Genomic DNA, 72,089 nt, shown 5'->3' on the forward strand with positions numbered 1-72,089 from the left:
GTCAGTAGCAGATGACGTTCCTTCACACATTTGTCACAACCAATTGAATTATGTTAGCCAAACATTTAATTGTACAATTATTAGCTCTTCCATTAAGGTGATTGTTAAACTGACCATCTTACACCAGGAAATCAAATGAGAAGACAGCAATAAAAATATCCCAGCCAATTCATGTTTTATTTATCCCATCCTGTTCATTAATTGTTTCTCATAACAGTGGCCACAGTTGATCACAGTATATGCGGCAGTAGACACAGTCCTTGCTCAGACTTTGAGTAAGTTGCTTGGGCATTTTCTGTTAAAAAGATTTGCTGGTTTCAATACTCAGCTTCTGACTATTGTTTAAAAAAGCACCATACTGTGCCATTTGATTCTCATTTAGATGCAGAATAAAACTTTGCTTTGTCTCATTTGAATGTAATGAGTCTTTCCAGATCTGCATGTCAAATAGACTGGTACTGCTACTTAGTATGTAACTCATAAAGCATATAAGTTGTTTAATATGTGTTAAAACTTCAATTTTAACAAATATTGAATACCTATAAAATATGCCAAGTGTTATACTAGGCACTTTTACATGTTTTCTCATGGGTTGCCATAAAGGTTAAAGAGCTTGCCCATGATCATCTGGCTGTTTAGTGAAAGAGCCAAAGAACAGAACCTAGAAACTATGACATGTATTTAAGTGCCACTTGCACTATACCAGGATTCAAACCATTAAGAGTGGGATGAGGTTTTCATAATTAATAGTTGCAATTTGTAATAGTACTAATGTTTTATTATGTTCATATTTAAACTAGACAGTATTCAACATCTAGTAAGTTCTTTTTAAATGAAGCTTAATACCAGTGAACTGAAAACACTACCGTTGTTTAAAACTCTAATCTAGTTAGCGATTGGAATAAATTATCTCTGTTAATACCACATTGCCTAACAGGCTGGCAGTTTCATCAAAACAACAAATATCTCATACATTTAAAAACTGAAAAGATGGGACCGGCCTGGTGGCGCAGCGGTTAAGTGCGCACGTTCCGCCTTGGCAGCCTGTGGTTGGCTGGTCCAGATCCCGGGTGCGGACGTGGCACCGCTCATCACGCCATGGTGCGGCAGGCATCCCGCATATAAAAAAGTAGAGAAAGATGGGCACAGATGTTAGCTCAGGGCTAGTCTTCCTCAGCAAAAAGAGGAGGATTGGCAGATGTTAGCTCAGGGCTGATCTTCCTGAAAAAATAAAAAATAAAAAAACAAAAACTGAAAAGTCAAATCAGCCCAAGAGATTTGCATTATATGAATACAATAACTAAATGGTCTGTTTTTAAAAAGAGTGTGGCAATAGGGACTTGAGGCAATTCTGTCTTCAACTGGTCACAAGGAAAGTGAATCAACTTCCTCTTGCTTCAGCCCAAGGGTGTGGCATGTGGTCTTGAACAGTTCACTTGTGACCCAGATTCCTTTGGAGGGCTCCTTTGGAGAACATAGGTGCAGGTATACTGTAGTCATCAGAGTCCTAGCAACAGCTAAATCCTTCTCAGCTGAGAGCCCATGGTTTTGGTTTTGGTTTTTGGGTTTGGTTTGGTTTTGTTTTCCTTAAATGTCAGGATTTCTGTGTAGTTTTGGACTGAGGGCCGGGTAGTTTCATCCTAAGTTTGTGTTACTTTCCTCAGATAAACTTTAGCTCTGCTCAAGTGGCATAGGATTTTATTTTTTGTTACATGTTAAAAACATTGATTGAGGCTCTAGTATGCACAAAGCTCCACGCTAGGCATAGAGTTGGTGAGGGGCGTGAGACAAGTTGGGAGGGGTGAGACGTACAGCTTGGAGTGTATAGCTTGAGCATTCCCTGTGAGTACTCTGGGATTCAGATAATTTTGCATACGTCTGGCATACTGGTAGGCTGGCTCTATAAAAGTTTTACAAAATTTGCGGAGGTAACTTATGCAAGGCAGATCATCCTAAGGGAAAAAGAAGTGAGTTGGACCAATACTAAAACCATTGTTGGAGTGAAGGAGGGATTCTGAATATGACAGTATGGCTGTACTCAAATTTGCCCTGTCTCAGACCCCTGATAGCATATATGATGCCCGGGAGCCAGAGGGCTCTAAATGAGTACAATTGAAAGCTACTTCACTAAACACAGGAGGCTGAAGCAACTGTCCTGTGGGACCTCTTTAACAGTATGTCACAAAGAAGAAAGCCATTCTTTGCTGCCTTGGCACCCAAGCTCATGATGACTACTTGAGAATTCAAGGCCCAGAGGAAGAATGGAAGAGACACAGTGGCTCACTTGTTCTCTGGGGTAGCAGCATAGCTATAATGGGAGTGAATTTGTTCCTGAGCATGTGAGAAACATCCCTGGGGATTCAGAATTGCTTTGTAGTAATAGTGGGGAAGGTTTTTGTTTTAAATGATGTAACATTGATTTAGAACATATAAATTTCAGGTGTCCCTCATTATATTTCGACTTCTGTATAGACTGTATCAATTTCACCACAAAAGACTAATTACCATCTGTCACCATACACTTGTGCTCCCTTACCCCTTTCACACACATCCCACCCCTCCCCCTCCACCTCTGGTAACCACCAATCTGTTCTTTGTATTTATGTGTTTGTTTGTTAGTTTATCTTCCACATATGGATGAGATCATACCATATTTGTCTTTCGCTTAGCATAATATCCTCAAAGTCCATCCATGTTGTTGCGAATGGCAAAATTTCATCTTTTTTTATGGGGGAGTAGTATTCCACTGTGAATATATACCACATCTTCTTTATCCATTCATCTGTTGATGGGCACTTGGGTTGCTTTCAAGTCTTAGTTATTGTGAATAGTGGAGTGGAGGGGAAGTTTTGGTGAAACTACAGGTTCTGTACTTGCTGGTGGGTCAATGAATCGTTAAGATGCACATAGTTATGATATTGTGACTTCATTTGTACCTGTGAGCTGTTGTGGCCTGGGGATATAAGGCTATATAAAGATGAACAAAACAGTGTCCCTACTTTCAAAAAGGGCGCGCTTTAGTGGGGAAAAAACATATTCCTATTAATGAAAATAAAATGCAGTTCATTCAATATTGTAAGTAAGGTACTGCACTAGGTGCCTCATTGAATGATACATAGGGGTATTTGGGTCCTATTCTGTAGAAATTGGGACACCATTAAATGTTTTTAACTAAGGAAGAGTCATTTATCAGATCTATGTTCTAGAAACATTTCCGAATAGTTGTTGGCAGAAAGATTGAATGAAAAGCAGCTAAAATCATGGAGACCAGTAGTTGAAGCAGAAGAAAAGTAGGGCCTAGACGAGATCCATATCAGTGTGAGTGGAGAAGAGGGGCTAGATGAGAGATGTTTAAGAGGATGATGTGTCTTATTAGATATGGAAGTGATTCAGATTGAAAGCTTTTAAAATAACTCCAAAATCTCCAGAGGCACTATCCTGTACATTAAAAGATACAGGTTCTGGGGCTAAACTGCCCAAATTTGAATGTTGGCTCTGCTATTAACAGGATACCCGTGGGCAAATTACGTGTCCTCTCCATCTCAGTTTTTTCATCTGTAAAGTAGGAATTATAATGGTACCTACACTTCATATAGTCATTCTGCGAAAAACATCCTTAGAATAGTGCCTTGTGCTCAAGTTTGTTTGCTATCATTATTCTAGGTAGAGTAACTAGATGAACAGCAATAAAAGTCAGTGAGATTAGAATACAGAAGGCTTGGCAAACTCAGAGAACAGATAAAATGGTGAGTTCACTTTTGGACATACTGAATCTGGCACATGGTAGTCACACAGTAAGTGTTTGTTGAATAATGATAGAAATGAGCAGGTTTTTCTTTTTTAAATCACTTTGATCATGTGCCAGACACTGTCATAAACTCTTCACCTGTGTAATCTCATTTAATCCTCACACAATCCTGTCAGATAGGTAGTCTTATTTCTATTTCACAGTTTATTTACCGGAATCGTGAGCAGAATTGTGACTTAATATTAACAAAAGCCTCCTTCCCAGAAAGCAAAAGAAGTTCTGCTTTACTCTGCTGGTGGTGAGTGAGAAAGTAGACCAGCTGGGATTTCAACCCAGACAATCTGATTCCAAAGCTGGAACGGTGAACCACTATAATGGCTCGAATCATTTGAAACCTGTGGCCCCTAATGTCTCTTAGTACTAGAGTTTATTAAGATATAGTTTCCTATTTCATGCAGTGTTAGAGGCTTAATAATAAAAATACCTATCATTTATGGCTACCATGTGCCAGGCATTATACATATATTATCTTCAATCTTCACAACAAGCCATCAGGTTGTTATGGTTATAATACCATCAGGGTATTATAATCAATATTTTTCAGCAGTGGAAACTAAGGCTCAAAGATGTTTAGGAACTTGCCCACAGTTGCATAATTACTAAGCAGCAGAGGAGAGATTTGAGCTCAGGTCTGTTTATTTCCAAAGCCTATGCTACTTGTATAGTAACCTGTCTTTCAAATTTAGCTACTACGTTTAGCATATCGTGTCATTGTGTTTTGCAAATGATACCATGAGTTCCATGAATTCTATAATCACTTTATCAAGTTTGAAAAACAATTTTAATTATGGAAGCATAGTTGGTAACTGGAATAGTATTTCTCAAACTTTAGTCTCATAAGAATCATATATAGAGTCTGAGACTTTGCCCCAAATGTACTGAGTCAAATTTCCAACGTTGAGTCTCAAAAATCAGTCTTTAAAAGGACCTGTTGTGATTCCAGTCAGTTTCCCCCAGGACCATATTTTGAGGAATACCAAGGGATGGGGCTAGTTCAGATAGCCTTGGCATCTGACCTCTCTGGTTGAAGTCTTATTGCACTTGCATTGGCAGTACTATGCAGTGTATTACCTCTTAATTATTATTTCAGATTTTCTATCATTTAGCTGAGACCAAGCACTTAGCTAAGAACCTTGAAGCAGTGTGTACCCTGCCTCCTGTTCTGCTGTACGTTACTTCCCACTCTGCACCCCTTTCCACTGATGAAGCTCCCAGCAAGGCTACATGGTAAGACTTGTGTTGAACAGAAAGTAAAGTGTGATAGCTGTAGTAGAAGGAAAAAGCATTGCAGTGCAGTGAAAACTAGAGACGTGGCTTCAGATCCAACTTGTGCTCTCTGAGCTTTGGTTCCCTCACCTGTAAAATTGGGTTGACAGGATCTACTTGACAATGTTGTGAGGTAATGTAGTGCGTGGTATTTAGTCTTTCATAGCTGATGGCTATCATCAGTGCTTAATTCACCCTTACATTTGGAGAGGAAGATCACAGAAGTCTTATGCTGTATGTAAAAGGAGTGATATCATTTCTCAGGAATGTTCAGTTAGAGACTGAAAGATTAAACACATGTAAATCTGTAATTCTTCATGAATAACAGCATTCCTTTTATTTCACCCACCATAAAGCTGACTCAGATTGGACATTTACGTTTGGTAAATATTTCACAACCATCTCTAATTTATTCATTTTTTTACCCTGCAGACTAGGTTAATATGACTTACTGTTTTATTTTATGAGGCTAGACTGCCAGCTTGACTGCAACCTCATCAAAGAACTTGAGGGCCAGCCCGGTGGTGCAGCAGTTAAGTTCGTGAGCTCTGCTTTGCTCGTTCAGATCCTGGGTGTGGACATGGCACCACTTGGCAAGTCATGCAGTGGTGGGCATCCCACATATAAAGTACAGGAAGATGGGCACAGATGTTAGCTCAGGGCCAGTCTTCCTCAGCAAAAAGAGGAGGATTGGCAACAGATGTTAGCTCAGGGCTAATCTTCCTTAAAAAAAAAAAAAAATAGAACCTGAGCTATAATGACTCAGCTAAGCCACTCTGGAATTCTTTTTTTTCTCATTGAAGTATAGTTGATATACAATATTATATTAGTTTCAGGTGTACAACATAGTGATTCAACACTTATTTACGTTACAAAATGATCATCCTGATAAGACTAGTTACTACCTGTCATACAAAGTTTTTACAATATTGTTGACTATATTCTCTATGCTGTACATTACATCCCCATGACTAATTTATGACTGCAAGTTCGTACCTCTTATCCCTGTCACCTATTTTGCCCTTCTTGCCATGCCCCTCCCCTGTGGCAACCACCAATTTTTCCCCTGTATCAATGAGTCTGTTTCTGTTTTGTTTTGTTCATTTTTTTTTTTTAAGATTCTACTTATAAGTGAAATCATATGATATTCTTGTTTCTCTGGCTTATTTCACTTAGCATAATACCCTCTAGATCCATCCATGTTGTTGCAAATGGGAGGATTTAAATTTTTTAATGGCTTTTTAATGTATATACACCACATCTTCTTTAGCCTTTCATCTCCCTATGGACACTTAGGTTGCTTCCATATCTTGGCTATTGCAAATAATGCTGCAGTGAACATAGGGGTGCATATATTCTTTCAAATTAGTGGTTTTTTTCTTCGGATAAATACCCAGAAGCGGTGTTGCTGGATTGTATGGTAGTTTTATTTTTAAGTTTTTGAGAAACCTCTATACTGTTTTCCATAGTGGTTGCACTAATTTTCCACCAACAGTGCACAGGATTTCCTTTTCTCCACATTCTCCCCAACACTTACTTGTTTTCTTTTGGATAATAGCCATTCTGACAGGTGTGAGGTAATATCTCATTGCGGTTTTGTTTTACACTTCCCTGATGGTTAGTGATGTTGAGCACCTTTTCATACACTTGTTGGCCATCTGTATGTCTTCTTTGGAAAAATGTCTATTCTGGTCCTCTGCCCATTTTTTAATTGGATTATTTATTTTTTTGGTATTGAGTTGTATGAGTTCTTTATATATTTTGGATATTAACTCCTTACTGGATATATAATTTGCAAATATATTCTTCCATTCAGTATGTTGCCTTTTTGTTTTGTTGATGATTTCTTTCACTGTGCAAAAGGTTTTTAGTTTGATGCAGTCCCATTTATTTATTTTTGCTTTTTTGCCTTTGCCTGAGGCAACCAGTCCAAAAAAATATTCTAAAAGCGATGTCAAAGAGTTTACTGCCTTTGTTTTTTTCTAGAAGTTTTATGGTTTCAGGTCTTGCATTTAAGTCTTTTATGCATTTTGAGTTTATTTTTGTATATGGTGTAAGAAAGTGGTTCAATTTCATTCTTTTGCATGTGACTGTCCAGTTTGCCCAACACCATTTATTGAAAAGACTGTCTTTTCCCCATTGTATATTCTTGCCTCCTTTGTGGTAGATTAATTAACCATATAGGCATGGATTTATTTCTGGGCTCTATTCTGTTCCATTGATCTATGTGTCTGTTTTTGTGCCAGTGTCATATACTGTTTTGATTACTATAGCTTTGCAGCATAGCTTGAAATCAGGACGCATGATACCTCCAGCTTTGTTCTTCTTTCTTTTGCCAGAATTCTTGATCCTCAGAAACTATGAAACATTAAACGTTGTTTTAAGCCACTAAGTTTTGGGGTAATTTGTTATGCAGCAATAGATAACTAGTACCACGAGAAAAAGAAAAAACCTTCTATCTTATTTCAGCCACTGTTATTTTGTGTTTTCTGTCACTTAGCCAAATCTAACTCTGAGTCCCTCCCTTCTCCAGTTAAATTAATTTGTAGAATTAACCTAAAGAAACAGCTTTCAAAGTGTTCTTTCTAGGGTCCCAGAAACTGAGAACTTGAGGAGACCAAAAGACCATCTTGTCCAATTTCCTCATTTTCCAGGTAAATGTAATAGCTAATATTTAGTGCTCCTTATTCCAGGCTTTCTACTAACTTCCATACAACATGTAATTCTCAGGACATCCTGTAAAGTAGAGACTCACTATCCCATTTTACTGATGAGGATGGTCCATACTTCTACCCACTTTGCTTTGCTGTCTCTCTACTGTTAAAAATACTTTTCAAACAGTTCAGTTACAAGCATATGTCAATGTTTTATTACAATCCTGCACATAAGGCAAAAGATCTGTAGTAGTCCAAATAATCACTTTGGTAGAGACATTTTAGGAAAGGTGAATGGAATGAATCACGGTTAAATTAGTTACATAAAGAAAATAATGATTGGTTAAAGGTCAAGTAACTCTTAGACTTATCTGAGTTGGTTGGTGACTGATTTCCCATAATAGGTAAGCACTTGCCTGGGAGAGTCCTTTTTACATATGTTGTAGATTAATTAATATGTATTAATTATTTATCACCCCTTACCAGTCTCAAAAGCATCCCAGACTTCATCTTCACAGGTCTGCACAGATGAGGAAACTGAAGTCCCAGAATGCACAAGTGATTTTTACAAGGTCCTGTGGGTAGGTAGGTAGTGGCAGAGGTGGGATTAAAACTCAGGTCTCTGTTTTATGTATTAGCTAGATTGTTCCAAAAAACTCAGCTATTAGTTAATGGGAAATAGAGGTATATATGACATTCCTTTTTCTTTCTGCCTGCATAGCTCTCGGCATTTTAAAATTTTCTGGGAGTTGCCTTATGTAATGCCTTATGTTGCCTTATGGGTGTTTTGGGTTTATGAGTTTTTGAAAAAAATGTCAGGGGTAGGGAGGAAGGAAACAGAACTGATACTTCCCTAAATACTCTTTTTTCCCCCTCTCTGTAGGCAGTGATTAAGCAATCGCCTGCCAGATTTCATCATTACAGTGAATGTAAACCCGACAATTTACAGGAAGCTTATGGTTCCTTTCCATTCCAGAAACTTGTGGTACTTTCCCTTTCTACATGTTTCAAACAGTAGAGTCAAGTTGTCCATGAGACTAACCGCCTTCCCTCAGTCTATACACACTGTACCATCCTGTTCCTTGCAAGTCAGCCTATAATAGAGCCTTGGATGGGAAGTCAAGGAGTTGGTGTTGACTTGGCCATATTTATTAAGAACAAGGTAAGTGATACACATGTATGTTTAGGAAATGGGAGGCTCTTATCTGTCTGGAATTTTTGCAAAGAAACAGTATCGACTACTATACACATTAGATCTCCATATTTGTAATGAAGCAAACTATGACCTTAGCATTATCTAAACTACTTGTCTTCGAAAGGTAATCTAAGGAATTGGATTACTCTATATTTGGAAACTTATGTAGTTTGTGGTGTAGTCCACATTCTTCTTAGTCACCTTTGTCTTCAGTTCAGAGGTTAATAGCACATATTAGGCATTTAGCTGGTTGACATAAACTAATGACAGAGAATTGTTTTTCAGTGTAAGGTTAAGTACACATTCTAGGATGAGAAAGACATAGATTTATATCCCTGATTTTCCACTAACTAGCTGTATGACCTTGGACAAGTCAATACTCTAAACATTGTTTTTTTTCTGTCAAGTGTGAAGAATAGTAGAACCTTCCACATATGGTAGTTGTGAAGATTACACATGATGATTCATGTAAAGCATTTACAGTGGCTGGTACACAGTCAGACCTCAATACATTTTAATTACTGTTTTCTTCTCTCCACTTCCAAATATGTCTTTTTTCCTTTCCTTTACTCCTTCCCCTACTCTTCTTTTCCTCCTCTTCTTATTTCTGTCCCATCTGTCCCTTTTTCTCTTACACTTCTTCCTCTTCTCAGCTCTTCTGTATTGGGTGGGTTTTTTTATTTGGAGGAAGATTAGCCCTGAGCTAACTACTGCCAATCCTCCTCTTTTTGCTGAGGAAGAGTGGCCCTGAGCTAACATCCATGCTCTACTTTATATGTGGGACGCCTACCACAGCATGACTTTTGCCAAGCGGTGCTATGTCCCCAGCTGGAATCCCAACTGGCAAACCCTGGGCCGCCGAGAAGCGGAATGTTCGAACTTAGCCGCTGCGCCACCGGGCCGGCCCTCAGCTCTTCTGTTATCCTATGCCTTTGTATATGTCCAAGCATTTCTTTTTGATGAGTATTGATGAGCTGCTTCTAGGGGAGAGAGCTCCACACCTTGAAAAAAGGCATAGTAAGTAGCACCTGTATTCCAATCATGCCCTATTCTTTTTGTCAAGAATGGGAAGCATGTGTTCTGGGAATGGATACTAAGACTCATTGTAAGCACAAAGGGCCACTGAACAGGGAAATGCCCAATGTGACAGATAGCCCCCAACTTTTTAGCAACTATGCGGACTCTTAAAAGAGCTGGCAGCAACCTTGGCTGGCTAGGGAGGGCTAGCCAAGGTGAAGAGGGCCCTGTGTGTGTGTCAAGCAGGAAGTGTCACAGGGGCTTGGTGGTCTAAGGAGTAGAACCCAGCTAGAACTCACTGGAATGGCTTCCTAGTGACAAATTGGGAAAGTCCCATGTCAGAAGGATGGGACCATTTGGCGGGAGATGACGGCATAGGTGTGCAGAAACAGGTAGAGGAAGCATCCTAGGACTCTCTCTATATTCTCTCAGGTAGGGTGGGCCTCCAAGAGCCTGGATGTAGCTCCGACACTATGGATCTAATGGTGGTTGCTGTTAATTAAACTGAAATCTTAAAAAGAAAAATTTTTGTTTTTCAACTACAAAATTTTGGGAAAATTTTTGTTAAAATTTTGGGAAAACAGTAGCTTCTTCCCTCCCCCAAATTAGCCACAATCCCACCACCAAAAGCCATTGTCAACATTTTGATATATGTCCTTTTAACCCCTTTTAAATGTATCTGTAAAATATAGTTTTCATTAGATTGTAACATATTCATTTCTGCATTTCTGATATTAAAAGTAAAATATGCTCATTTAAAACATTGGAAAGAATAGAAAAATACGACAGAGGGAAGGAATCACCTGTAATTCTTATCACTCAGAGATGTTAAGATTTTGCATCATTCATTTCCAATTCTTTTACACATTTTTGTAAACTTGGGATGGATTATACTGTATATACAATTTTGATTCTGCTTTTTTCAATTAATATTCTACCATACTCATTTCCCCAATGTCATTAAAGACACTGTCTCTACCCTCAAAGATGCTTCCATTCCATTAGTTGTTGCCAATTTTTTTAGTCATGGTGTGAAAAGCTTTATTGTATCTTCACTATTTAAATTTAAAAAAAGAAAGTAAGGGTTTGGGGCAAACTGCAGTCCATTTGCATATAAAGTATCCTAAAGGAAAATGAAACAAAAGCAAAAACCTGTAGCATCTGGCATTGCATTTCAACTCAGTTTCCATCTTTTCTTTTAATAATGCCATCATCCCTCCTAAGAGCTATGCTCCTAAATCAACCTACCCTGGTGCCGCAGTTGTTGATTAGCTATTTTGACTAACAATGAGGTTCAACTCTGGTACTGAGTTAGGCCTGGGATTCCAACTGGTTTGCAATAGCAACATTCTTTCATTGCTTGTTTTCACAACTAACCCCCTAATGGGGAAGTGCTGTGTCACATACTCAAATAAACAGAATTGAATGCCTTAGAATTTACTTTCCCTGACCAGTAACCCTTTCTGTGGCCTGCAAAACTAGGGTTGGAAAATACCTAGTTTTGAAGAGAAGAGGCCTAGAGTCATCATATTTTTAGGTCACCAGGGAAATGGTTTGGCATCTTTTGTTTCTCCCTATAGCATGCAGTTTTTCAGAGAGAATGAGAGCACAGAAGAAGGAACCACCAATCCACAAGCCACCATACAACATGGATTTTCACTTCTCTGCTCATATGCCTGTATCCAGTCTTCTTGTGGTGGCCAATAGCTAGATGTTCTGTTAGAATTGCTTTGCTGTCATACACCAGAAGAAATCATAGAGAGGTGATTAAACCAACAACCTTGGCCTTACTGACAGTTCCTGATCTGCTGTAGTTGCAAAAACCTACAATAATGATACCACATTGATCAGTGTCTTCTTTCTGGGGTTAAAGTTTAATGTAAATCAATCATTTATCTGGATAGATCAGGTGATTAATTGCTATATTACTCAGCATATAGAGCTAATGTCAACAGCTTCTTTCAAAGGGAAGAATGACCCACAGGACTTATTTTTTATTACTTTATTTCTTTCATTTTGTCATCTTAAACGCATCCCCTGAAATGGTCGGAGTCCAAAGTAGCTGTTATTACTGTTAAGCTGACTACACAGCTTCAAATTCTGGGATACACTGAAACTCTGTGTGTGGATGGACTTTTTTGTTGTTAAACACCTATTTAATGTGTCTGGTTCTAGGGTTACACTAGTGAACAACACAGACACAAACAGGTATTGGGAAATAAAACATGGTGCATTAAAAGTTAGTTAAAATGGGGAAATTTTACAGAATGCCACGCACTTCCCTCATTCCTTTCTTTATTCAACAAATATTGAGTACTAATTGTATGACAAGCATTGTTCTAAGACTGAGAATAAAACAAAATGCATGTTCTTATGGAGCTCATCTCTTTCTACATAACTGGTTCAGGCGAGGTCTGATTCTACATTCCAGGACACTTAGAGTGAAAGACTAGAATGAAGTAAAGAAACAGAAGGGAAATAAGGAAATGTCTTCTGGGGGATATTAAAAAATATAGAGGCAAAGCCCTAGCAAAAGAGCAGAGTATAAAAAGAGAGGAGAAAGGAGGAGAGGATGAGAGAGAGGGAGAGCTTAAGGATCTTAACTATATTCAATTTCTTAAGTGTTATTCCTGTTTCTTTAGGGCAGACTGTGTACAAACCATCATCTCTTATATCCTACACAACTAACACAGTGCCTGGGAGGGTATCGTGGGACCTAGACTCATACAGCCAGATTACTCACTTACTAACTTGTGGGACCCTAGGCAATTACCAGAATGTTTCCAAGACTTAGTTTCCCACAGCACTATCTCACAGAGTTGTTTTATTTAATAATAATAGCTTACAGACAGTACTTACTATGTGCCAGGTACTATTATAAGCAGTTCAAATATATGAACTTTCTTAATCCTCATAACAAACCTATGAGGTAGGTATTTGTCTTAGTCAGCTCAGACTGCTATAATAATATATCACAGACTGGGTGGCTTATAAACAACTGAAATTTATTTCTCACAATCCCGGACGCTGGAAGTCCCAGATCAGGGCACCAGCATGGTGAGGGCCCTCTTCAGGGTTGCGGAACGCAGATTTCTTCTTACAGCCTCACATGGCAGAACAGAGAAGGTAAGCAAGCTCTCTAGTGACTCTCATAAGGGCACTAATTCATCATGAGGGCATTACCTTCATGACCTCATCTAATCCTAGTTACCTCCCAAAGGCCCACCTCCTAATAACATCACATGGGGGGAGGTAGGGCTTCAACATATAAATTTGAGGGGAACCCAAGCATTTGGTCCATAGAAGCATTACATCTTTTTACATTTTACATACGAGGAAACAGGCACAGAGAAGTCAAGCATCTTGCTCAAGGTAGAACAAGTATATCTGGCAAAACCAGGAATCTAACTTCATCCCCAGAGTCTGTGCTTTTAACCACTGGTCATGGGGCTTGTCAATAAATGGCACATAGTAAGATTAGAAATAAACTCTACTGCAAGGTTCTTTTTCACTTCCTTCTACTCTATCATTTACTGAATATTTATCAAACCCCTATGTTGTCATGGAACTGTTAAAGAGTAACAGGGATATAGGGCGTAACGGAACATATCTGGTTCTTGCCCTCCTGGAGTTTATCGTCATTAAGCAAATAACATAACCCTTCCCGGGGTTATTTCTCTCCGTGTCCATTAGTCCTCTAGCCAATCAGCGGAGGTTTGTTCAGGGTGAGCAGAGTCCATAAGAGGGTCTCCCTAGGTCTCCTGGACAAGCCAGGGCAGGGACCAGGTGATCTGTGGGGCAGAGACAGGCTGACTTTTCTCTGGGCATTGACCTTGTTAGTTTCCTTCTTTCTCTTTGAGCCTCGGCTTAAAATGGAGGGATGTGTACCAAAGTTCTTTCCGGCACTAACCTTCTGTGCTTATTCACGCCCCGCCCCCCCCAACACCGCTCTTCAGACATCCCTGACGTGGCATCCCCGTGCTTGAGGTGCATGCCCACCTCCTTGATACCCAGGGACTTCTTCCCTCCTTGGAGTCTCCAGAATTCCTCCTACCCGCCCGGGAGATGCGTGATCTCCGCCCTGCCCCTGAACGGCCGGCCGAGGCCGCCCGTGTCCTGCCCTGTCACGCGTCACCGATTTCCCTGTGGGTCGCAAGATCTTGGAGCCACCAGTCATGGTTCATTCAGTCCTTGGGGCCTTTGCCCAGCGGGCGTGGAGGTCGAATGCAGTAGGCGCGAGGAGCTCCGGAGGGCCCGGGCCACGGCCATTGTGCTGGTCTGTCACGGCCTCAAGGCCTGGTGGGCGTAGCGGCAACCGAAGAAGCGCTGAGAGCGCCCCTAAAACGACACCCCTCCCCTCAGACAGTGTGTTTTACGTTGGGGAACAGTGAAAAGACTTGGCTTCTTTTTGCGGCAGGCGAAAAGGTCAAGGAATGAAGAGCGAAGGCGGGAGGTGGAAGCGCGAGCCTCCGCCGCGCGCCCAGTCACGTGGGCCACGGGGACCGCATGGCGGCGGCCCGCGCGCCCCCGCCTCCCGGCCGGTAGGGCAGCCCGGGCGCGCGCGCCGACGGGGCGGGCGCATGCGCAGGGGGGCGCGCCGCCTCTGCCCCGCGGCGAGGGTGTCTATGGAGAGGCGGCGGCCGCGGCTGCTGAGGCGGAGGCTGAGGCAGCGGCGATGGCGCCCTTCCCTGAAGAAGTGGACGTCTTCACCGCCCCACACTGGCGGATGAAGCAGCTGGTGGGGCTCTACTGCGACAAGGTAACGGCGTGCGGGGCCTCTTGCTCTGGGCAGCGCAGGCGGAGAGGAGAGCGGGCCGGGTCCCTGGCGGCCTGGCCTGCGCCGCGCCCGCAGCCCCCGGGGCCGCGCCGCGCGAATTGCCGCCTGCGCAGCTGTCAGCGCGGCGCTCGCTGCCCCGCGTCTTCCCGGGGAGCCCGGTCCCCGCCCGGCTGGCGCCTCAGATGTGCCCTCGGGGCTCGCGGCGCGGCCCTTGCCCGGCTGCGTCCTCCTGGCCGAGGGCCTGGCCGCCCCCCGCCCTCGGGGCCGGCTCCCCGCGGCCGCGCCGGGCCTCCCGCCCCTGCCTCCTTCGGGAGAGGCCCCCCTCCGCTCCCCACCGACCTCGGGGACCCCGGGTCTGCCACCTGCGGGGGTTTCCCTTCCGCCTGGGGCAGGCCGTTTCTGCGGTTGTCCCCCGCCTCCCATCACCACCGCCCCCGGCCTGTTTGGGGGCTCCCCGAGTCTCTGCAGACCCCTTCCATCCTTCTGAACCTCTGGCTCGCTGCCTGGCCCATCGGGCCGCTGCTGCCAACTACCCCCGGCTCGTTTCGTGCCCCAGCTTTTCACTGCTTCGATTTGGAAGAAAACCCAGGTTACTCGGCTTGGGAACTGGAGAACTCTCACTCTTCATTTGTGGTTCTCTCTTTCTTCTCAACTTTGATTGTCCCGAGCATTTACTCGATGTAGATTTTGTTATAAGACAGCTATTCTCTGTTGGAATTCTTTACGTGGCCTCGAATAAGAGGGGCCTCGGAAAAAGTTAAACAGTGAGAACCTTTTCGGACTCTGAATTGGTGCAGCCTAAGCTGAAAAAGCACTTTTGTGGAAATAGTTGAGGGCCTTTTGCTAATGATTTTAAAGTAATATTAAGATTCCAAATTTTTGTCGATATATTATGTTGGGAAAAGTCCACATGTGGATATCCTGGAAGCTTCAGGCAACTGTGTTTTGTGTAGAAATAAACCAAATAAAAGACCTTTAAACAACTATTGTTTAAGCATAGAAATCAACTTTTATGAATTTTCAGAATTGACATAGCATTAAGCAGAACCACTGTTGAGAGAAAAAGTTCTCGTAGCCCAGTGAGGTGGTCGGAGGATGCTCAGTGTGTTCACTGCTAGGCCACGCTCAAAACCAACGATTTAAAACGCACCCACAGTCATCCTTTCTCTCCTTCCATTTTGAAAATTTAAAAGTGCCTGATTCAGATGTAGGTTTAAAGACCAGGACAGTCTAGGACAGTGGTTCCCAACCTTTGCTCTCTAGAATCATCCTGAGAGCTGTTAGAATCCTGATGTTTAAATCACTCAAATCCGGATCTCTGATGGTGGGACCCAGGCATCAAGTATAATTTAATTTAAAGCTCCCGGGGTGAGTCCAGTGTGCAGCCAAGGGTGAGAACCACTTACCCAGGAGAAGCATAACGAATGTTAGTTAAGCTGTTTAACCCGGAATTTTTGAGTTAGCTTATTGTAGTGTTTTGACCTCCTCTGGCTTTCCAACTGTTATTCTGACAGTATCCTTTAATTGCATGAAAGAAAAAAATGAAGAGGTTTTTTCCTTTCTCCAAATCGAAAAGGGAAAGTTAGTGAGGACTAATGGAGTCTGACGTCTTCCCTGCAGTGTAGACCGGGGAACGGTAGTCTCTGGGTTACCTGAAATTGTTATGGAAATTTTTGTGCAGGTGTACGTTTTCCTAGGGGGTTTGTGGCTTTCATCAGATTTCTGAATAATGTGTGACTCTCCCCAATAGGTAAGAATCACAACTTTAGTTATGTACTGGACTAACCAGCCTTATTTTAAAGTTTTGAAGAAGTCAGTCACTAATTTTATGTCTTTACCTGGTGATTGAGAACATTAGAACAGATTTTGGAAATACATTGCTGTTTTTAAAAACAATACCTGAGTTAATAAGATTCTTTTCAGTAGTTAAATGTTCCCTCTTGCAAGAACTAAGAAAACATTTTCTATTTGACATAGCTTAAGTCAAAATGATCACTAATTCTGATTTAATTAGATGTAGTTAATGAGATTGTTGTTTATGTTCATCAAGAAGAAGATTAAAAGTCCAATTTTCTGAACTGTGAATCAGAGACCAAGGTGATTTAGGGGAAAAAAACCTGCATAGAAGTTCTACATCCAGATTTCTTCTTGATGCTAATAGCTAATGGAAATCTCTCATAGGACGTCCTTTGGGAGCTAGAGTGGAAAAATAAGTATTTTATGATGAATGAGTAGTTTTAAAGGACTATTTATTTTTATTTATTTGTTATCTCAAGCTTTGCCTTCACCATCTTTTGATTGTATAGACCAGGGTATCCAACCCAAACAGCGTACAGTAAAACTTTACAGAATGAAGACTAGTTTTTATACTCAAACTAAAAAGATACAGAGCCGGTTAGTTCACTGTATTCTAAATGTTGACTCTGAATGCCCAGTAATTATGAAGAAGTCAGTTTTATTTCCAATATCAAACTTTTCAAGTACACCATATTTTAGAAGCATCCATTTATTTACTAGCATTAGCTCAGTCATTTATATTCTTAGACTAGTTTACTTAGAATAATTTATTCTGAAGTTGTGTGCCATTTTATTTATTTATTTATTTATTTATTTATTTATTTTTTTGAGGAAGATTAGCCCTGAGCTAACATCTGCTGCCAATCCTCCTCTTTTTGCTGGGGAAGACTTGCCCTGAGCTCACATCCGTGCCCATCTTCCTCTTGAAGTTGTGTGCTGTATAATACCTAGTTAATACTTTGTTCATGAATTTCCTCTTACATTTATAAAAGGTTTTATGGAAAGGTTTTTCACTGTTTTCCAGACAGCAGTCCTTTGATGTACGTAAAGGCAGGGGTATCTGTTTTATAGCTGGAGACCTGTAGGCGTAGATTAGCTACACCAAGTTCACATAAACAGTTAGTGATAGATCCAGATGGAAACTCAAATCAGGGTCATGATTCTTAGTTTAATTTTCTTTATGTGAAACCGGAGTAGTTTCTGAAAAATTTTTTTGGTAACAGTCTTTGACGAAATCTTTTTGCTAATCCACTGATCTTCCAAATTGGGATGATTTTAGTGAACATTGGCATTAGGTGACATCCTTTTCCAGTTTACTCCAGTTCTTCAGTTGTTCCTCTAATCCTCAAAATTTAACAGTTCTGCCAGTGAGCGTGGAGTTTGTAGTACCTTGAGTTGGCGATGTGAGATGTGGTTCCTATTCTTAAGGAGTTTACAGTCTAACATTTGTGCTAGGATGAAAATCCAAATACTATATAGTGGGAGCCAAGGGAGGTAGATGGTCAGCTCTGTATTGAAGTGTCAGGAATGGTTTTATAGTCTCTTAGAACGGATTTCTGAGAACTGAGTGAGTGGTGGTGGTTGTAAGGATGTGCATAGTACAGAGATTCCTGGACTTGTACATAAGCCAGTTATAAAAAATTCAAATGATGGAAGCTTTATGGAGTGCCCAAGTTTTTCAAATCAGTATATTAAAAGTGCTATTCACTTTATGATTTTATAAAAGAAGGATTTTTATGATCAAAGCCCTAGAAAGGAAATAATCTCAGAAAAATTCGAATAGATTATTTTAAAAAAATTGAATGAATACAGTTTTATGAAGAATTCATTTAGTTTTCCTTATTTTTCTATTTCTGTTCATACCTGTAAAAACTGTTACTGACTGGCATTGGAAAGGCTGATTTATTGGAGAGAAGATTGAATTGAGAACTAGGAGAGGAAGGAAAAGTGAATTTAGTGAGTTCTTACTACATGCTTACATTGTTTCTTTTAATCCTCACAAAAGCCCTGTGAGACAAGCGTTATCCCTCATTTAAAGATGAGGAAGCAGACTTCATGGTTAAGTAACTTACCCAAGTCACTCAACTAGTAATTAGGGGAGCCTGAATGTTAATTTTAGGGTTTTTCCCCCTTCTGAAGCCCATGTTTTTTGCATTACCTTACTGGTTCTGCTACTTATTACTAGCTGTATGATTTTAGGCAAAACGTTTGACCTGTGGATGATAGTTTTTTCTTTCTGTAAAGTTAGTTTGACCAGATAGTTAATAAGGTTTCTTCATTGAGTATAAATCACCCTTGATTAAATGAAAGTGTTGGCTGGCCAAGTAGATAAAAAGTAAAAAGTTATTTGGGATAATAGTGTTTGGGTTTTTGTTATGCTATTATTCATGTCTGTTTTTGAACTTAACCTCTGGTCTTTAAATGACACACGATTTTTCGAATCAGTCTGAGGCCAGGCTGTAAGATTTTAGATTGTAGAGTGTGTGAGACAGAAAGTCAGTTATGAATTCTTTTAAAATATGGGAAATACCATGTTACTGGTTGTTACTATTCGTTGATTATGTGTATCCTGTTCTACATAGGTTCCTTATTGAATTTGCCAGACATTAGAGTATACAAGTTTATAGGTCACTTAGGAACCTTTATATCCTACTGTAGAAGTGTTTTTCAAAGTGTGTCCTGTCACCCTTTAGTGGGTTATGTAATCAATTTTGTGGACCAGAAACAGCATTAAAAAAATGAATGGAAAAGTAAATATTAGAGTACATCACAGGTTAGAGAGGGAAATATTGTTTCCTGAAATTTGTTTGAAGTGTTTGTGGTGTGTGCAGTGGTTATATTTCTGGTTAAATAACTGGTTAAATTTCATATTAAAGGTCATGGTTAATCATGTTTGGAGAACACTTGTTTAGAGCAGCATTTCTCAACCACAGCACTATTGACATTTTGGGCCACATGATTTTTTGTTGTGGGGCCTGTCCCGTGCATTGTAGGACGTTTAGCTGGATCCCTGGCTTTTCCCCACCAGGTGTTGGTAGTGCTTTTGCAGTGGTGACAACCAAAGATGTCTCCAGGCCTTGCCCATTAGTTCCTGGGGAGCAAAATCAACTCTCACCAGGGGGTTTTAGAGCAAGCCTTCTTCCTGACAGTTTACTGTGTTGGATCCGGAAAGATAGTTTTATGCTTGGAACTAACATTGTATCTTGTGGAAAGAACATAGGTTTTAGAGTCATAGAGACTTGTTCTCTGTTTTGTTGTCTACTAGTTGTGTGGATTTTTATTTTCTCTGAGCCTCAGGTTTTTCACCTGTAAAATGGGAATTATAATATGTCCTTCCTAGGATTGTTAAGAATTAAGTAATATCTAAAAACAATTAGTATAGTACCTAGTACATCATAGGTCTCAGTATGTCCCAGATATTATTTGTGTCTAGGTTTATTTTTTTCTCAATCAAGTCTGTGTGTTTGAGTAACTTTGCAGAGGCAAACAAAATTTTAAAAAATAATTCATATAAACAGATTTTTAAAAAGTTAAATTGTATATGCTCTGGTTGTTCTTTTAAGTGCTGAATTTACTGACTTTAGGTACCAGGTTAAAAATAATTGCTTTTTACAAATGGAGAAACACGGACTTGGGTAGTGTAAAGACTTGTAATGATAGTTTTTTTGGGCTAAATATAGAAATAACAGAAAAGCCTAAGTAGGGCTTAAATATGTTATATTCTGTGTTCTTTAAATATATTAACTTATTAAAAATCATCATAAGAACCCTATGATGTAGTTAATATTATTAGTCATATTTTACAGATGAAGAAACTGAGGTACAGGGCAATTGAGTGACTTGCTGGCAGAGATGGAGTCACACCTAAACAGTCTGGCTCCAGAGTCTGCACTTTTAACTACTATGCTGGATTGAGTCTGCGTATATTGTAGAGTTCTTTTATATATCTACTTTGGTTGCTCAATCTGTAGCGTGAACCTGGTCTTTACCTTAGTTTGTTATTAAATCTGAAAAGTTTTCTAATAGTTCAGTGAGAATGTGTGCAAAATTTCTTTTAACATGTTATTTTCTTAACTCCTGTGAGGGCATTGTCTACTTTTTTGCTATGCTTTTGTTTTAAAAAATTTTTACAACCATTATTAATGCTATTTTTTTGATTTACCTCTTATTTCTACTAAGACTCATTTTTATTTTTAAATAAGATGACACATGATAGTATTTGCTGAGATCAGCCACCAGTGAATTTTGTTGTTATGGTGCGTGACATCTCTTAGGATGAAATCTATAACATTGGTTTAACTAAATCTGTCTTGCCTGTATGGCTCAGGAGCTAAGAATGGTTTTTACATTTTTAAATAGTTGGGAAAAATCAAGAGAATAATATTTTATGATATGTGAAAATTATCTGAAATTCAAATTTCATTGTCTGTAAATAAAGTTTCATTGGAATACAGCCATGTTCATTTGTATGACTACTTTTGTGCTACAATCAGTTGAATTAAATGGCAGCTCTATACAGTATGCCCCAAAACTTAAAATATTTGCTGTCTGGCCCTTTATAGAAAAAGTTGCAAACCCCTATTCTAGGTAATTTACTTATTTTTTGTTGTTACTATGCATTGTCTTATTTTCCTTCACTAGAATGTAACCTCTGTAAAGGCAGAGATGTCTTGTTTACTGATGTATCCCAAGTACCAGAAACAGTGCCTGGCTCTTAATAGCTGCTCATTAAATATGTGAATAGAGTAAAAAAATGCATGAATTTATGAAAATAAATGATTAATTTTCAAAATGGTAATAGCTAATGTTTGTTAAGCACTACTTTTTAATCTCACAGCAACCATTTAATCTCACAGGTGTTATTATTATTCTCATTCAACACCAAGAAGAAACTAAGACTTGGAGGGAGAAAAGGAATTTACCCAGGATTACACAGTTAAATAAATGGTAGTACTGGAATCTGATCCTAGAGAATCTGACTCTAGGTCTGGTTTTCTATAAATGACCCTTAATACCTAATCCATATTGCCTTTACAGAAGAGACTTAGTTAATTCTGTTATGTGTGGTGAAATAGTTTTGCATAGAATTTGTTTGTCATCTTTCCTGATGCTTTGTCATGAGCCCCCTATTCCTGTTGAGAACAGGCAATCAAGACAGCTTAGACACTGCTCGGCTTCATTTTAGGAATACTAGATCAGACTTTACAAAGCAAGTCTAGGAAGTATGATGTTAGTAGCTTCTCCTCCATTTACTGTTTTTAACCTAAAATCGGATTTTTCCTTTTAAAATGAATTTTGAAACTGGAATTGATATACTAGAACTAGGTTTAATATGGCAGTGGAGGTGATGGAAGGTTTGAATATTACTTTGAACTTTAACTTGAATCAAGTTTCTTGATAATATGTATCCTTTAAACACGAGAATTTTAGTTTACCATTAAATGTAAATATTAAAATTACATGAGATTAGTCATTTTCTCTTGTTGAATAGTAGGATTAAAATGGCAGTGTATATATTCCTTTATATTTTCATCGATTGGTTTCCTTCCTTCAAGTGCATTTACTTTTTTATCCCTGATAGACTAGATTTTCACATTATACTATTGCAATGCCTCCGCCCCAGAAAAGTGCATGATTTCTTAAATAAGCTAAGTGTTTATCCCAGTTTTCTTAAAAAAAAAAAGAAAAAACAGTTCCCCTAAAGTTATTTAATAATGTTCTAATAGCTCAATATTTTATAGTTATTTTGTGAACAAATCAGATTCATCTTGCTGTTAAAGTTTAAACAAACTGTAATAGAATATTTTTGAATTTTTTACATTGTAAAAGTAGTACAGTAGCATAAAGACATTTAGAAGAAAGAAAAAACCACGTACATTATCCTAACACAACTATTTCAATGTTTACATATAACTTTATGGAGTATCTATATGTATAGAGTAATACAATTTTAGATTTGGAGGGAATCTGGTCTTATCCCTTTTATTTAAGGAAACTGATTTGTTGGTGCATGATCATTTTTCTATATCACTAAGCCCTTCAGAATGTAAACCAACATCTTCCTGGCCCAGTGCACTTTTTGTTACACTATTATAACTTGTTTATGAATTTCCTTTATTTGTACTTTAAGTGTAAGGGAGGTGTTTTGCTGTTTACAAAACTAAATGGGGATGCATTTGAGTATTTCTTATTGGTGCGTATTTACATGTATTTATTATGCCTTTCTTTTTAAATTTTTATTCAGCTTTCTAAAACCAACTTTTCCAACAACAATGATTTCCGTGCTCTTCTGCAGTCTCTCTATGCTACTTTTAAGGAGTTCAAAATGCATGAGCAAATTGAAAACGAGTACATTATTGGTTTGCTTCAGCAACGCAGCCAGACTATTTATAATGTACATTCTGACAATAAACTCTCTGAGATGCTTAGCCTCTTTGAAAAAGGACTGAAGAATGTTAAGGTGAGTTGCAAAAATGGGTGTTTATCATAACTTCTGTCATCTTCTGGTATGTCATTGGCAAAACTTGTTAGCGTTTTATAGTAAATGATGTTATGTTAAACAAAAAAATTATTCTGACACTTGTTAAAGACAATAAGGAAGACTTTATTCAAGGGATTACTGCGGTGGGTTTTTGCACTAGGGAAGAGAGATTAGGATGAACTCTGAATACAACAAGGACAAGTAGGGATTTATACCCAAGGAGCAGGGTATGGGGGTCAGGAAAATTACTAAGAGGAAACATCAAGGCTAGGGAGGATCTTGCTAAGCTGACTCAAGAGGATTTTTGCTGAAGGCAGACCAGGGTGATAAGATATTGAGGGTGGATAGATATCGAGGATGATCAGGTGTCAAGGGTGGGAGGATTTTCAATAAGCTGACTCAGGGTGATTTTTGCTAAAACTGGGCTAAGTGGGCCAACCACAGAGCTCAAGGTCGGGGCCTAGTTGAGAAGAGGGCTCAGTGAAGCCTGACTCAGGTTTGATGAGAATCTTTATCAGTTACCTATGTATTACTGTATATAAAATTTTATAATGAATGCTACTCCCTAAATCTTAAAATTGTTTTTTGTAAGTTGAAATTTTAATTACCATAAAACTTTTACTTTCTGATTATGGGGTATTTGAAATTTGATTTTCACTTGTCCATCTTCTGGATTAAGTTGGTGAAGCATAGACTTAAGTTGCAAGCAATTCTGTCAAACCACCATGCACCTTTCAGTTCTAGATTTGTGTTCTAGAAAGACTGTTCTGCAGCAGGGAAGAGGATGGATTGAAGGGAAAGAAAAGACTCGAGCAGGAAGACCTTTATAAATAAAATATTCTAATAGTCTCTGGAAGAATACACAGTAGCTACTTGGTGGGGAGGTGGGAGGTTGGGTAGGGGTAGGGTTCTGGGTAGTGATGGAAGGCAGATTTACTTTTTATTGAACACTCTTGTACTCTTTGAATGTACTGCCTATTCAATAAAATGATTAACTTCTGAACTAAAGTAATGACTAGTGGAGATAGAGGGGAGGGGACAGACTTAAGAATTATGGAGGACATAAAATTGATAGAATGTGGTACTTGCATATAAAGCGAGGAGGAAAGGAGAAAGAGAAAGGAAATGAGAATGAGAATTGAGCCTGACTTTGCAGGGAATATGGAAAAGGCTTGGAGAATAAGAAGACCCATTATTTGCACGTTGGGTTTGAACTGCTCGGGCAATCCAGGTAGGCATTTATTAGTAGGAGGAGGCCTTGGTGGGTTTCAAGGTCAGGAGAATAATTTGGTTTGGAAAAGCAAATTTGATTATTATTAGTTTGTAACTGGAAATAGAAGCCACTTGGGTATGCTTAGGGAAAATGTGTGAAATCCTAAGTGAATAGGATATTGGGTAGAATATTGGGAAGCAGTTGAATAAATTAGTTCCAAAAGGGGGACAGTAGAGAGCACTCAGCAGGGGTAAAATATTCCAACATATTTTAAGTTTCATTATTTTGTAAATTTTCCACATGTTTTAAGTTGGGAGGGCTGATACAGAAATGATAAGGTACAGGGAGATGTGATCTTAGTTCACATGAGGGAGAACTTTTTAGCCCAGAATTAGAATGATTTACTTCAAGATGTAGTGAGCTCCTTGTCTTTAGAAATGCGTATGGTCCTCTGTAGTGTGGTGTAACAGGTATTCTGAATTGTTTAGTGGAGGATACACTGCATGACCTTAAAGGGATTCTGTAATAAGATAGTCCAGTAGGCTCTTGTGGACTGTTGGGAGATATATAAGAAAATGGACACACAGAAATGATGAATATATACGTTAGAAATCAGCAGAAGTTTTGAGCAAGTACTTGCTATTTTTAGACTTTTTATGACATTTTTGAAAAGAACTATGACATCACATTACTAGGAATTCAAGGTTCCCTTAAAAGATGTCTTAAGGACATCTTTTTTACTTAGAAAAGTACACAGACCACTTTCTATTCGTCAGTCTATTTTTTTCCTGAGGTTTTAATGTTGCATTTTAAACTGTCTTCCTAGGATCAGTTACAAAATAAATAAGCAAAACTTTTATAGAATACAATTTTTTTGGTTTCCAGAATGAATATGAACAGTTAAATTATGCGAAACAGCTGAAAGAGAGGTTGGAGGCTTTTACAAGAGATTTTCTTCCTCACATGAAAGAGGAAGAGGAGGTAAGCATAATTGTGATTTTGATTTATAAAATTTAAAAAATGTTATTTTGCCTCTGATTCTTCAAAATAATACACAGGAAGATAAGCCTTGAGTTCATTTTAGGAAATGAAGAATAACCCAAGGAGAAAAAGCATTAATTCTGTTCTCTCAGAGAGGTGGTTGCTTATCATTGAATGAATGATTTAATTCATTTACTTGGCAAATATTTATCTTCTTATTATGTAGATGGAACTGTATTGAATGTTAATAACTTTTTATGCCACCCTAATGTCTTTTCAGAACCGTTAGAGGAGTCTTTAAACAAATTAATGTTTTCTCTTTTCATAAGTTTAAAGAATTTTTAGTATTATTTTTTTTAGTGGCAGATTTTAGTAATTAAATAGTGGTGTTAAACTTCTCTGTCTTATGCCTAGTACACATGTTTTAGGATACCACAGAATGGATGAGCAAAACGTTTTCCCATTCTCTTTCTTTAAAATGGGCTGAATATCAGGGTAAGGAATAGAGAAAATATTTTGTAAGAGACTGGATTATTTTTCAGCTGTAAATCAGTTATTATAGTGATTCTTAACTATGGCTTCACCTTATAATCAGATTGGTATTTTAAAAAAAACAACCTACCTTTAAGTCCTTTCCTCACCAATTAAATCAGGTAGGAGATATTCACATGGGTATGTTTTAAAGCCTCCCCAAGTCCTTGTAATACGCAGCCATCATTGAAACTACTGAGTTACTAGAGCAGTGTTTCTTAACCTTTGATGCACATCAGAATTATCTGTGGAGCCAAAAAAGAAAAAAAAGGCAAAAAAGGCCTTGGGTCCACTTCTTTTTTTTTTTTTTTTAAAGATTTTGTTTTTTTCCTTTTTCTCCCCACAGCCCCCCAGTACATAGTTGTATAGTTTTAGCTGTGGGTCTGTCTAGTTGTGGCATGTGGTAAGCTGCCTCAGCATGGCTTGCTGTTGGCATCCAGGATCTGAACCAGTGAAATCCTGGGCTGCTGAAGCGGAGTGTGCGAACTTAGCCACTTGGCCATGGGGCTGGCCCCTGGCTCCGCTTCTCAAGATTCTAATTCTATAAATTGGAGGTTGAGACTGAAGATCTATTTCGAAGAAGAAATCTCATAGATAATATTGAATAGTTAAGGTCTCAGGAGAGCTCTGACTTTTATGGTTCTGGTATACTGGGTACCATTCTCATATGATTTAGAGACCCTGTTTGGGTAGAGTCAGTTACTGTGGTAGCAGAGGCAGTTAAGTGACCTGAATGTCTATAGGAGAGTGATTTAAGAGAGTTTAACAAGCTCTGTACCGGAAGAGCTTCAGGTTATGATGCTTTTAAATTGTTCAGAGATTGACTTACTAGCCGGAGAAGTCATAGAGAGAAGGATCTTTTTTGTGATATTCTTCTCTATAATTTTTGGATAAACTAAGTTGGTGGTAACTAAAATTTTTATCTCTTTGTAATATGTAGTCATAATACTACACTTGAGCCATTAATAATTTAAAAGATGTAAAATAAAATTAAGCATCTTCCTTATGAATATTTTGTTTAATTTAGGTTTTTCAGCCCATGTTAATGGAATATTTTACCTATGAAGAGCTTAAGGATATTAAGAAGAAAGTGATTGCACAACACTGTTCTCAGAAGGATACTGCAGAACTTCTTAGAGGTCTTAGTATATGGAATCAAGCTGAAGAGCGACAGAAGTTTTTTAAATATTCTGTGGATGAAAAGTCAGATAAAGGTGAGATTCGTATGTTTAGATAGTGAACGATTTATTAGTCATTTCCAAAGCCATTTGCTTCTTGTTGATATGAACTTTAGATTTTGTTTGAGGAATAATTTAAGCCATGTATTTTGAAGTATAAATTTAGTTGAAGTCAGTAGTTTCTATCTTAGAATTTGGTCTTGTTTAGGATGGTTTAACATTTTGTAAACTTGAGACACATGCAATATAGTGCTGTTTAAAGGAATTTATATACATAATAATAATGATATTGATAATGATAATCATTGCAGTTATTATTTTGGTCAATCAAAATTATTGAAAACTACCGTATGCAGAGCACTTTTGCAGTATCATCCAACTTTCTGAGCTCCATTGACCGTAGTGCCTGCTTTTATCCTTATTTTTTCATCAGTTTTGAAAATCAGTTATGCTTATAGTTTTATCTCCATCCTTTCCCATGTGTCATTCTCTTAGCGTATATCCAGTAATACACAGGGGAGTGAGTATGAGAGGCATAGTTTTTATACATACAGTTACTTTGAAAACAAACGAGAAATGTAGATAAAATATCTCCTTTTTTTCTTAATAGACTAATTCCTCATTTTTATTCTTATCTTCAATACCTTTGCATTTTAAAACATCGTTAAAGAAAATTGGCATCCTTAGGCTAGCAAAAATTCTTTTGCTGCTTTTAGATACTCAGTAGCAATGACTTTCCTATTAAAATAGCTTAAAATTCTTTGAAATTGGTCCTTTTCTCTTATTTTTTTTAACAAAGTAGGTGAGGTGCATGTTGAAACAGAAATGTCTTTATAGGTTAAACTATAATTAAACCCATAAAGCTTGTGTGCTTCACTCTGAAATGCAGCTTGTATCTTAGACACCAAGCTAAGACCTGTTTTGTCTGTTTTAATTGTAATTATAACATGGGATTTAAAAGCATCACACTTATTACATTTGGTTTTCCCACTCCTTCAGAGCAAATTACAGCTGTATTATGTTTAAAATATTTGCCATTTAAAAAGGGTTAGGTTAAAGTAATTTGATCGTAGCATTTCTATATTTAAGTTGCTTTGTGGAGACAACAGACATACAAAGTACTCAAATTCTTCATAGTACTTTAATGATAAATCTTTTTTTTTTCTCTTGGTGAGGAAGATTGTCCCTGAGCTAACATCTCCCTTGCCAGTCCTCCTCTTTTTGCTTGAGGGAGATCGTTGCTGAGCTAACGTCTGTGCCAGTCTTCCTCTCTTTTGTATGTGGGATGCATGGCTTGATGAGCAGTATGTAGGTCTGCACCCAGAATCTGAACCTGTGAACCCTGGTCCACCAAAGCAGAGCATGTGAACTTAACTGCTACACTGCCGGCCAGCCCCACCTTTTACATTTTATATTCTTTATTGTACACCTCATTTACCGTTTTCTTTTATAAAATTGCCACTGAAATAGTACATTACAGGAAATTGGACATCCAGTGACTACTTTCTACAGTAGTTGCTGACAAAAATTCCTAATAAATGTTTACCAGCATTAAAAGTATTTACATTATACTGTCAGTTGGCTCATAAAAAGTATAAATAAGTTAGGGCGCCTATAAATTAAAGAAGTCAGATTTCACAGACTTCTTATATGAAATGTGAAAATCAAAGAGGGAGCACAAGGAAGATACTAACAGGAGTCATAATACATGAATGGAAAATGTGAGATTTGCATATGTCATTAAAAATGCCTTGGAGATCTCATAATCTGACAGACTCTACACTTGTGGATTTAAAGCAGTATAACCTGTTGGGTTCCTTTTTCAAATGATGCTTCTTATGCTACAAAGTGAGTATTTTTTTCTGTGACGCCCTTGTAAGAGGAAGTCAATTCTGTGTTCATTATTGTAGCTCCCACTGATGAAATGTGATTTAGGCCGTGGTAGTTTAACCCTTAACAAGTTTAACATCCCCATGTTACCTCTAATCCATGTTATTTCCTTTTCACGTCTTGCAAGCAGGAAAGAGTGGACTTTAGGCACTGGATTTTATTTATAGAAATGTGATTGTAATTTCTTATTGCATTTGCTCTTATAGTCTTTAATGTTAAAGTTTTTCTTCTTTATTTCAGAAGTGGAAGTGTCAGAACAATCCACAAGTATAATCCATCTTCCTCCTGAGGTAATGCTGTCAATTTTCAGTTATCTTAATCCTCAAGAATTATGTCGATGCAGTCAAGTAAGCACTAAATGGTCTCAACTGGCAAAAACTGGATCGCTTTGGAAACATCTTTACCCTGTTCATTGGGCCAGAGGTAGGTAAATGGGACTTTTAGTTTATTTTAAATATTTCAATCTAGTTTTTTGAGGTGAATACTCAGACATTAATGAGCAAGGCCAGGGAGGAAAACTCTGAGAGGTTGACCAAAAAGTAGATTTCATAGTTAGATTATGTGTTCTCTGTATTCATTTTTGAAAAGCTAGCAGTGCTGAAGTATTCATAAGTGAATTATGTGCTGTGTGCACTTTTCTTTACAATAATTAGGAAACCATAGTTGGGGAGGGAATGCAAAATAATTCGCAAAATGTTGATAGTTGTTGAAGATGGGTAACGAGTACATAGGTATTGATTATGCTACTTTTTAATGCTACTTCTTCCTACTTTTGACTATGTTTGGAAATTTTCCACAACAGAAAGTTAAAAATAAAACTAATAGGTTGTCAGAACAACTTTAAATAATTAGATTATTTAAAAAATGCAAAATAAATTCTATAAAATTTAAAGGTGAGGCACCATTATGGCTTCTTTTTCATAGAGGCTCAAAATAACTGAATCTTGTTTTGTCTTTAGTGTTATTTTTTTGTGTGTGATTAGTAATGCCTCATTCTGTAAATTACAATTTCATATTAATTAATTTCATTGTAGTAAGTTACTTTTAATGTGAACAATTAAAGAAAATTTTCTTTTCATGAGCATATAATGCAGTCATGGGATAAATGCAACTAATATGGCATATTTTTCTGTCACTGAATTAAAACAATTTCTGGGTAAGTATTAACCACAAAATTCACGTTAATTGTTTTTTAGTTTTCTGTAATTTGTCACTTTGACAAATATATATATTTCTCAAATAATTAAATTGTCTGATTTTATGTTTTATTTTTTACATTAATATATAGCACTTTTAAAATAAATTATTGTTAAATATTTAATACTTTTGAGTCAAGCTGTATGGGCTTTTGGGTAGACTTACATGATCCAGATGATTAGGATTATGATTATTCTGTGGAATAACTTTTCTATTAGTTGTAGAATTATGATGTGTTAAGTGGAAAGTCAAATAAGGCAAATACGGATTTGTAAAATACTTTAGCTATATTTTTAGTTATGAAGAATTAATTATTAGGAATTACATGATTAGGTAGTGTTTGATATAAAGATCAAATGTGATAATGGTATGCTAGACTTCTGTGAAGTTAAACCAGATCTTAAATATACTTCTTTTTTTCCTGTTTTTAATATGCTTAAACCAAAAGTTCCAATAGAAATGTTTTTTATTTTTTTATTTATAGTATTTGTTTCCAGAGGTTCTCAATCAGAATTGATGTTACCCCCCTCCAGGGGACATTTTGATATGTCTGTGGAGACATTTTTGTTTGTCCTATCTTGGGTTATACTTGCATCCAGTGGGTAGAGGCCAGAGTTGCTGCTCAACACCCTACAATGCACAGGACCGATCCCCACAACAGAGAATTACTCAGCCCAGAATATCAGTAGTGTCAAGATTGAGAAACCCTAATTTAGATGTAATGTTAGTAGTTCAGTAAATTAGTTTTGCATTGTCTCTCACTTCACAATCATGTAATTTAATTGCAGTGTATTCTTTAGGATCTTTAAATTTATGATTTAGCTTTCCTTTAATCTTTTCCTTTGACTTCTGTTCCCTCCTGCTTATGAATTGCTGACTAATTCACTACTGGGCAGAAAGTCTTGCTTCCTTTTGTTTGTTAGCTATCGTCATAGTGGGAGTGTTGTTGCTGGAGCCAATGTGAAGCCACAGGAGGGGAAAAAGGTTAGGTTGTTTTCAGTGATTTCTAAAATTGCACATAAGACTGTTGATAATTATTTTTCATAGTTCTTTTTAGTATGTCTGAAATTGAATTCTTTGCTTAAGTGTAATTTTTTTTAATCACAGTTGAGTATTTCTAACAATAGCTGCCCCATTGCCTAGGGCTCAAATACTTTCTGTGTGTAGAGATTTTTATTATAAATAGGGTATTTTTTAATAATGATAGGCAGTCTAATTTTATTTCATTCCCCTTGTTTATTTGTTGAGTAGGTGACTGGTATAGTGGTCCTGCAACTGAACTTGATACTGAACCTGATGAGGAATGGGTAAAAAATAGAAAAGATGAAAGTCGTGCTTTTCAGGAGTGGGATGAAGATGCCGATATAGATGAATCTGGTAAGCTGTGTTTGGAATTAAATTATTACATGGTGCTTTATAATTAATGTTATATTTAATAATTAGTACTTAAGTGTTAAGATTTAAGTATTTTGTATTTTCTAAAGAAACTCCCATGTTTTTAAGCCTACTACTTTTTAAAATTTGAGGGAATAATCAAATTTAAAATTTATTCTCTTTGAAGTAAATTTAAATGTCTATAGGGTTGTTTCCCATATGTTCTTATATTTAAATACTTTAAAAAATCAGAAAATGATGGCCGTTTTCTTATTGAAATAATGTACATTCACCATAGTGGTTTGCACTATAGTGACCATTTCATTTGATCATTTGATATAGTGACCATTTCATTGATTTAAGACCATTTCATTTGATCAGTTCAGCAGTATTTATTCAGTCATCTGTGGCCCAGTGGAAGGAGCATGAAGCTGTTGAATCTGTTTATTCATTTGTAAACAGTCATACCACATGCCTCACGTGGTTGTTGTAGAATTAAGAAGTAATATATATTCTTTGTAAATGGTAAGGGATTATAAAACTACTGTAGCCATTCATTAGGCAATACAGAATTCAGGGGTGAATAAGACTTTATTCCTACCCTTAAAGAAATCAGAAATGGGGGAGAATTTAGAATACATGATTCTTAATTCAGAGTACATAATGAAAAATGCTATGGTTGAGGTGCAGGAAGATGCTATTTGGGAATATGGAGGAAGGAGACATAAATTCTGTCTGAGAAAATTATTACTAAAAGTTGATGAAGTAGTAAACAATAAATGGATAAGACATTCTTCTACTTGGTAAAACTGATCCTGAGGGAATTTTTATTTATAAGTTGCCCACTTAAAAAGTAGTAAGCTGATCTGGCAAAAGAACTTAACATGTAGAAAGTAAGGGCTATAAATATAAAGATTATTCTTTCAGCAGCAAGTTTATTTTTAGGAAACGAAGGTACTGCATTTTGGTATAGTTTTGAACGGTTGGAAGGTGCTCTATAAGGAAGAGGAGGTCTATTACAGTTAGATTTGGGGATGTGCTTACCCTGTGGCAGGCTCTTCCTGGACCTGAGGTTACTAGTGAATAAAATGAAAAAAAAATCCTTGGCCTTGTTTAGATTAAACTTTAGAGAGTGGAGACAGATGATAAACACAGGCAAAATATGTGCTATAGTGGATAGTGTCCGTGCTGTGGAGAAGAATAATGAAGAGAAATAGTGCTGGGAAGAGAGGAAACAAGTTATAGTTTTAAATAGAGTGATTAGTGAAGGTCCCCTGAGAAACTTGAGCAAAGACCTCAAGGAGGTGTGGTCTTTACTCAGCTGTTCCCCAGGGAAGACTTGATTTATTTATTCTAGAAAATTAGTTCATAAAACCCATGTTGCATTTTAAAAGCTTTATCAAACTTAGTGTATTTGTCTCAACACTCGAAGATAGCCAAAGAGAAGGCCGTTGTTTTCCTTCATATTTAAAGGGAAAGGTAAGGCTATAGTGAGTGAGCCTTGCTAAGGTAATATGTCTGTCGAGTTGTTTAGTGGATCCAAGAATAAACTTTGGATCTACCATCTTATTATTGCTTTTTCAGTTTAGCTGTCTTTGCTAGTCTTGCAGAGAAGTTTTTGTTTGTCATAGGATGTTTAATTTTTGTTTAGGATTTCACAGTAAACAATACCCATTTGAATAGGGAGGGCCACAGAAACAAAAGAATCATTTGGGAATAAAACAGTAGAATAAATAGGGTTCACTAGAAGTCATTTTTATTCCTATATTTTATGACTGGCTAAAGTGACTGGCTAAAAGGAATTTAGGGTAATAGCTGTAAATATGGATCCATTAGCCACAAATTCAGAATTATTCTTTCTACTTAGATTCCTCTTGTCAGCTTCATTCAGTTTTATTTTAAATGAGACTTCCTTAACTTATTCTGTTAAACTGTTCTATGTTTAGAGACATTCAGGTTAGGTCTTTAGGTAAACATAATAATAATAGGATTCTGAGACAGGTGATAAAATTATTAATTCGTTCTTTTTAGTGTAGTTAGTGTGTTTTTTTCCTTATATCAAATTGGAGTTTGTAGTTTCTTTTGTGTTCATTGTTATAGTAGTGCATCCTATCGTAAACATCCAAGATCTACAGAAGTTATTAAGCAGAAAGCAAAAGCCATACTCATTTTTAAGTTCTTAAAAATTCTAAGGTACTTTTCTTTTTTATTTCATTATGACCAGGCTAACTTAATTGTTTTAAAACTCTTCTAGCTCTCTGTACCTTTTATTTCAGTAAAATAACAAATGGTACTTTATTATGACTCATTTTTCTTTTGATATTCTGTATTCTCTTGAGGAACTTCTACTATTCTTAAAGTATTCAGAGTTCATTTCCAAAACTTTTTAAGTGCCTGAAACTGGAGTTATTTTTTCTTTCCCTCTGCTCCCTACCTTGATATAAAAATCACCTTCAACCTTGAAGCATATGGAAAAATCTTCCCTTCATTCTCACTGTAAACCTTTTCTTTTTCTTTTGTCTCTTTTTAGTTGATGTAAGATTGTTAAGTATTAAGTCCTGGAGAGTAAGACCTTGTCCATTTAACTTGCTTTGCATACAAAAGGGAGTTTGAGGGTAGCAAAAACTATTTCATATTTAATGATTTGGTGATTCCTTGAGTAGCCTAATTAGTGTATCAAGTTCTTAGACTTTTGAATTCATTTTACAGAAGAGTCTGCAGAGGAATCGATTGCTATCAGCATTGCACAAATGGAAAAACGTTTACTCCATGGCTTAATTCATAATGTTCTACCTTATGTTGGTACTTCTGTAAAAACTTTAGTATTAGCATACAGCTCTGCAGTTTCCAGCAAAATGGTATGTATAGCACTAGTTTGGGTATTAAGAAAAAGTAGCAATGATCTCAATTCGGTTTGCCTATGCCTGAATTTAATTAATGAAAAAAAAACTATATTTACCCATGAGAGTGCCTTCCCATGGGTAGGCATACACTGCTAACTTTCATATTATTTCATTTCAGTTCTCACAGTAATCTTTGTACATAGATATCTTTGTCATGCATTATAGAAAAGAAAACAGAGACTAGGAGAGGTTAAACAGTTTATTCAGTTTCACAGATACTAAGTGAAGAAGCCCAGTTTTATATGATTCTTTATGATATATAAGACATGGTAAGATGGGCAAGTAAGATTAAATCACTGTTTTTTGACATCCCACATGAGAATCTTTTTGGATATTCCTTAAAAATGTAAACAGGAGTTTAATCTCACAGTTACTAAAATAGATTCTCCAGGCTTTGAGCCCAGAATATATATTTTTAATGCAGAATTGAAATGATTTTTACATGCACAAAGATTTGAGAATCATTTGATTATATTATTTATTGACAATATAATAATATTATTTACTAAAAGTTATCTCTCTTTTAATCTAGCTAAAAGTCTACAGATCTTCACAGTGATCTTTTTCTCTTCCTTAGGTTAGGCAGATTTTAGAGCTTTGTCCTAACCTGGAGCATCTGGATCTTACCCAAACTGACATTTCAGATTCTGCATTTGACAGGTTAGTTATTTTTGAATATTTAAATACAATGATTTCTAACTATGAAACAGTAGAATTGTTTTGTAGTTTCTTATTTGTGTAATTGTAGTTTAATCATACTATTATTTTTTACTATCAGATGTGAGTCATGTATGGCTATAACCTGATAGCATCCTCCAGTTCTTTACCTCTTGTCTATAGATCCCAGCTGATCCAAAACTTCAGTCTATCATCCTGTCATCTTTATAATCCTCTATTGTGTCTAGGTCTTTGAGCCTTGCTGTGCAACATACAGATTGCACTATATGTTTTTAAGAAGTTTTCAGTTCCACTTGGGCTCCAAATGCTATTTGGCAAAGCTTTCTCTTACATTCTTCATAGTTATTCCGAAATTGTGGCACTTACTTCAAGCTACAGTCTTTACAGATTTTATTTTCTTGGAAGCCACCACTTTCCTTCTTATTCTTTCTCACCCTCCTCTTTCCTACCCTAGCATTTATATCAGCACCTCTCTTCTTCTTTCAGAGGGAGAGGTGTACTCTTCTCTGGCTAAGGCTAATTCTCTACCAGTTCCTAGAGCTTATTTCTTCTGGCTCTTCCTCCATTAATTAGTCGTTATTCTCTTTCTTTCGTGTGTATACAGCCTTTACTGGTTACTTTTCGGGATAATAAATTAAGTCTGTCCCTTCCATAACCTCCTCCTCTCCTACCCTTCTGTTAGGTCAGCAATACTCTTAGTTCCTAATTACTCTTATTTTCTTTTTGTATCCCTAGCGTCTAAAATAGTGCCTGACGATAGATATTCAATAAATGTTTGATTATATTAAATTTAAAATCTTTCTTCTATTTTCCGTCTACTTATATATAGTCAGATGCTTTTGAAAAATTTAACGGCATCCACTAATAGTCTTGTTGCCTCTTAATTATAGTTGGTCTTGGCTTGGTTGCTGCCAGAGTCTTCGGCATCTTGATCTGTCTGGATGTGAAAAAATCACAGATGTGGCTCTAGAGAAGATTTCTAGAGCTCTTGGAATTCTGACATCTCATCAGAGTGGCCTTTTGAAAACTTCTACAAGCAAAATTACTTCGACTACATGGAAAAATAAAGACACTACCATGCAGTCCACCAAGCAGTATGCTTGTTTGCACCATTTAACTAATAAGGACATAGGAGAAGAAATAGATAATGAACATCCCTGGACTAAGCCTGTTTCTTCTGAAAATTTCACTTCTCCTTATGTGTGGATGTTAGATGCTGAAGATTTGGCTGATATTGAAGATGCTGTAGAATGGAGACATAGAAATGTTGAAAATCTTTGTGTAATGGAAACAGCATCCAACTTTGATTGTTCCTCCTCTGCCTGTTACAGTAAGGATATTGTTGGACTAAGGACTAGTGTCTGTTGGCAACAGCATTGTGCTTCTCCAGCCTTTGCATATTGCGGTCATTCATTTTGTTGTACAGGAACAGCTCTAAGAACTATGTCGGCACTCCCAGAGTCTTCTGCATTGTGTAAAAAAGCATTAAGGACTAGACTGCTTAGGGAAAAAGTTTACTTTGGGAGTGAAAAATCTGATCAAGAGACTGGTCGAGTCCTTTTGTTTCTCAGTTTGTCTGGATGTTATCAGATCACAGACCATGGTCTCAGGTAAGTAGTTAGTTGCAGAGTATTAGGAAATGAACGTGTTCTCATTCTCAAATGGAATATAAAATTTTGAATCTAAGTTATTCCTCTCAGCTGATTTATTTAACTAAAAGAGTTGACGAAGATCTCTCCTACTTCACAGTGTTGGAGCATATAACTTCAGCGTGACATTTCATTTCAGTCAGGTTATATCCTTTGTGAGAAATGGGAGAACATAAATTTAAAGTTTCACGAATATTTAGCAAATGCTTACACGTTTTCTTAGGTGCTTTAGTGGATAAATTTAGTAAATTTAGTAAAGATAAGTAGTATTTAGTAAAGATAAATAAGATACACTTTTTACTCTCAGGGACTTGTAACAGAGAAGAAAATGTGTGTACCATATTATGTTGCTGTGTGTTATTTGTGTACTTTCTTTAAGGGATATTGAGTAAAGATTTTGTGGGGAATCAAAGGAGAGAGAGACCTCTCATCTGATTGCAGTAAACGATCAGAAAACTTAAGGAAGAGATGGCACTGAGTTAAGCCTTGAACAAAGACAAAGGATTTTGACAGGTGGCATTGGGAGGAGATACCATTCCAAGCAGTGGGCATCACTTGAGTGCACAGTAAACCACTGTTTTAGCCGCTGTTAGGTTATTTTGTTGTTATTTGTTGTTATGGCCCTTCTCAGCATTAATAATGTGCAGTAATTCCTTATCTTTGATATGAGCCTTTGGAAATTGATGACATGTTTTCTCTTTTACCCTGTGATAGATTTGAATTTTACTAGGGTTTTTTAATAATAGGGTGTCAGACATGTTAAACAATGAAAATTCATCCAGCACAAAGCCTTATACTCCCTCTTTTCTTATAAGTATGATCTTTAGCAGATTAAGTTGAACTCAGTGGGGAATGTTCAGAGGAGACTTGGCCTTCCAGCTTGGTTGTAGTGAAGGATATGTATTGAGCAATAGTGGGAGATAAGGCTATAAAATATAAAATAGGTTGATGATATATTGATGGAAAGTGTGAATGCCAAGTAGAGAAATAGTATCTTTTTTTTTTTTTTTGTGAGGAAGATTTTCTCTGAGCTAACGTCCTTTGCCAATCTTCCTCTTTTTTGTTTTTTGCTTGAGGAAGATTGGCCCTGAGCTTACATCTGTGCCAGTCTTCCTCTATTTTGTATGTGGGTCGCTGCCACAACGTGGCTTGATGAGTGGTGTAGGTCTGCACTGGGAATCCGAACCCATGAACACTGGGCTGCCAAAGTGGAATGTGCTGGACTTAACCACTATGCTGTGGGACCAGCCCCCCAAATTAGTATTTTTTGAGTAGCCCTCTACATTGTTCTTTCTTTAAGAAGCTGAGTCCTTTAAAAAAGAAAAAGTGTATATATTTCAAAGGTACCCCACGTGGTTCAGTGATTTCCTAAAATGTTATTTGCAATGAAAACTTTGATAAATAAAGTCCTAATTTAAATCTACAGGAAAGTTAGCCTAAAGGAATCTTTGTAAAGGCTTTTGGAAAGAAAATAATTCTATCCTAATTTATTGGCATTAATACTAGAAGAATTTGGTTTAAGAAAATCTTTAAGGGGTACAGAATTATATTTCTTTTTATTCTTTCATACTTAGAATTCTTTTTTCTTTTTTTGGCTTAAAATGAGTTATGGTTTTATATTGGGGATCTTGGAAAACGTAGAATGTCTGTAGAACTAATTTAGTGCCGTTACACAGCCTTTAACTTTTACAAAGGGCAAAGCACTGCTGAGCAGTATTGGAATTGAGTAGCCAGAGTTTAGAATTTTTGATCTTTAACGGTGATCTACTTATCTTGTATTGCCTTCTTAAGTCATAAAGAGAATACGCGGGAGGAGTTCTACATTTTACTTTCTCTTTTTCCGTAAGCATGATCTTTAGCAGATTAAATTGTTCTCTTTTTTCCTAGAGCAAAGGAAGGGTGGAAGTGAAACATTTATTAGCCCAGAGAGGTAGATCTTCTTAACAGCCAGATTCTACTATATGTTTTATAGAACCCACATGAGGGTTTCTATGCACAATGTTGGAGAAAAGACTTAACCTGAGGCTTACATAGGGTGAATAGATGACACAGTAGGTTTTCAACAAGTGGTAGCTGCTGTGCAGTAATCGTTTGATTATCTTTGATATGAGCCTTTGGAAATTGATTACATGTTTTCTCTTTTGTCCTGTAATAGATTTGAATATTACGAGATCTGTTTAGTAATGGGTGTCAGATACATTATAATGAAAAATTCATCCAGCACAGAACCTAATACTCCCTACCATTATAAAAAATACTTAATACAAGATTATTACAGAAATCTTTCAAAAGTCATGTACAGTAACTAAAGCCCTTTTCCCCTAAGGTAACTACTATTACTGTGGTTTAGCTGCTGTGCATCATTTCATTAATTTTCTTTTATTCAAATTCAGGTGCATGTATTATAGTTAAAACAATAGAAAGCAAAGGACACTCATATTCTGAGTTTTATTCCTTTTTAAAATTTTATTATATTTTTATATATTTATTCTTACCTGATACAGTTTTAGTTGTTTTTGAATGTAATTTGGTTCTAAAGTAAAAGAAAGTTTTGGTTCAGTTTAAAACCTAATAATTCACTTTCCAGTACCATTATCTTTTTCATTACCATTATACCTTATTAAAACTTATTTGTAGCTTATCCAGTTGCATTTTCAACACGACCAGTTTTATTGTTTGTTCAAAGAATGAAGTAGCACATATAACTCTTGGTAATATTTCAGAGCTGCAGTGATGTCCGATTGGGTGACAATTTCCCTGTCTTTCTTAGTTTTGTCAGGATATTTTTAAATAAGCCAGAACTTATTAAAAGTTCTATATAATTAAAAATTGATTTCAAGGGGAGTCAAAATTTTGATGAATCTAATTAAGAAGTGTCTTCTATTTGCTTTTAGTGAAAAAGGGTTTAGAAACTTCCTGTGTAAGGTTTGGAAAATGCTACAAGGGGGATACTTCATCTAAAATTAGAATTTTAAGGCTTTATTTAAATACCAAAGAGTTTCCGTCCCCACTTCCCTCCAGGGCAGAGAGTTAATTTCCTAAGTAAAATTTGAAGAAAAACACGAAGGTGATTTTTCGGTTGTTATTTCAAAGTATAATTTTGGCTTATTAAATTCTGATACTGTTAACTTTGGAAGTAACTAAATGGATAATTTGATTCTGTTGGGAGTGAAAAGTTACATGTCTTCCTTATGGTTTTCACAAGTAGTGGTGAGGAGTTTGCATATGAGATATCCTTAAAAAAATAGTTTGAGTTTGAATTTAGGGAAGAATTCGTTTTGTGGATGGGGGACACACAGGAACTAACTTATCTGATATTATTTGGACTGGTAGCTAATCGAAAAAGTCTGCAATCTGAGTGCAAATGGTCTCTTTTTAATTATGTTATCTTGAAGGAATCTTTCTCAATCATTTAGATATTTATTGAGCATCTCCTGTATGACTTGCCCTGTTCTAATTACTAGGGATCCAGAGTATGTAAGATAGATTCCTGCTTTCATAGAGTTTATAATCTTATAGCAGAAATAGACAATAAACATATAGTATCAGACTGAATGTTCTGAAGTAAAATTAGGTTACGGGATAGAGAATACAAAGAATGTTCCATCATATTTGAGGGGTAGAAAAAGCTTTGAAGGAAACATTTTTTGAGTAGAGATTGGCATGAAGTTAGAGAGTGCATTTTGTGTGCACTCAAGGAAATAGAAAATACAAATTTAATTTTTAGAAACAACTTTTTGCATTTATTATGTTAGTTTAAAAAGTTTTTCAGTTAACCAGTTAAAATAATAAGTACAACTGTCAATAGGGTTGAGAACAAATATAACTCATGCATACATAAAACTCAGTTTATGGGAACAGAAGTGCTAATTGGGAAGGTTCAGCATATCCTTCTGCATTAGTCATTATTATTTATTCAGGGATGGGTAGCATGAGTTTTGGCAAGTTGGTTATGACCAGCTTGTTAAAAGAGGATTGAGTATAAAAATATAGCTTGAAAATCAAGATTTTATACTAGATTGAAGCCATAGGGAACAGATATAGTGTCATGTGTGTAGTCTTAATGCAACATTTTCAGGTTTTCATTGGAATGAAATAAATATTGTCTATTGTTGATTAAAAATAGACTCTTACCTAAATTCTCAACCTTCTTTGGCCCCCTCACATTGCCATTATTGTTTTGGTACACACCACTGATTCTCTCTTTGAACCCAAGGCAACTACTCTTTTAATCTGTTGCAGATAGCATATATTGTTAGGTTTTACTTTTTTTTTTATCCACTCAAACATTCTCTGTCATTTAATTGACCTGTTTAGGCCATTCACATTTAATATAATATTGATGTGATTAGATTTATGACTATTATTTTGCTGTTTGTTTTCCGCTTGTTTCATCTTTTCTTTCTTCATGTTTTGTCTTTTCCTGACTTTTTATGGATTTATTAAATACTTTTTAGTATCTATTTTATCTCTACTGTTGGCTAGTACCTCATTTATTTAATATTTGTATGCATTTTTAAAAAATTAATAGTAAAATATACATACCGTAACTGTTACCATTTTAAACATTCTTGAATGTACAATTCAGCAGGATTAAGTACATTCACTGTATTGTGTAACTTTCACCACTATCCACGTACAAACCTTTTTCATCACTCGAAACAGAAACTGTAACCATCAAGCAAAAACTCCTTATCCTCCCATCCCTCCCAGCCTCTGGTAGTTTCTATTTTACTTTCTGTCTCTGTGTATTTGGGTCATTTATATATCATAGATATTTCAAGTAAGTAGAATCATACAACACTTCTCCTTTTATGTCTTGCTTATTTCACTTAGCGTAGTATTTTCAAGGGTCCATCCATGTTGTAGCATGTATCAGAACTTCATTTAGTTTTATAGTTGAATAATCTACTGTATTTATACACCACATTTTGTTTAACTATTTATCATTGATGTTGTCATTGATGGACACTTGGGTTGTTTCTACTTTTATAGCTGTTGTGAAAATGCTGCTGTGAACTTTGGCATGCAAGTGTTTGTTTGAGTCCCTGTTTTAATTTCTTCTTTAATTTCTTTCTGCCATGTTTTGTAGTTTTCTATGTACAAGTCTTTTTCTTTGTTGGTTAAATTTATTCTTAAGTATTTTAGTGTTTTTGATGTTATTGTAAATGGAATTGTTTTCTTAATTTCCTTTTCAGATTGTTCATTGCTAGTATATAGAAATAAAATTGATTTTTACATGTTGGCTTTGTATCTTGCTGCTTTGCTGAATTTGTTTATTAGCTCTAACAGTTTTTTTGGTGAATTCTTTAGTTTTGTACATGTAAGATCATGTCCTGTAAAATCAAAGATAATATTCTTTCTTTCTTTCTGATTTGGATACTACTTATTTTTCAGTCTAGTTGCTCTGGCTAGAACTTCCAGTGCTATGTTAAATAGCAGTGTCTATAGTAGGCATCCTTATCTTGTTCCTTATTTTAGGGGAGAAACTGTCTTTCACCACTGATTATGTTAGCTGTGGGTTTTCCATATGTGCCCTTTATCATGTTGAGGAAGTTCTTTTTTATTCCTGGTTTCCTGTTCTTATCATGTAAGGGTGTTTGATTTTGTCAAATGCTTTTTCTGCATCAATTGAGATGATCATGTGTTTTTTTCCTTCATTCTATTAGTGTGGTGTATTAAGTTGATTTTCATATGTTGAATCAGCCTTGCATTCCTGGGATAAAACCCACTTGATCTTGATCATTGTGTATAATCCTTCTAATCTTCTGAATTCAATTTGCTAATTTTTGTTGAGCGTTTTTGCATTTATATTTATAAGCGCTATTTGGCCTGTAGTTTTCTTGTTGTGCCTTTGTCTGGCTTTGGGATCAGGGTAATACTAGACTCATGAATGAGTCTTCCTCCTCTTCAGTATTTTGGAAGAGTTTGAGATGGATTGTTATTAATTTTTCTTTAAATGTCTAGAAGAATTCACCAGTGAGGCCATCTGACTTTGGCTTCTTAGTTGGGAGGTTTTTGATTACTAATTCAATCCCCTTACTTGTTAAAGATCTATTCAGATTTTCCATTTCTTCTTGAGTGAGTTTTGGTACTTTTTGTGTTCCTGGGAAATTTGTCCATTTCATCCAGGTTATACAATTAGTTTGGCATACCATTGTCATAGTACTATCTTATAATCCTTTGTATTCCTGTAAAATTGTTAGTAATGTCCCAACTTTCATTTCTGACTTTTAATTTGTCTTCTGTCTTTTTTTTCTTAGTCAGTGGAACTAAAAGTCAATTTTGTTGATCTTTTCAAAGAATCAACTTTTGGTTTTGTTGATTTTTCTCTATTGTTTTTGTATTCTCTGTTTTTTAAAATCTCTGCTCTAGTCTTTATTCTTTCTTTCCTTGTGCTTTGAGTTTAGTTTGCTCTTCTTGTTCTAATTCTTTAAGATGTTTAGTTATTTTATTGATTTAAGATCTTCTTTTTTAATGTTGTATTTACAACTGTAGATTTCACTCTTGGCCCTCCTTTTGTTGCATCCCAGCTTTGGTATGTTGGGTTTTTGTTTTCATTCATATCAGTTTCCTTTGTGATTTCTTCTTGACTCATTGGTTGTTTAAGAGTGTATTGTTTAACTTCCACATAGTAATGGATTTCCAGGGTTTTTTTCTGGTACTGATTTATAATTTCATTCCATTGTGATCAGAAAATATACTTTTATGAGTTCAGTCTTTTTAAAATTTATTAGGACTTGTTTTGTGGCATAACAATGTCTATTTTGGAGAGTGTTCCATGTGCATGTGAGAAGAATGCATGTATTCTGCTGTTGTCAGGTAGAGTGTTCTGTATGTGTCTCTTAGGTCTCATTTCTTTATACCATTGTTCAAGTTTTCTATTTCCCTATTGATCTTCGGTCCATGACCTATCTATTATTGAAAATGGCATAGTGAATTCTCCAACAATTTTTGTTGAAGTTTGTTTTTCCCTTCAATTCTGTCAATTTTTGTTTCATATATTTGGGGCTGTGTTGTTAGGTGTGTATATGTTTATAATTGTTTTGTCGTCTTGGTGGAGTGAACCTTTTACAATATATATTATCCTTTGTCTCTTGTAACCTTTTTTTGATTTGAAGTCTCTTTTGTTTGACAATAGTGTAGTCACTCTGGCTCTCTTTTGTTTACTTTTTGCATGGAGTATCTTTTCTCATCCTTTTACTTTTAACCTCTTTATGTCTTTGCATCTAAAGTGAGGTCTTTTATAGATGGTGTATAGATGAGCCATTTTTTAAATCTAGTATGCTAATCTCTGCCTTTTAATAGAAGAATTTAGTCAATTTACCTTAAAAATTTTTTTTTTATTGAGGTAACATTGGTTTATAACATTATATAAAATTTCATGTGTACATTGTTATATTTCAGCTTCTGTATAGACTACCGCCAAAAAGTCTAGTTGCCGTCCATTACTGTACAAATGAGCCCCTTTACCCCTTTCACCCTCCCACCATCCTCGTTACCTCAGTAGCCACCAGTCTAGTCTGTGTATCTATGTGCTTGTTTTTTGTTGTTTTATTTCCCACATGAGTGAAATCATTTTGGCTTTCTCCATCTGAAATATTTTGCTTAGCATAATACCCTCAAGGTCCACCCATGGTGTTGCAAATGACAAAATTTCATCTTTTTTATGGCTGAGTAGTATTCCATTGTGTGTGTGTGTGTGTGTGTGTGTGTGTGTGTGTGTGTATGTACCATGTCTTTATCCATTCATCCATTGATGGGTGCTTAGGTTGTTTCCAAGTGTTGGCTGTTGTGAATAATGCTTTAGTGAACATAGGGGTGCATATATCTTTTTGAATTAGTGTTTTCATGTTCTTTGGATAAATACCCAGAAGTGGAATAGCTGGATCATATGATAGTTCTGTTTTTAACTTTTTGAGGAATTTCCATACTGTTTTCCGTGGTAGCTGCACCTGTTTACATTCCCTCCAGCAGTGTATGAGGGTTTCCTTTTCTCCACATCCTCTCCAACACTTATTTTTTGTCTTTTTAATAATAGTAGTAATTTTAATAAAATTTAGTAACTTTTTGTCTTTTTAATAATAGCCATTCTGACAGGCATGAGGTGATCTCTCATGGTGGTTTTGATGTGCATTTCCCTAATAATTAGTGATGCTGAACATCTTTTCATGTCCCTATTGGCCATCTGTATATCTTCTTTGAAAAAATGTCTATTCAGATCCTCTGCCCATTTTTTAATTGTTTTTTTTTGTTGATGAGTTGTATGAGTTCTTTATATATTTTGGATGTCAGCCCCTTATTGGATACATGATTTACAAATATCTTTTCCCAATTCTCTTTTTGTTTTGTTGATGGTTTCTTTTGCTATGCAGGAGCTTTTTAGCTTGATATAATCCCATTTGTTTATTTTTTCTTTTGTTTCCCTTGCTTGAGGAGGCATATTAAAAAAGATAATTACTAAGACTGATATCAAAGAGAGTACTGCCTCTGTTTTCTTCTAGGAGTTTTATGGTTTGAAGTCTCACATTCAAGTGTTTAATCCACTTTGAGTTAATTTTTGTGTATGGTGTAAGATTGTGATATACTTCATTCTTTTGCATGTGTCTGTTTGTTTTTTCTAACACTGTTTATTCAAGAGGCTTTCCTTTCTCCATTGTATGTTCTTAGCTTCTTTGTTGAAAATTAGCTGTTAAATATGTGGGTTTATTTCTAGGCTCTCAGTTCTGTTCCATTGATCTGTGTGTCTTTTTCTGCTAGTACCATGCTGTTTTGATTACTAGTTTTGTAGAATACTTTGAAATCAGAGCATGTGATTGATGCCTTCAGCTTTGTTGTGTTTTCCCCAGGATTCCCATTTTATTCAGAGTTATTGTCATAAATGGGTGCTGAATCTTGTAGAATGCTTTCTCTGCATCTCTTGAGATGATCATTTGATTTAATTTACATTTAAAGTAATTACTGATAAGGAAGGATTTACTTATGGTGTTTAGCTTTTTTTCCCTTAAATCTTATGTTTTTGTTCCTTGTTTTCTCTATCACTTTCTCTTCTTTTCATTCTTTTCTTTTTGTAGTGTATCATTTGATTCCTCATTTTTCTCCATTCTTTGTATTTTTTCAGGTTATTTTCTTAGTTGTTACCTAGATTACATAACTCCAATCTCAGCCTTCATCATTGCATGTTCATATTTCTTTTGTGTCTATGTATCTTCACATGGCATTCTCTGTGTTTTTGTGTGTATCCAGATTTCCCTCTTCTTATAAGGACACCACCCATGCTAATGACCTGATCTTAACATGATTAAATCTGCAAAGACTCTCTTTCTATCTAAAGTCACATTTGTAGATACTAGGCGTTAGGACTTCAATATGTCTTTTTGGTGGAGGGGACACAATCTAACCCGTAACACCAAGGCCTTTTTTTCTTATTGTTTTTATTCAGTTTTCTCTTGATGCTTCATTTTGGCTAATTGTGTCTTCAGGTTCACTAACATTTCTACAATGTCTCATCACTGCTAATCTCTTTCAGTGTGTTTTTTTATTTCAGATATTGCAGTTTTCAACTCTAGACGTTCCATCTGGGGTGCTTGTGCTTCCCCCATATATATATATATACACACACACACACACACACACACATATTTATAAATATATAATAATATACATAAGTGTATAAAGACACATAGAAAAAATATTAAAATTTATGTTTTTTTGTTTCTCTTATCTTCATATTTTCTTTTAAATCCTTGAGCATATTTAAAACACAAAAGCAGTTTTAAATTCATTGTCTACTAATTCTATCATCTTTATCATATATTGGTTTGTTTCTACTGATTTTATTTTTTTTCCTGATTTTTTGAATGTCTAGTAGCTTTTTGTTTTTTGAGGAAGATTGGCCCTGAGCTAACATCTGCCACCTATCCTCCTGTTTTTGCTGAGGAAAATTGGCCCTGAACTGACATTCATGCCCATCTTCCTCTGTTTTGTATGTGGGATGCCTGCTACAGCATGGCTTGATAAGCGGTGTGTAGATCCGTGCCAGGGATCGGAACTGGCAAACCCCAGGCCGCCAAAGTGGAACGTGAGAACTTAACCCCTACACCACTGGACCGGCCCCTGAATGTCTAGTAGCTTTTGATTGGGTTACAGATAATGTCAGTTATACATTGTTGAACTCTGGATTTTGTTCTATTCCTTTAAAGATTGCTGCTGTTGAATCACTCCCTGGTCTGTACTATGTCCATAACTTGTATACATTTCTATAATATATATTTTTGTTATTGCATGCATTGTCAATACTTTGTTTAAAGTTTTTTTCCCTAGTTGAGAGCAGAACCTGTATTTTATTCATCTTGGATTTTACTTTTAGGCCTGTGCCTGATATACTTGGGCATTGGTGATGAAAGTAGACTAGAATGATCTTTCTAGAAAAGACTTCTTATTACTTCTTGTTATTTTTCTATCTAAACCTTTCAATGAGTCCTGCTGTCCTTTGGTTAAAGTCCAAATTCTTGGCCCTTGCTTACCTCTGTAGTTTATATCTTGTTACCTTCCTTAAATCTCTTACTTTTTACTTCGTCATATCCTTGCCTCTATCAGAAAAGACAACAAACAGATAAACGTAACACACACACACGCACACACACACAGCCACCCTTTCTCTAACTATACTCAGCTATTTTCTCTTCCTCCAAGATACCGTATCTCTCTTGTCTTTAGACATTTGTATTTGCTCTCTCTGTCTGTAACATACATTTATTGGCTAACTTCTGTTTGTTTCTATCACAGTTTGTGTCACTTCTTATGGGAAACCTTTTCAGACCCCTACAAGGCCTCTGTATGTTCCCAGGAGAGCATTCATCATATGGTATTATAATTACTTATTTACTTTTCACTTGTTTGCTTGCCCACTAAGCTCAGTGAGGCCAGTGACTACACAAATGGTTTACCTAACTCTACTTGTGATATAAGGTTTATATTCCATGCAATCTGTCTACAATGTGCTGAAAATTTTTAAGTTTTAGAATATGAAGCAGTCTCTGCATTGAGATACTTTCTGAGATCTGCTAGATCACTTTTTAAAAGCTGTTTTATTTTTTATTATGAACTATTTATAGGAAAAAGAGAATGAGTAAACTTTAAACTCTGTATTGTGTTCCTTTCAAGACTGCATTCTTTAACTGTTGTGGCCCAGTCATGCCATTGAGGTTCCAAACTGCCACTGCCATTAATTTAAAGTCTGTAAGGATGGATCAGGGAAATGTATGATTAAAAAAAAAAAAAATCAGTTCTTTTCAGTGAAAATGTAAGGGGAAGTATGCATTTAAATCTCTCATGGTGTTTGGGGTCTTGATAAGCTGTTTTTAATAGATCAGTTTCCTCTTTTAAACATGCAGTTATAGAACTTTAAAATGTACCTTCCTAATCTTTGCCATTCAGTATCTCTCATTGAATATGTAAATAGTTCCATAGTTTTTTCTAACCTCAATTAATAGTTTATATACTTTTGCTTAACTTTATTTCCTAATTTCCATGTACCTGTATAATCGTTATTTTTTAAAAAATTAGTTAATTTTTTTTTGAGGAAGATTAGCCTTGAGCTAACATCTGCTGCCCAATCCTCCTCTTTTTTGCTGAGGAATACTGGCTCTGAGCTAACCTCCATGCCCATCTTCCTCTACTTTATATGTGGGACGCCTACTACAGCATGGGTTGACAAGTGGTGCATAGGTCTGCACCCAGGATCTGAACTGGTGAACCCTGGGCTGCCGAAGTGGAACATGTGAATTTAACCACTGCGCCACCGGGCCAAGCCTCAATCATGTTGTTTTTAGTAAATTTATTGGATTGTTAATTTCTTGATATCCCTTTCAAGACAGACTTTCAGTTTTCTCTATTTTTGCTCTTGTAATACTGCTTTAAACATCATTGTACAGAAAATTGACATTCTCAATTTTGTTCTTGATATTTTTCAGCTCTGCCATTGTCATTTTAGCTGACTTCTCATTTTATCCTATTTATATAAATGTTGTTTTCATTCTTACAGAGTATGCCATTAGGTTTCCATTTTTATTGAAATGTAATTCACATACCTTTAAATTCTTCTTTTTAAAGTGTACAAATCAGTGGTTTTAGTATATGTACAAGCTTGGCAACTATCACCACTATCTAATTCAGAAACGTTTTCATCATACCAAAAAGAAACCCTGTACTTACTAGCAGTCACTCCTTATTCTCCTTTTCCGTTGGCAGCCACTAATCTACTTTCTGTCTCTGTGCCTATTCTGCCTATCATGGACATTTCATATAGATGGAATCATACAATATGTGGCCTTTTGTGTCTGGGTTTTTCACTTAGCGTAATGTTTTCAAGGTTTTTCCATGAAGTAGCCTATATGAGTGCTTTATGGCTACATGATATTTGTTTATCCATTCATTAATTAATGGACATTTGGGTTGTTTTCACTTTTTGGCTATTATGGATAATGCTGCTATGGACATTCATTTGTAAGTTTTTGTGTGAACAAATGTTTTCAAGTCTCTTGGGTATACTCCTAGGAGAGGAATTGTTGGGTCATATGCTAACTCTCTAACTCTCTGAGGAACTGCCAAACTGGTCAGTAATTTTCTTGATAATTTTTAATTATTTTAATAATAAAAATTTTAATTTTTATTATCTCCTATCTAGTAGGAGAATGAAGATTACAATTCCAGGATTCAGTATTTCATTCCTCTAAGAACTGAGTTACTGTAATGTTCTTATAAAGAAAAATTTCATAGACTTGTTTATTGAATGTCTTTAGGAAAAATGTAGGAAGTTTTTCTCGGTTAAATGTATTTCTGCCTAAGGATGAGGTTTGTTATCATGTTTTATAGAAATTCTTAAATTTTCTCATTACTGAATTAAAAAGTCTATTAATAATGGTCCAGTGGGCCATAGGAATGCATAAATTTTCATAAATTAATATATTCTAATTGTTGAATTGCTTCTCTTACAGGGTTTTGACTCTGGGAGGAGGGCTGCCTTATTTGGAGCACCTTAATCTCTCTGGTTGTCTTACTGTAACTGGCGCAGGTCTGCAGGATTTGGTTTCAGCATGTCCTTCTCTAAATGATGAATACTTTTACTACTGTGACAACATTAACGGTAATGCCTTTCGACAATGAGATAGTTTTAAGGAATCGATTTAAAAAGTTTTAACAGTTCTGGTAATTCTTAGGGTTTCTATTTAGTTTTCCAGATCCCTAATTGGCAAACTTTTTTACTTTCAGATTTAGTCCTTTACATTTGATAACATTTAAAAAATCACATATTTTCATTAATTACCTTCTGTAAAAGAAAGGGTTTTTTTGCAGATAGATATTTCAAATATCCGTTCTGCCAAATTTTTGAGATACATAATGGTTTAATCATTTGGAATGGCAAGTTGTTGTGGGAATACTAAAATTATCATAAATTTTGGGAAATTCTTCTAGAGTCATGTAGCACTCATTAACAATTTTGAGGTATTGATGTTTTAGATACACCAATTTCTTAGGGATGATAACCTCAGTTTTCTTATAGAACAACTTTATAAAATGCAGTAGAAAAAGGAGGACTTTGGTAATGTGGACTCCCCTGAGATTTTGGGTCTGGTACTAAATAAATCTCATGGAAGATTGAGGAGGTGGGTATGTGTGATATTGAGGAAGAGGCTGAGATACTTTAGACATGACTAAAATTCCTATAGTATTTTTGAGATGATTCCTGAACCTACTTTTAACAATCGTCAGATAAACATCTCTTGATGTGTTTTTTTTTTAAACTTATCCGTACCCTGCAAAGCGCCTGTTGAACATGCTTTTTCAAAGTACATTCAATGTCCTTTTGGGCATTTGATAGTCACTGGTAGGGACTGAAGTTCCCACAAGCCTAAAAAGCTGTTCCTCAATTATTAGTAAGCAGATCAACCTTTTGTATTTATAATTGGAAGAATATTTATATGGTTAAGATTCTGCTATGCATCTGTCTTTTTACACCATACTGTTGTCATTGAGAGCCCAGTTCATCTTCAGATGTCAGGAAGATCAGCTGAATTTCTCTTAGGCTGAACAATTGACAGGAGTCAGGAAGACTAGAGGAATGGTCTCTTTAATGACATACTAGTAGGCAGAGAAGTTAGCCAATCTGCTATTTCTGGGAGACTAGATTTTCCTTAAAATATATATGAATAGACAGAAGATCACAACTCTCTTACTTCTGGAATCACGTTGGTGCAGAAGATGAGGTGCGGAAGATGACCCCCACTGTTCTTGAAATAGCAACACTAAGTTGGAGCATTTGTTTGCTCTCTGTTGTCTTCACCGTGTAATCAAAGAATGGTGAAAATGAATGTCATTTTAGTTGCAATTGGCTAAATATACAAAAGCAAAGTATGATTGCTGCAATGAAGCACTTCTTTTGTGGATTCAGTGAGTTTGAGAAGGGAGATTTTGTTTTTTTGTTTTTTCATATATAGTTATGTCATTGTAGGTTCAGTGTTGTAGTTCGTAAGGCTTATAGGATGTGTTATGAAAAGTAATCAGTAAGCTATTTTTTAATAAGAAAAACATCTTATTTGTATGTTGCCTTGAGTGGTCCACGTTGATGTCAGCAAAGGTTATGCTTGTGGAAATAAATCTCACAACCTGATTTATTATATTTCCTTTTGGGTGTGTAGATGTTATGGTGTGGGGGAGACTGGGTTTCAGTTAATTTTTATGATCTGCCTACTTGTTTTTTGTGTGTAATTTTTTAAACTTCTTGAAATAATTTAGATAATGGGATAAAGTGAAATACTTAAAATCTTTTGCACTTTGTTAGGATGTCAAAATTTCTTTCATCTTAACTGGTTTTGAATATATAAATATTAAAATGTTCCAAAGGAGCTGCTACATTTCTTTTGTTTTGAACGTAAGTTTTTTTTTGATAAATGAGTGGTAAAATTTTCAATAAATGAATTTTAATGAAGATGTCTGACTTTGAAAGATTTGAAAGGAAATTGACAGTGCTTGTATAATCCAATATTAAGTCTCCTTTTACAGCTTCTTAAAGCATGATTTGGGGGAAATGGAAATCATTTAAAGTTTATAGGGTGACTTGTCATATTAAATTGTGTTCCAGAGTTCCAGCCAGTTGCTCTTAGCAGTGCTCTAATATAATCTTTTCCTTAGAAGGACATATGGGCAACCTAGAAAGTGTTAGAATAAAATTGCCTTGTATCCAGTTTTTCAAGATGATACGATTGATCCAGTATCTTTCACTACAACTCAACTTGTACAGTAAATATTTTGTGACTGATAAGGGTGCCCCTTTTTATTATTTCTGAAAGTAGTTAATATGTTTTATACATGGTCTTAGAATAAAAGGGGGCATATTTAGGTGAAAATTATTTGAAATATTTGAGAGTAACGTTTAACTAAAAATGTATTTTGTCAAAAGAAAGTTTACATAATTAACTACCAGGTTACCAACTAAAAGAAATCAATGCTGATAAATAATATTTATTAACTAAATAATAAGTGATAAGTAAAGCAGAATGATCCATTTCCTAAGCACTGGCAGATATTTTGGAGAAGATAGGTTAGTAATCAGGTATTCAAACAGTATCTACTGTGAACAAGACACTGTACTAAGCACTGATAGCAAATGCCACTTTTGATTCTTCTGAATAATTCTTCATGACATTTAAATTTGTTGTTTGATTGATAAAGTTAAGATTTAAATATAAAGGAAGGCTTCTTAGCCATACCATTTAAAAAATTCTTTGTCATTTAAGAAGTGTTACATGGAATTGCATAGTTTTAGAGCTCTGAAGAACATTTGAACAATGATAGCAAATAAAAATTCTGTACTGATTTGTGTTTCAATATATGTATAATTTATGAATTAAGATAGATTAGCTCATAGCTCTGGAGGTGACACAGTCTCAGATGATTTGCTCTCTTATGTTTCTAATTTAAGTTAAAGAGGAATTAAAGGTAAGTGAAGGTAAGTGTGCAGATATACAGCATAATATGCTTAAAATCCAGGAAAAAGAAATTATTCAATAATAAAAATTTTGGAAAATAACTATTGCTAATATTATAGCTCTTTTATCTAATATTTAAAAGATGCTTTCTTACAAAATTTATTCTTTACCATGTATTTAAAGATTTTATTTAATGATTATGCAAGTTTTAATTTCCTGTTTTCTTTATTATTATTTAATGTAACTTAGCCCTCATACATTATAAGCATTTGAGTTTTCTATCCTGTATCGAGATAGACATTTGTTGATAAGTCACATGTTTAAAGGGAACTACCTTTTGAATTGTCAGCGTCTATGGAAGCACAGCTTCTACTTGAGATACTTGGCAACATAACTTATCTTAGTCATGTTTCTTTCTAATGCTGCCTCACGTTTTCTGTTGTCCATTTATTCCCTTTTCTGAACAATCCTTCTGTGATGCTGAAGGGTTTTACTGTTAACACTGCTTATGATTTCCATGCTTTGGAAATTGCTATTCTTCCCTGTTTCTACAATAAGAGACTGACCTAAGTTAAAAACAGTGGTGTTCTTCACTTTTGCTTTGACCACACTTTCAACAGAATAAAATCTCTTCATGATGACATCACTTTCATAGATTATTAGGATCAGACATCTGCTCTGTCCTCGACCTTATGATGGGACTTTAGTTTTGAGATGTTTAGTATTACAGTTATTGTTTAAGTACCCACGGACTTCTGTAGATAGATCCTACTTTCAGATTTGAAAACACTGATATATTACTCCCTCTCTTTACACTATACACTTAGGATCCTGTTGAAACTCAGATATTCTACAGCATGCTTGGGGGGGCATATTTTATATCATGTGAGCAAGAACTTTGTTTTGTGATGAATAAAGAGGTGCTGACAGCAGGATTGGGTTACTTTCTACTAACAGAGGGCACATATTTTATTCCTACATTTTTCTTCCTCTTATCCCTATCACTGTCTCTTAGACTTTGAGAGCAGAGAGTGACCCAAGTGACCAGGGTGGAGACTAAGGATGGTGGACTCCTGTCTTTTGTGGAGGATGGTGAAAAGCTTTGTGGCATTTGGAACAATGAGAATCTCTAGAATAGTTTTCTTGATCACGTTGGCTCTTTTGAGGCTCCCTTTTATTTTCTCCCTTTAACCGGCAGCATACTTCACTTTCATTGCTTTCAGCCATTACTTATGGTTTTTTCCTAGGCCACTGTTGAATTAAGTATAAAGTTTCCTCCTTACCTTTATGTCCTTTTTAAAAATAGGAATATAGACATTTTGAAGTATTTTAGGGAGTTTTAGTTTGGAAAATGGTATAAAAGTTTCCATGTCTTGGGACTGGCCAGGCGGTGTAGTGGTTAAGGTTTGATGTGCTCTACTTCGGCAGCCCAGGTTTGCAGGTTTGGATCTTGGGTGCAGACCTATACCACTCATCAAGCCATGCTGTGGTGGTGACCCGCATACAAAATAGAGGAAGATGGGCACAGATGTTAGCCCAGGGCCACTCTTCCTCAAGCAAAAAGTGGAAGATTGGCAATAGGTGTTAGCTCAGGACCAATCTTCCTCACATGCACACACACACACACACACACACACACACACACACACACACACACACAGACACAAGTCTCCATGTCTCTTTTGTCTTAATTCTTCCTTTTAAAAAATTTGGAGTGGAATTACATACTGAGAAAATGATAATTAGATACTTTTTTGCAAAAACTGCTAGTTCAAGCATTTCATCACAGTCCCTGTTGCAGGGACAGGGCAATGGTAGTGAGGCAGGGGTTTGGGTGTTTGAAGAAAGGCACTAGGTGATTGGCAGGCAAAGCAGTAACCAGTGTGTAAGGGGTGAGGAAAGACAAGCTAAGAAGGGGTGATGTGGAGGGTTGGGTGGTGCATACAGCAAAAGCTGAAAATGTATTCAAAGGGAAAACCTGGTCAAAAGTTGACAGTAGGAGAAGAGTTTCAAACCATAGGATTCCTAATTAGGGCATTTTTAATAAATATCTGATAATATGTACTAAGAAATTTTATTTTGACTTTGGTTAACATGATTAACCTTGTGTCTTATTTTAAGGGAAAATGATCTTAACAAAAGTGCTACTTTGTGAATTTTAAATATATGACACATTCAACTTTTCACTGTAAAAATAGAACAGATTCTGATTTTGAATAAATAAAAAATTGGCTTGTAATTCAATTTTATATTTAAAATAATTTTCAACTTTTTATTATGGAAAATTTTAAACGTATAAACATAGAGCAGTATTATAAATCTTCATGTATCATTGACATCAGCAGTTATATATGTGGCCAATTTTCCTTCACATACCATTGCCCATTTCCATACCCGCTCCCTATATGCCACGCATCACATCAGTTTAAAGGCAAACATAACAATTTGAAATGAAATGAATCATAAGCTATTGCAGTTCCATATATGCTTGTAAAGTTCATTAGTTTCTTACTTAAAGATACATTATCATTTCCATTGTGAAATATATAAACATTATACTTCACTGATTGTATATCTTAAGAAATTTGCCCTTTGTATTTTGTATATGCCATTTTGGGAATACAAGGAAAAGTTAAATTCCAGGAAATAAGAGTGTTCTGTATGTTCAGTTGCAAGTAGTTATTTTGTTATGTTGGTATTAGCGTAGTTGCCTTCTTTTGCAATGAACTGCTACTTTAAAAAACAAAACAAAGCTAATTTAAAATATGTTCCTGAGTTAAATTAGATATCAATCTGAGAGTACTATAATTTTTCAGTTATAACCCATTTGGCATAGTCTTTAATAAAGTTACATTTCCTGTACTTTTTGTATGATCCTTACATAGCACAATTCCAAGTATTTTGGTTCTAATTGATGAGTACAGAACTAATTAACTGCTCTTTATTTGTTCATGGTGCGGACATACTGAAAGGCTTCCGTATGGTTAAAACGTCCTTTTCCACATTTGCCTGCCTTTATGAAAACTGTGATTTATTCAGAGTACTTAACATTTGAATATGTGCCATGATATCTCTTCTTTGACATTTTCTGATTCTCAGCTACGTTCCCTAATGGATCTTTTATCTAGTGCTGGGTAGCATAATGTGACTGGGATAAAATTTCAGTTATTCCTCAAAGTTTTATCACTCTTTGTAATTGAATCACAATTTTTATTATGTCTTAGATATGTTTATTTAGTTAATCACTCATTATATACTTAATTCTGGAACATAATTTCACCTAACCCTACCGTATGATTTATTTTGACTACAGATGTTAAATAAAACTGTGATGAACATGTTAAGTCTATGTCTATATAGTTTATTTTTTTTAAGTTTGAATATAATGTTTATTATAATTGCTCAATACTGGATTCTTTAGCTGATCTGTTACAGGTAGGGCTCTTGTTACTTAATTATATTTTTAGGAAGGATGTTTAGAGTATAAGAAATCTGTTGTTAAATTAGCGTGGCAGTCTTGCTTCTGTGGGTGATCTCCATCTATTCTTAAGAGTTTTATTTTGTAAGATTGTTGCCAAGAAATTATTTCTTTTCCTTCTTTCATTTAGCTTTTGGATCATGAAGGATATATTAGTTAAGTCAAGCTGCTACTGGCAATTTTTGTGTCTGAATAATTTTTTATACACTCATGAGATTTTACTTCTGTGTTATAAATGTACTGCTAGTAAAAAAAAAAATCAATGTTTTAGCTCTTTCATAAGCAAGACTATTTTTATGTGATCTCTAAGAAATTCCTTCTTTCACACTTTTCTGTTTTTATACAGGTCCTCATGCTGATACTGCCAGCGGATGCCAGAATTTGCAGTGTGGTTTTCGAGCCTGCTGCCGCTCTGGCGAATGACCTTGACTTCTGACCTTTGTCCACTTCATTTAGCTGAGCAGGCTTCCTTTCATGCACTTTACTTATAGCACATGTTCTGTGTTAACCGTCTCTTTTTGAGAGTGACTTGTTTTGGCCCCATTTCTTACAGCCTCAGAAATCTTAATTTACCAGTGAATTGTACAGTGTTGTTTCTCTTGCAACTCATTTTTATTTTAGAAAGAGATTAGGTCTTTTCATAAGGGTGAGAACAGTTTCATCAGATTTCTCTTAAATTGAATGCTTTGAAAAGAATGTTACTTAATGCCATGCCATTTAAAGTATTTTTTAGATTATTTTGAGTTTTAAAGTCAGTGGGGATTATTGGTTCTCTTTATATCTAAACACTGTACTAAGCTTTGCACATCTTTTCAAACATACATTTCTGAAGTTTTATTTTCAAAGACTGCACATTTTGGAAACAAATCTCTTTTCTGTAATGTTTCCTTTATTTGAACAGTTCTCAGAGGGCCAATTCAAACATACATTTAAAATTCTTTAAGATTATAGAATAAATTGGCTTCTTGGTGTTAGCTCAGTGAGCGAGCAAAGCACCAATATATTTGTACTTGCTTTCTTCAAAGACCCCGGGTTCCTGTCACTCACTAAACTGTCAAATTTGGGAGGGATTTTTAAAAATTCCATAATGATTTGAAGAAATGTATAAATAAAATCTGCTTTCAGGACTTTACCAGGTAATTTTGTGTTTTGCTTTTATTATAAATCTCAATGCAGGTTTACTTTAGTGTAAAATAGGACTAAATATTTGGTCTTTTGAACTCCCATGAAATCATGACCCTGACAAATAAACAGTTTTAGACAGATACCTAATTTTGTTGAGCTGAATTGTCTTTTGAAATTAATTCTACAAGAGTCAAAATTTGAATTTCTAAGCTTATCTTTACTGAGGTGTGAAAAGAGAGTGAAGACCTACCATTCAGAAAGGCACATAGTGAGTCAGTTTTATGTAATGCCATGTATAATTTATGTCATCAGGAGAATAGTTGCAGCATGCCAGTTATTTTTAGAAATACATGCAAGGCTGTGGAAGAGGAAGTATTCTTGCAATCTTGTGATTTGTGGCCCCAGGTATTCTTTTGTTTGTTTTATTGGAGGATAGGGAGAGTAGGAGAGATAACCTACGGGTAGACAGATTTCAGTTCAGGCTAAGAGAAAACTTTATTTTAGATAGAGTTGTCTAAAGAAGAGGGAAGAATCATTCGATGGGAATATAAATAAGGAGAATTCACTCATGCTTTTAAATTTTGCTAACATTTGAATTAAACACTCCAAGGGTAGATTAGCTCTAAAGGGAGGATATCTAATGACTGAAATTTCAGCTTCCTCTAAAGGTCCATTTTGATTCCATTGCTAACATTTGCAGAATAAAAGATGGAACCCGACAAGTTTCTTGCATATTGGATAGGGCAGCTGTATAAGCAGACAGTCTTAGCTTTTGAGTTTGTATGTCTTATCCTAAGTAGGCATGTCTTTTGTGGCACCACTGTACCTAGCCTCCTCCTTTACAAGTCTGGCCTAAGCTCAAAGTAAAAAACAATTTCTTGATTCCCTTAGAGAACTTAAAAGGAAATCTAACCGTAGCAGTTACAGGGTCAGAAGTTTTATTTTGTAAGGTTGACTGTTTTGTGGTTATTATATTTTTATTTCCCTAAGTGTTTAATAAAATTTATTTGAAAAGTTAACATCAGGGACTATTAAGAAAACAAACTACAAGAATTCTTCTGGAGTGATTCCCATCCAACCCCATACTTCATCCTATCTGTATTTACATGAGCTGCATGGTGAAATTACTCATCTGTAACCATGGCCTAGAGTCATCAAAGGAGGACTTGAGTTTATTCCCCATGTAATCAGAAAACAGTATAATGTTTTTTGGGGAAAAATTTTGATAATACCTATGGAAAAAATGATTAAGTGATGTTTTAGGACTTGGCTTAAATGTTAATTAATTTGAGCAGCTAATTTCCCCATGGGTTCCAGGTAATTGTGGTGCCTCCCTTTTGCTTTGTCCTTTGCTGGTCGATGTTAGAAACCATTACCTAGAACTTGGCACTCTTGAACCAAACGGACTTCAATACGTCAGCACATTGTCATGTGGAAACTCACTGTTTTTCGACTATCCCCCCGTATCTTTCTCCCATATAGCATAATCTGCATTTAATTTTTATACATTTTTGCTGTTTCATTGTTAAGGGGATAATTAATAAATAATGAAACCCTATACTTGATTTAAATTTATCTTGGGTTTTGTGATTAATTTCATGAATGATGGAAACTGTTCATTCTCGGAATAAAAGGCAACAGTTATGTAAAATGCCTTATCGTGCTTGACAGACATCAGGTGCTCAGTGTGGGGCAGTCTTCTAAGTGTTTTACTTATACTGATGTTTAATCATTACAACAATGTGATGATAGGTAATGTGATCATCCCAATCTTATATATGGGGGAAGTTAAGTAACAGAGAGGTTAAGTAACTTGTCCATGGATTACTCAGCTAGTAAGTTGCAGAACTAGATTTCTCTAGAGTTGATACTCTTAAGCACTATGCTATCCTACCTCTCTATTGTTACATTGGTAATGACTGTTATGGGTCAGTCCTTGAACCCTTCCTTGGAGTTCACAGCAGAGGTATCAGAGGCATGTAAAAACATAATTGTAATATAACTTGACAGAGGAAGGCATAAGGGAATAAAGAAAAGGTGAAGTTTCTCCTTAATTTGGTTCCTCTTTTTTTTTAAGTGAGATCGTATTCCAGCTACGTCAGCGGTTCTCAACTGGAGGCAGTTAATCCTGTAGAGGACATTAGACAGTGTCTGGAAACATTTTTGGTTGTCACAACTTGACACAGGGGAAGGATGCAATTGGCATTTAGTAGGTAGAGGCCAGTGATGCTGCTAAACATCCTACAATGCACAGGACAGTCCTCCACAACACAGAATTACTTGCCCCAAGATGTCAGTAGTGTTGTTGTTGAGAAACCCTGTTTACATATTTCTATTTTGTATACATCTTTCTATGTCAGCACCATACATTTAGTCCTTTTTAATTGCTTAGTATAGCATTATCTGAATGTGTCTGTCTTAGTCAGTTTGGGCTGCTGTAACAGAATACCATAGACTATGTGGTTTAAACAGCAAACATTTAGTTTTCACAGTTTTGGAGGCTGAGAAGTCCAGGGTCAAGGTGCTGGCAGATCTGGTTTCTGGTGAGACTCTCTTTCTGGTTTGCAGACAGCCATCTTCTCACTGTATCCCCGCATGTTCTAGAGAGAGGAAGCAGGCTTTCTCTTGTCTCTTCTTAAAGGGATAAGGGCACCAATCCCATCATGAGGGCTCCACTCTCAAGACCTAATTACCTCCCAAAGGCCTCATCTCCCTACCATTACGTAGGGGATTAGGGTTTCAAGATAGGAATTTTTAGGGGACACAAACATTCAGTCCATAACAATGTCTTAATTTTTTAAACTACTTCCCTTTTGATGAATATTTAAATATATTCCTTTTTTTCTAAAATACTTGATTGCTTCAGTGGGTGTATGTGTGTGTATATGTATGCATGTATGTGCATGTGCATGCTTGTTCAGTATTTCTGTAGGATAAGGTATTATGAGGTATTCAACATTAAAAATAAAAATTTTATATTACGAAGTTCTTTCTCCTTCCCTCAGAAAAGTTGTGTTGTTTTATTGGGTCTTGAAAGTATGATTGTGGTTCTGCTGGACCGGCAACGAAGAAAGGCCTTCCAAGTAGAAGGTGAGCAAGTAGAAAAGCATCAAGGTATGAAGCTCATAGTGTAAGTGGGAACTGTGGCTAGTGTCAGCTGAATTAAGGGTCAAAGTAGCAAAGACAAGGCAGACTACTAATAAAAACACTTATTTTTCACGGTTTGAAAATAATGATAATTTTATTCCATTATTTGCCAATATTTTCTTTCCGACGTGATGAATATCACTTAAAAATATTCTCATATCCTACTTATAGTTTTTACACGATATAAAGAGTATACAATGAAAGAGCTACCTATTGCGTATAAGGGAGGCAACATAGATCCAAACAGACAGAACATTTTTGGGATATGGGTGGATATATACAGCTAAAGCAAATTCAACGTTAGGAACATCAATATTATGTACTCCAGTGCTATACACAGCTTCAATTAAAGGCTTCAGTTCAGAATAGGGCATGTGAAGGGGAAATCCAGAGAACTGAAGGAAAAGAAAGAACCATGATTTGTAGTCATTAGTGAAGCTTGAAGATGTCACTATATATTTTTTCTCATTGTAAATGTACACAACTCAATATTCTTAATAAGTTTTCCTTCTGGATCTCAGTCATTTATTTCTGTTTTTCTATTAAGCTATATTTTAGCAATACAGAAAATGGAGAGGAGCTAAATGTCTTTTTTGTTTTAGTTGCCAGCATATTGACTTCATGTGTAAACCACCTGCTAGTCACCCAGCCACCCTCCAATGTTTCCTTCCAAGCTCTTCCTGATAGTCCCTAGTTTGCCTTGTAACCCATGTAATTCCAGGGACCTAGATTAAGCTAATCAATGCATTCTATCCTGCTGGCCACAGTGATTGATCTACAGGGATGGTTGTGTGATTAAAGTGAGTCTCAGGAAACTTTAGGAATAATGGCGCACGGATGCTCTCTCCTGCTTTGGACAATATGTGTGCACATGTGAGCCCTGCCTGGATCTGTTCCAGCCATTTGTCCCTGCTAGAAAGTCAGCCTGAGGATGATGCCATCACATCCACTGGATGCCATTGGAGGAGGGCAGAGTGGGAAGATTTGCAGAAAAGTAGTACAGCTCTGATAGCTACGTAAGCCAATAAATTCTTTTTATTGCTCAGGCCTGTTTGAACTAAGTTTTATGTTACTTGAATTGAAAACATCCTGGCTGAAAACCGGGATTAATTAAAGGATAAATTTTATTCAGTGAATCTTTACACTGTTTAGCCAACAAGGCTTACTGTCTTAGTTTGAGACTGCTTTCTAGGTTTTATTATTCAGCTGTAGGATGTCAATGCACAGCACTACCCACAGGCAGTAGAGAAGATACGTCATATATTAATGAGAATTTGTCTTAGCAATGAAAAGCAATTAGTATAAAATTGTATCCTTTTAAAAAATCTGAGAGTGGTTGCTTTCACCTTTATGCACAGTTGAGTGTAAAAGGATTTAGCCAGATGTTTTCAATTAATACTTGCAATGTATTTCATAAAAGTATTTTCCATAGGATCCTCTTATAAAAAATATTTTCATTTTCTAGAGGCATTTTGCTATTTAACGATAGCTTAATGACTGAGATTTGAACTTTTAATCACATTTTTAGTCTATGCTACTTCATCTGTGTACTTCGGGGAGAACGTAGGTATTTTGATTCCAAAAACCCATTACTGAGCAATTTCCATTTTGAAACAAAATTCACAAGCTCAATTTAGAGCCATTTGTACTTACCCTGTAGTCTCCCAGCTGTTTCAGCAGTTCTGCTCTGTGGTCATCTTCTACGTCTTCTCCTTGACTTCTTTCTAACAGAGGCAAGAAGTGGCGTAGTGTGGAGGTACAGTACCTATTCCACCGAGTCAGATGGCGTGGCCTCCAGTCCATGATTTTTTCTTTTAGTATTTTTTCAATCCTATTCATAAAAAATAAACTCCATTTTTTGCTGATTTGACTTTTCCCTTGTAAACAAAAATACAGTTTGTATACAGTGGGGATTCAGGTGCTTACATAACCACATTTTTGTTGGTGGACTTGTCATTCACTAGGAATAGTTAGTACCCAATATGAGCTAATCTCTGAGGATTCAAAAATTAATACAAGTGATCCTTGCCCTTGAGAATTGCATATGGTTGGTGTGGGCAATAGTAAGCAGAAATGATATGATATCCTAAGGGCCATAAAATACTTGAAATGTAACTCAAAATTTTAAGGAAGCACTGAATAACTGAGGGATAGTCAAATTCAATACATTTGGCAAAAGACTTTTTTAATGTCATGAAATGTTTTATCACTTTGTTCATTGGTAACGTATAGACAGGCAGATAAACTAGACCCAGGCGTAAGGGGTGGGTTTATGTTGAAAGCTTCAGATGTTTGTAGGGCAATTAATACCGAACATTGATTCTTTCCCCTGTGACTTCTATTCATGAAGATTGTTTTTTTAAATTGCCTTAAAACTGCCTTTAAAGTATCCATCATCATTGCAACTTAACTTTTGATATCCTGCTTCATAGTTAATATGATAGGGATTGGATCCATAGGATGTGAAGCTTAAACACAGAATAAGGGAAAATAGCTACCATCTCTTGAGCCTTTATTTGCCAGGTATTGTGCTAAGTGCTGTACATTTTTATTTAATCCTAACAGTAACCCTGTGAGGTAGGGGATATTTTGATTTTATTTATGAGGGGACAGTTTGAGGTAGGATAAGTGATTTGACAATGGCAGGGGAGTTGGGATTTGACTTGACATCTTGCTCATTCTAAATGAAGCTTCTTGTGCATCCTTAACCAAACGGATTTAGGGACCCAGCCAGCTTCCCATTGCTCAATAGCTGTAGGATCTGCTTCTCTTTTGGCATATAACACTTACATTTGTTTTGGGTTTCAAGGTGGTCTGAGTGAGAAAGTATGGATGAATTCCCTTACACTTCCTCAATGTTGGAGAAATAAATGACATGAATCTAATAGTATCCTGAAACTATTAGAAGAAACAAAAGGGAATTTTGGGGGAATCAGTTGTTCTAGGTGGAGATCTCAAGGCTTTATTTGAAAATTGAAATTGAGTAAATTGATGTTTTCGAGTAATAATACCTTAAAAAAACGTCACATTTATTCTGGTGTAATTTGACATGCTGTTCTTCACACAGCTTGATACAGTAAAGGGCACGCAGGCTTTGAAATCAGAAAGATCTGGCTGGGCTCGGAAGCCCCCTCTAACACTTTACAAGTGTGTGGATCTTGCTGAGCCTCAGTTTCCACATTTGTGAAACCGGAAGAATAAATTCTGTTTTACAGAGTTATAAGGATTATAGGGACTAAAATAGGCTCTTACCAGCCTTCTCCTATAGGTTTATAAACGAGCTGAAGTTCAGTAAGCCGCTAATTGGACAAAAGAGGCGTATTTAAGCTGAGGATTATGATGTGTCTGAACAAGACCCATCACAGATGTTGAGCTCTAACCCGACATAGAGTTTTTGGAGAACTACCTATCATTGCCGGAGTTCACTTCTGTTAGAACCACACCATGCTGATGCTAAAGCCTCCTTCTGAGCCATGGGATTTAGTGATCACATCTCATCTGTACTTGGTATCTATAAACGTGAATTAAAGTTTAATTGCCCAAATTATTTCACATTGATCTGGGCTGAGAGTCATGTAGTTTGGTGTTGCACTGCTAGTGACAGATGACTTGGGGATTTAGGGTGTCATGTGACCTGTCTTGTAGCTCAGCTGCAGCCGCTTTGTCTGTGCGCTGGTAGATTAGCTCTTCTGGCTATAAAAGAGAAAATAGTTAAGAAATCCTAGAAATCACACTTAATTTGAATAGCTATACATACTGTTCTAAATCTTTTTTAAAAAAATTATGAAATCTCAGATTCATTCAGTTATAGAGGATAATATAATGGATACTAGTGTACCTGTGATCCACCTTAAGTGAAGTATCACAGAAAAAATTATAGGGCTATGTAGTTCTTTCTCAATTTCATTTCCCTTCTCTCTCGTCACAGAAATAACCATGACCTGAATTTGTTTTTCAGCATTCTTTGATTCAACATATGTTGAATACCTACTGTGTGCCAGGCACTTTTACAGGTGATGGGGATATAGTCATAAATACAAATCCCTGCCCTCATGGAGTTTACATTACAGTCAGTGGAGATAGGCAAATTAATAAAATGTGTTTATGATTTTATTACAGATACATGTACCCCTAAACTATATTATATTGTTTTGCGTGTTTTCTAAACTTTAAAGATTTTATTTTTTTCCTTTTCCTCCCCCAAAGCCCCCTGGTACATAGTTGTGTATTTTTAGTTGTGGTTCCTTCTAGTTGTGGCATGTGGGATGCTGCCTCAGCATGGCTTGATGAGCAGTGCCACATCCGCGCCCAGGATCCGAACTGGCGAAAGCTTGGGCTGCTGAAGTGGAGCGCGCGAACTTAACCGCTCGGCCATGGGGCTGGCCCCTCTAAACTTTATGTAATAGTTTTATACTGTGAATATACAACTTGCTTTTTCTTCTGTAACATTGTATTTAGAGATAATAGCAAACACATGTTTCTAGAGTGCTTACTAAGATTCATTAATGTTGATTCACTTGTGTAACTACTATGAAATATTCTGTTATATAACAGAATTTATCCCTTATGTCTTTCCAATTCTTAGGCTATTGGAAACAGTGTTCCTATGAAAAGTCTTGTATATGTCACTTTGTACACATGGGAGAATTTCTATGGGGTGTTTTTTAGATCTTTTTTGGGAAAGGTTTGGATCACGGTAAAAAGTACATTTTATATTGCACACCCACTATACACAAACAAAATCAAATTAAACTAATCAACTAAGCTAATCAAACAGAAGTTTTAATAAACAATTCTCATGCTTACTACTTACAACCTACTACTGGGCAGGACCCTCTAAATTAATTTCATGGGCCCCTAGTGGATCATGACCTGCAGTTTGATTTCATGTTTTAACAGCAGTAATGAAATTAACTTAGTGAATCGAGACCACTATTTAAAAAATTAAATGGATTATATTTTGTGGTACTTTTTATGTTATGGGACTCCTTACATCAAAACTTTTCTTTCACATATGTGTACACTGGTTCATGATATCACGGTAATTTCTTATTGTGAGTTGGGCTTAACTAAGCTTGAAAAACATATTATTCTAGACTAAATATCTAGAAGTAGAATTAAGCATCAAAAAATATCTGCCTACCCAGTATGATGATTTCAGATTCCTCACTTTCTTTGTTTATGCTTAATTGTTAGTAAGAGAATTATACCTGGACACTGGAAAGGCCAGGATATGGAAGGCTTCTTGAGAAGAAAGATTTCCATAGCTTGGGCTTGGTGATGTCAAAATTTATCCTCAGTGGGGAATCATGTCGTTGAATATTAAACCAAATCTAAAAAGACAGGACTACATTAGCATATATGGTAAGCAGATATATACATGTGTCTGTGTGTGTGTGTGCCTGTATGTATAGAAAGAGTAAGCAGAGACAGCAAGAGGACATGCAGGATGCACATTTTTTGTCATATTTCGATTTGTAAAGCCAGTATGCATTTTATAATCCGTGACATCATATACTTGTCATTGGCCATTTTTTCACCCCTTTTAAATCTGAAGTTGAGGTGCACTGTACTATTAATTGTAGGTTGATGAAATAAGACAGTTCCTGATGATAAGAGAGTCAAAATCTTTTAGGAGAAACCAGACAAGGCCACTCCTTTCTCAGGCTAGCCTTTTCTAACTCTGCTCTTCCAAGCCTCCAATTGTGTTAGGTGTCCACCTTTGCTTCCACAGCACTCTGTAATGTCTGAGATAGCACCTGTCTTGTTGAGGCAGTGTAGCAGGTTGGATCTGGAAGCAGACCACTTGCATTTGAATTCTGGCTCCAACATTTACTAACTGTGACCTTGGACGATTTATTTAACTTCTGTGCGCCTCAGTTTCCTCCTCTATAGAGTAGATAATAGTATCCACCTCATCAGGTTGCTGAGCAGATTAAATTGTTAATTCATCTGTACCTCTTAGAACAATGCCTGGTACATAGTAAGTGATTAATAATTGTTAGCTATTTTATTACTATTATTAGTATTTATCATTTTTTATAATTACCTGTCTATTCACCTGTCCCTTCAATAGATTGTTGCCTTAAGAACATTCGCCATGTGTCTTATTCACCATTGTATCTTTAGCATCTAGCATAGCTCCTGTCATATAGTAGGTATACTGAATGACCGTGTGAATGAGTGGCAAATTTGTCCATTCAACGTATTTATCAAGTACCTGCTATCTTCAGGCTCAGTTCTAGTCACTGGGGGTAAAGTAGTGAATGAACAGAGTCCCAACCCTCATGCAGTAGCTAGTGAGATAGCACAAACAAATAAGTAAATACATGGGGTATCAGATAATGCTACGTGAGGCAGTAGATTGTATCATTGGTTCCTATTCTTTAACCCTTCCCATACCCAAATCCTTTGCTATGTTACTTTGCACTTCCTCTGAGTAAAAGGGCAGACGTGTATTTCCCTGCTCCTTGACTTTTGGTCAGTAGAATGGGACAGAAGTGTCAGTGTGTGTTCCTGGCTGCCCTCTTGTGCCTCTGTCATTGTCATTGCCCTGAGTCCTAGAATAAACACACATGAAGCAGAGCTTTCTCAGCCTAGATCAGCAGAGCCTTCCCAGCTGACCTACAGAACCATGAGAACAGATGTTTGAAGCCATTTAGTTTGGGGATGAGTTTTTACTATCTTTATTGTGGCAGTAGCTAACAATACAAGAGCTGTGGAGAAAACTCTGTGGGAAGAGATGAAATTTCAGTGTGGGCAGGGAAGTGCTCACTGGAATGATGACATTTGATCAGAAATGCAAGAAGTGAGGGAGAAATCTGTGAAGATATCCAGTAAGGGGAGGAGTCATCTATGCAGAGGAAACAGCAAATGCAAAGTGTGCTTGATGTGTTTGAGGAACAGCAAGGAAGACCTAGTGGCTTTAGAGGAGTGAGCAAGTAAGAGAGGAGATCTCTGGAGGATAGGGGGGCAGGGTGCTGTCATGTTATAGAAGGCCTTGTGGACCATCAAAGATTTAGGCTATGACTCTAGAGTGAGCTAGGAAGCCATTAGAGTATTTTAAGCAGAGGAGTGACATAATTTGCATTCCATTTTAACAGGAATATTCTTTGCTGTTTTGAGACTAGACAGAAGGGAGTAGGGGCAAGTAGAGAAGTCTCCAGTTAGGAGGCTATTTTGAAAAATCCAGGTGACAGCGACAGTAGTGTGGACCAAAATGGTAGCGGTGAAAGTGGGGGGCTGTGGTTGGATTCTGCATATACTGTGAAGGTAGAGCCATTGGGATTTGCTGATGGATTGGATGTGGGAGAAAGAGAAAGGAATCAAAGAGGACTCCAAAGATTTCGACCTAAGTAACTGGACTGAGGGAGTTGCCATTTATTGAGATTTGAAAGACTGCAAAAGGAAATCAGGAGTTCGAATTGGGCATGTTAAATTTGAGATGTCTATCTGACATCTATAAGAAGATGTTGAGGAGGTTGTTGGATATTTGAGTCTGAAGTTCTAGGAGCTAGGTGAGCTGGAGACGTAAATTTGGGGATCAGCATATATATGTTCTTAGAGATGAAGTATAAATAGAAAAGAGGTTTGATGAACTTGAACTTTGAAGATCTCTGATTTTTCAAATTCAGAGAAATAAGGAAAAAACAGCAAAGGATACAGAGAAGTGGCAGCCAGTGAGGTAGGAGGCCTCAATACTTGGAATCCAAATCAAGAAATTGTTTTAAGAGAACTCAGGTTCTCTGAATCTAAATCCTGTATTCTTTCTTTAACCTCATTCTGCTTCTCCACAGGTCAGGTGACTAATTCAATGAAGTGTTTTATTTAGGACAGTACTGCCACTGTGCGTAACACTACATTTCTTTTTAATTGTATATGTTTATATAAATTTTTTTTGATACATAAAATATTATTTAAATCACTAGGTAAATTTTAAACAAAGCAACACTCAACCAACCATATTTAAGAGGAGATGGTAATACTTACATTATCAGGGCCTATTAAACAGCCCACACTTTTTAAGGGACAGAATGTATCAAATTGTCCATAAAAATGTCCACTGCAGGGATTCCATATTAAATAGTGACTTTGCTCCCGAGTTAGCACATAGGCAGTTGGACCCTGAAGGAAAATAGCCATTAAAACAGTTTCCAACTAATTATGCAGTTAAGATCAAGTGTAATTTGCACAGATAATTCATTATTTTAGTTGGTCCCCTAATTTGTAAAATCCATGGCTAATGGTGAAAATTAGTTTGAAGTTCTGGGTTGTGCTGCATTTAAGATACAAAATCAAATGTTTGTTTTTGCAAAATTCTTGCATCTGCTACTAGTGCAGTGTAGTGACCAAATAGGGATAGTAATCATGTTACTCAACCAATATATGTTAAGATTGGCTGAAGAACTATTATTAATGGAAATAAGTAGTCACTGCATTTTCTTTTTATAGTCAGTAAGATTACCGTTTAAGTATTTAGAAGGCTGATTATGGCTGAATACTACTTCCATTTCTAATACAGTAACATGTGATATGCATTTATAACTATGTAAATACGTAGAAGATGATTTGAAAGGATACATACCAAATTGTTACCAGTGAATACACCTGAGGAGGAGGTGGGATTGGGGGTTGGAACCTGAAGAGGCACATGACTTTTTACTTGGAATACTTATGTATTATTGGATTCTTTTTTTACAATGAGCATTTATTCATTTATTGCTCATGTATGATTGCATTTGATGGTCACAATAGCCTTCTGGGGAAGGCAGGGCAAAAATTATTATCTCAGTTTCATTATAAAGCTCAGAGTTGTGAAGTGACTTGCTTAGAGTCACACAGCTCATGAGGAGTGGGCAGAGCCTTGAACCCAGGCCTTGTGACTTCCTAGCCCAGTGTTCTTTTCCTTGTACCAGGCTGTCTGGAAGACAGTGATGGAGAATGAATTAGGATTCAGATATGATATTACCTGCCTAGCAGCACCCCATGCTATTGAATTCCTGAGGATTCCTAGAGCCTTGTGTCCTCTTTTTGAAACATTCTTTGGATAAGCTGCTTTAATCTAAGTGAATTTTCTAAACTTGTACCCCAGATTACCCAATGTGCCCAAAATTTATTTGGAGGATATTTGTGGTGGGCTGGGGAAGCAGGTTCTAATTGTCTCTAAGTCTCCAGTCTAATAAAAATAACAGTGATAATATCAAAATATCGCTGCCAACATTCTTTTCTTTGCTGCTGTGGTTATTTGCCTTATTCCCCTGTGCCTGCTGGGTTAGTAGCAAAGGCCCTTAGCAGCAGCTGGCGTGAGAGGAGATCCCTAACCTTGCCACACTTTTTTGGATCCCTGTCACTCCTGAGCATGAACAACACTAGATCACTAAAGGGAATCAGAGTTCTTGGTAACATGGGTAGGAGGGGCTCATACTGAAAGGACACAGCTCGGTGGGGGTCTGGGTTTTGAAGCATTGCATAGGGTCTGAGTACCACAGAAAACCATTTCATGTCTTATTACTGGTTCTCTCTGCCTATTGTGGAATCTCTGGGCCACTTTCCTAGCTACTCGAAGGATCGTTAGGAAAATAAGTCCTGTCCATGATCTGGAACATAACACAACCATTTTAGACAGGTACACTGCTCTATTAGAGTGGGCCTACGTGGTCTTACCTCAGGAATAGCATTGCCCATCATGAGCCAGGCCTTTTTACCCAGGGAGAGAAAATAATTACATAGTAATACTGCATGCTCTTCTTCATCTCCTGCCAGGAGATCAAGAAATTGCTGAGAAAAAGAAAAAAAAATCATGTTGCTTTGATTGACTCTTCATTCTGGATTGACTATACAGAATTTTAAAAAGTCATTGTTAAAATTAGTCCCTTAAAGTATAAGATGTATTTTAACATTTATTTTTTTATTTTTATTTTTTGTGTTGAGGAAGAGTCACCCTGAGCTAACATCTGTGCCAATCTTCCTCTATTTTGTATGTGGGTTGCCGCCACAGCATGGCCACTGACAAGTGGTGTAGGTCCACTCCTGGGAGCTGAACCTGGGCTGCCAAAACAGAGTGCACCAAACTTACCTATTAGGCTATGGGGCTGACCCCCATAAGATGTTTTTTAAAAATATTTTCCCAAATTTTGATACTGTGTTGATAATTCATTAAAAAGATCACTTTTAGTGAAAATGGTGTTTTCTCTTATGACATGGATTTCTAGAATCAATTAACACTACAATTGGGGTAGGGGAGAGAGATTTCAAAGTTTTACTTTTCCTTTTGAATTTATATTTGATAGCTCACTATGTGCTAAACACTTTTTAAAAAAACACTAGTTTTTAGAGTAGTTTTAGGTTCAAAGCAAAGTTGGGAAGAAGGTACAAGGATTTCCCATATTACTCTCTGCCCCCACACATTTACAGCCTCCCCCATTATCAACATCTGGTACATTTGTTACAACTGATAAACCTACACTGACACATCATAATCATTACATTAGGGTTCACTCTTGGTGGTGTACATTCTATGAGTTTCGACAAATGTATAGTGACATGTATCCATCATTATAGTATCATACAGTATTTTTACTACCCTAAAAATCCTCTGGGCTCTGTCTATTCACATCCCTCCCCACCCACACTGTTTTAAGCACATGGTATGCATTAAGTCATTTAATCCTAGAACAAACCTTTGAGGGAGGGACTCTGATCTTCCCATTTAATACCTAGGAAGTGGTAAAGCCAGTCTGGCTCTAGAGCACATGAACTATTCTGTTCTTTGTATATATTCTTATAGATGTCTCCAGGTTGTGGAAATTTTATCTCTAAAATTGTCACCATTAGAGGCATTTTACTGTTTCATTGGGGAATGAAAAATTTAAAGTGTTCTTCAGTTTAGAGCTGTCCTTCAAAGGGAGTTGTATAACATAGTTCAGTTTTATGCAAACACAGTACAACACGAGATCCAGAAACAGAATGAATACCAATGATAGTATATGTTTGTTTCATACTACCAAAGATCCATTTGGAAGTTTAGGTAACATACATAGATTGTAACTTCTGTGAGGGCAGAGGCCATGTTTATTTGACTCATAACTAGAACTTAGTACAGTGTCTGATATGTGATAAGTGACCAAGAAATACATACTGAATGAATGATGACATGGCATGCCTTAAGAAGTTCACAAATTAAGGAATATACAATTTCCAAATGTAATATAGAATGTAATTTTGAGTTTTTATGAACAAAACTAGGGTACTGTTAATACTAGGAAGGTAAATCAGCATTAAGACATCTGAAGTTTTTTTTAAAAATTCTTTGTGCAAATATACTTTTTTAAAATTCTCAACTTTGGGCAGATTGAACCAGAAAAAAAAATACTTCAGAATTTAGCTCTTGCTAAACAGATGGCCAAGTCGATTTTTATAACAACTAATGAATGTTGCAGTTTAAAATGATGCAAGCCATTTAGCTAATATTCAATGAAGTCAGCTCCAACTAGTAAATCTGTGAGAGAGAACCACTTACATCAGATGTGCTCCATAGGTCACAGATGCCAGCAAATGAAACAGTGTCAGGCAAGAAAGGAATCAATGAAACATATCGAGCCACCAGTTCCTGTTTAAACAAAATTAGCTTAAAAAATAATTTTCAATAAAATAGAGAGCTGGATCCTCTACCTCATTTCTTGCAAGAAAGTTTCATATATCACAAACATTTATATGTACAAAATGAAACTGATGCTCACCAAGTGCTAACTGAATGTTGTGT

The 72,089-nt window shown here is 36.3% G+C and overlaps 2 protein-coding genes across 7 annotated transcripts in view; one reads left to right on the forward strand and one right to left on the reverse strand.

The window, feature by feature from the left end:
* Positions 1 to 14,513: 14,513 nt before the first annotated feature.
* Positions 14,514 to 57,188, forward strand: FBXL5 (F-box and leucine rich repeat protein 5). The gene is made up of 11 exons (XM_046656463.1): positions 14,514 to 14,699; positions 22,759 to 22,974; positions 25,094 to 25,189; positions 26,748 to 26,934; positions 29,029 to 29,211; positions 31,237 to 31,362; positions 34,069 to 34,217; positions 34,840 to 34,922; positions 35,831 to 36,550; positions 49,588 to 49,736; positions 56,403 to 57,188. Exons 1-11 carry the CDS (start codon positions 14,616 to 14,618, stop codon positions 56,477 to 56,479), a joined length of 2,070 nt encoding a protein of 689 aa, XP_046512419.1. The 5' UTR covers positions 14,514 to 14,615; the 3' UTR covers positions 56,480 to 57,188.
* Positions 57,189 to 60,404: 3,216 nt separating this feature from the next.
* The window catches only part of CC2D2A (coiled-coil and C2 domain containing 2A), a 116,047-nt gene continuing 104,362 nt past the window's right edge, over positions 60,405 to 72,089 (reverse strand). For all 6 annotated transcript variants that reach the window (XM_046656590.1, XM_046656589.1, XM_046656591.1 and 3 more), the window contains 7 exons: positions 71,847 to 71,936; positions 69,992 to 70,105; positions 68,318 to 68,452; positions 65,539 to 65,661; positions 63,963 to 64,021; positions 61,982 to 62,159; positions 60,405 to 60,723 (listed from right to left, as the gene is read on the reverse strand). In XM_046656590.1, coding sequence (XP_046512546.1) covers positions 60,535 to 60,723; positions 61,982 to 62,159; positions 63,963 to 64,021; positions 65,539 to 65,661; positions 68,318 to 68,452; positions 69,992 to 70,105; positions 71,847 to 71,936 — 888 coding nt within the window. In that variant the 3' untranslated portion in view covers positions 60,405 to 60,534. The remainder of the gene's footprint in view (positions 60,724 to 61,981; positions 62,160 to 63,962; positions 64,022 to 65,538; positions 65,662 to 68,317; positions 68,453 to 69,991; positions 70,106 to 71,846; positions 71,937 to 72,089) is intronic.

This window comes from Equus quagga, chromosome 3 (assembly GCF_021613505.1).
Source record: "Equus quagga isolate Etosha38 chromosome 3, UCLA_HA_Equagga_1.0, whole genome shotgun sequence".
Classification (NCBI taxonomy): domain Eukaryota; kingdom Metazoa; phylum Chordata; class Mammalia; order Perissodactyla; family Equidae; genus Equus; species Equus quagga.

Coding starts and splice junctions, on each gene's coding strand:
- FBXL5 (XM_046656463.1), top strand. CDS start 14,616: ATGGCGCCCTTCCCTGAAGAAGTGGACGTCTTCACCGCCCCACACTGG. Junction 22,975..25,093: donor AAGGACTGAAGAATGTTAAG/GTGAGTTGCAAA, acceptor TTTGGTTTCCAG/AATGAATATGAACAGTTAAA. Junction 25,190..26,747: donor ACATGAAAGAGGAAGAGGAG/GTAAGCATAATT, acceptor TGTTTAATTTAG/GTTTTTCAGCCCATGTTAAT.